General features: G+C 36.5%; 1 long non-coding RNA gene across 2 annotated transcripts; it reads left to right on the top strand.

Annotated features, from left to right (window-relative positions):
• Positions 1 to 31,970: 31,970 nt before the first annotated feature.
• LOC125329356 lies at positions 31,971 to 69,265 on the top strand. 2 transcript variants are annotated; one of them, XR_007205135.1, is made up of 5 exons: positions 31,971 to 32,172; positions 59,604 to 59,827; positions 60,252 to 60,701; positions 67,003 to 67,181; positions 67,334 to 69,265. It is a non-coding gene; the product is annotated as an uncharacterized LOC125329356 (long non-coding RNA). The 2 variants fall into 2 exon arrangements; XR_007205136.1 differs by lacking the exon at positions 59,604 to 59,827 and having other exon boundaries at positions 60,650 to 60,701.
• Positions 69,266 to 72,089: the final 2,824 nt, after the last annotated feature.

Below are 72,089 nucleotides of genomic sequence, written 5' to 3'. Positions count from 1 at the left end.
CATTTCCCTGTATCAGCTTCCACTTATTGCAACAAAGTACCATATCTACTGCTTTAAACATCCATCCAAATCTTTAAGTGCTGTCAATAAAAATGTCTGAAAAAATACATCTTCTGCATGTTAAGCCAACCACATAAAATCTTACAGACAAGTCAGAAAAGTGTAACAAATAGTATTGCCACTACAAAGACAAGAAATACTGAGCATTTTCTGACCTCCAGCTCCCTGGCATGAACATCAATGAACACAGACATGGCCAACAAACAGGAGGAGCTGGAAGACAGCAAGAAAACTATCACACAGCTGTCGTCATGGAGACATGGTGGAATGGCTCTCACAATTGGAATGCTGCAATGGATGGCTATAAACTCTTCTGAAGGCATCTGCAAGGAAGGACAGGCAGTGGGGTAGCCTTGTATGTTAGGGAGAGGTTTGAGTGTCTAGAGCTTAATGACAATGATGAAAGTCGAGTGTTTAGGGGTAAGAATCAGGGGGAAGGCCAACAAGGCAGACATCCTAGTGGGAGTGTGTTATATACCTCCCAACCAAGATAAAGAGACAGAAGAAACATTCTATAAGCAGCTGGGAGAAGTCTCATGACCTCCAGCCCTTGTTCTCATGGGGGACTTCCAGTTACCAGATGTCTGCTATAAATACAACACAGCAGAGTGTAGGAGTTTCCCAGAGCAGGAATCTGGGAGTGTGTAGAAAATAACTTCCTGACACAGCTGGTGAGCTAGCAAACTAGGGAAGGTGTGCCCCTCAGACCTGTTCATGAATGGAGATGGACAGGTGAGTGATATGATGGTTGGAGGTTGTCCTGATAGTTTTTGATTCCTGGGGAAGTAAGGAGAGAAATCCCTACCCTGGACTTCCAGAGTGACAAAAAAAGACTGAGGTACTCAATGACTTCTTTTTCTCAGGCTTTAATATCAAGACCAGTTGTTCTCAGGGTACTCTGTCCCCCTGAGTTGGAAGACAGGCGCAGGGAGCAGAACAAAGCCCCGTTAATCCAAGGAGAAATGGTAAGTGACCTGCCATGCCACTTAGCTGTGCACAAGTCTATGGTGACAGATGCAAACTAGTACACTTGTAAGTACTTTTTCCTTAAAATAATAATAAAAAGTTGAAATCTGTCTAACTTCAGTTAAAACTGATAAAAATATGCTTCACTATCATCTCTCCAGAAGCTTTATTAAGATATATGTGAATTAATGAGTAGTAGCAGTTTGTAAAACAGTTTTCACATTACCTCTGAAATTCATGAGATATTGGTGGTTTTTTTGAGTGATATCATTTAAAGTACTGACAGTCACAAGTCTCCCACCTCTAATATCCTGCAATTAGCTGCTGTCTGTGGTTTATAGTGTTTTTCTCCTCACCACAAATTTCTGACTAAAATGTCTCTTGTCTCTTGTCTGAAGTTTGGGTACTGAGGGATTTAGTTGGAAAAAAACTGTCTTGACAAACCATGTGCTCAGAGTTCAGAGGTGATAAATCATTCATTGACATAAATAAAAATATATTCTATTTTCTTCTATTTGATGAAATACGTGTTTGGCCAAATAGTTCATCAGGCACTAGATCCTGTACAAGTACTTACTCCCTTTCCTCCAGACTAAGTTGTGTAATTTTACAGTCAGTGCATGATTTTGCTTTTGTGTTCTAGTGGTTTTATACTTTCATTACTTTCATACTGTGATGGTACAAAAACAGGACTTCAAGGAAAAACTGCCATTTTCCAACATGTAGATCAATGGAATCATGAAAACTGGCCTGTTATCACTGATTTTAATGGTTCACCCTTTTTAACGTAGTGTTGATGTTTTAAATCTCTATTTTGATCTTTCAGTAATTATTCAGTTGGTGCATTTATGAAACTGGAATTAGGAACAAGAGCTTTGGCAACAGACCTTACAAAGGGTGACAACATATCTTTGCAAGAATCAAAGGTTATTCTGGATGAGATGTCTTACCTTCCTGCTTCATGTCCCTGGTTGTATTCATACATGTCTGTCCAGATCACAGGTCAAATTCTTACCTCCTGGGGTTATCCTCGTAAAAATTCTGATTATCTCTCACATAGCTTTTTTGAGACTCCCTGTCTTGGGTCTGGAAGCCTTACAGCAATGGGATACCAGATGAACAAGCATTTGAACATAGACTTCCCGCTTCTCCACTTTTTGTAGTGTTGTTGAGGAACCACAAAGGAATTCTGGCAGCTAACACTTCTACTGAAAGTCTCCAAAGTGAACAGACCTCTTTTATCTGAGGTGAATACTTTGCTATTTAAAGAAAAAGCTTTCTAAGGGATGAACACAAGTACCATAATAGGTGCTTCTCAGTTTAAAAACACAAATGCATCCTTGCCATAATTCAGCTCCTGGTTGCTACCTCCCACCTTATTGAACATTTCTGACTGCTCTCATTTGGAACAGAAGAATGGGAAGCCAGATACCTGTAGATCCAGGCTTTTGACCTGGCTATGGCCATATGGACACTTGAGCTAGTCCATGAGACAGTCAATTTATTCTTCCACTACCTGCACTGGGGAAGTTTGCCTTAGGAGGTGCATTCTAGCTGAACATTACTTCCAGTGGTAATTAGCCATTCAGAAATCCCTGCAAAGCTCACTGCAGTTAGTTACAAGCTAAAAGCAGCTAGTTTCTCACAAATTTAATGGCAAAAGCTACTCTTTAATCCAGCTAGTTCCAAATCAAACAAAATCTAGGCAGACCTGAATGGGTATCTTTACTTTCAATTTTCTATGAAACTCTGGAAAACTGAAATGCTTTTTTTCCCCCCCCCCCAGTATCTATAATTTCTTTTTTCTCATTTCTCCTGCAGATGCCTGGTTTAGATATATTCATATTTATATGAATTGGGAAAGCTTAAGAAAATCATTTAGCACCAAATCCTCCACTGGTATGAATTAATAATTTACAGAAGTAGGAGTTACATTTATTGACATGCATTATGAATCCAGAGAGATATTTGGAAGAGAGCTTTCCCCTTATGCTTATTATCTCAACAAGTTGAGTAAATTTTTCCTTTGGTACCAAATGAGCAATATTTGAAAGAGAAAATTCCATGCAAATTCTATATACTGTGTTGCCGTCTAAAGCTTAAGGCTATGATATTCAATATTTGAGCCTTTGCTTGTCTATAGCTCAACAGGAAGAATAACACAGACACCAAGTCTATTCCCACTGGTCATTTGTCTCTCCAGCTTTGAGGGAATAAGCTGAAAACTGGATGACTTGATTTGGCAGTGACAGCATATTTTAGCTGCCATAGGACCACAGCTTTGAGTCTGTTATAAGATGGACACAAATGAGGAGCTGGCTGATAGCACTACAGCTCTACATCCAACTGTGTCTGTGCTGGAGGAGTCTTCAAGAAAATTTCTGCTGTGCTGGCTAGTGAGAAAAGCTGGATATCAGTAAATCAAGCATTTAGTTGACAAGCTTTATGGCTGCACATAAGTCAGTGAGTATTTTCTCTATGTTTGCCTTACCTACTGTGTCTAATTAGACTGAAAATGGTTTTGTTGTAGGACTTGGTGCTTTCTCTACATTGTAACACCTTATAAATTACATATATTTTTCAGATGCTTATATTGTCAATAATGATAACAACAAAAAAGACATCTCAATGTATTTTGATGGAAATAACAGGACACATAAACCTCCAAGCAAAAAAATGGGAGCTGAAAAGAATTTGTATTCTAATTAAAGTATTATCAATTCACTGGTGGTTGTCTTTTTGGTAGCATGACCTACTTTTCTCTGAATTGCTGGGCTATAATATCTATACCCAGACAGAAGGAGTTGCTCTGTTAATTCTGAATGGCTTTTTTTCATAAGGTACTAAAATCCTCCCATATTAGTGTAGGATTTGTGTGTATGTACTTCAGAGGGAAGCCAGGTTTAACGAGGAAATATTTTGCAAAATATTGCAGACTTTCACAATATTGGCCAAATTTATGAACCAGTTCTATTGGCAAAATAGCCACTGAGTTTTAATTTGTCTTACCATTTTTATCACAGCTGTTCAAAATTATGAAACAGTCATAAACTTGAGGAAACAGAGTCATAATTAGATGTATCTGCTGTGTATTATTGCATTGATATAAAATCTTTCTGCAGTTGGGTTATAATAAATGCAGAACATTCAGGAGGAAGATATGAAATAAATAAAAATTCAGAATATCAGTACTGGTAACTGCAAGCCTGCATACATAATAACTAGGAAATTTTATAAGTATCAATAATAATTCTGCACATTGAAGGACAGCTTGAAAAATATATATCTTAAACAACACTGGCTTTTGACTTATTTTAGAAGGCTTATTTTGCTCAAGTTATATAGAAAGGAACAAGATATTACACCAAGTTTTTCAATTTTTGTGTTTGATGTTCTTAATAAAGAGATACATAGATTAATAGCAGTACTGAGAAACAGTGAATTGGGGGTTTTGAGGAGCTAGTGACCTGGAAAATTCCACATCCGCTCTACAGACTTGTACTCTGGACTGGAGCAGGCCCTATCTATGCAGCACAAGGAGCCGCTGCAGGAAAATCTCCTGGAACCCACACAGCAGCCTGCACTGATGGGTGGTATGAGATAAGATCCCAGCCTATCAGGAAAAGATACATGTTTTTCTTATACAGGATAAAAGACACTATGGTATGGAACAGAAATTTAATCTTATCATAGGCAGGATCCAAGCAGTGGAAGATCCATCCAGGCTCGCTCTGATGTCTGATGCTGTGTGAATTCAGGATGCCCAGAATGTGAAGGGAAGTACGATTAACTCACAATTTATATTTCTGGCATTATTTTCTCTTTCTTAAACAGCTGTCTCACTACACTATTTGCTTTTGTGTTTTCCTTACTGAGATCTGGATAGAACTGTGCAAAACTCCCTCCATCCCCAATACTGAACACACAGCAAGACCCAAGGCAGCATCAGTGAACACTTGATTTTTTGACTGTAACTCTTATCATCAGAGGCTAGCTAGATTTTCATATTTAAAAGAAAGAAAGAAAGAAAGAAAGAAAGAAAGAAAAGAAAGAAAAAAAGAAAGAAAGTCACATATACTTTTGGCAACAGAAGGATAAATAATAATTTCTATAGGGTATTTTAATTTATTTTTTTAAAAAATGAAATCTGTTATTGAATACAACAAAAGAACACTCACTCATGACTGACAAAATTAGCTACTTATTGAGGTTTTTTGTGGACAGAATTTTACAGAAATTGTTTTTTTTTAAGAGTAAGTATTTATTTTTGAATAAAAGAAGGAAAAATTTCTTTCTGATTTCCTATTTAAATTAAACAGTTCAGAAGTTACCAGATTTTGCAATTGCTTAAAATAGCTCCTTTTCATATCCCTACCATATGTAAGTATAATTTTCTGCTTCTGTTTTACTCTTCATCAGCACCACTACAGAAGTTTAATACATATGAATCCAAGTATTCTGTGGCTGAATAAAAGACAGCCCTGGCCCTAAGGCCAAGTGGCACAGAGAGGTTAACATCCACCTGACTCCTTTTCACCTGATTCCTTCTAGAATAGACAGCACTTCCTCAACAGATAACTTGAGCTGTGAATCCTCAATGGATCTGGTAGGCCATTCTTGTAGCATTGACACATATATCCCATGTTTTCCTGGCCATCTGTTCCTTATATTTGCATTTCAACTTGTCTGAAATAATTTAAGGACTGTGTTTAGTCCACCAGAATGGTGTTTTATAAAATGGGCCTGAAAAGACCTTTATAGGATGTTCCTATAAAAGGTATTATATAAGGGAGGGTGAGAAGGATGGTGCAGGGGGATGGTGCCAGAAAAGTGCACGAAGACCATAACATGAAGGAATACAAAACGAATGCAGTCCTGCATACTGAGCTTTTGAAGCAAGAATTTCTGAAGTATAGTATGCTCCAAACTCCACTCATATTTTGTCTTACAGGAGACTCATTCACAACGGATCCAGATAGAAAACTAAAAAGGTAGGTGACTGGGGGCCAGTGTTCAAATTTAATTCCTGGCTTTCTATACTTTCATAGAGTAGATGTGCTTTTTTAGGACTTTGGATTTATGAGATAGGGGTTTCAATTTCGGAGTGGGTGTTTTGGCATAGCAATCATCAGAAGTCACACCTGGATATCATATTCTAAAATAGATATAATACATAATACATCATATACAATATATTTTATTTATATATATAATATATATAGAATACATAATATGTTTCCAGATCTGAAACAACTGTTCCAGGAAACTTGAGGTCCTGTGTGTTCCTACTCGTATTTAGCTGTGTGGAGGCCTACTCAAGGTCCCCATTATGAAAAGATATGATAAAATTTAACTTACTGGAAAGATTTTCCAAGAGCTGTGCTTATTTTAATGGAAGCATTATTTATGCTTATTGAAAAATATTTCAGCTGTTCCAGTCACAGATAAATAATATTTTACAATAATTCTATACTGTTGATACTTACTGTAATAACAATAAATAATTATATAAATCATCTTGTATAGTTCTAAATTACAGATATCTTACTGGCTGTCCTCTCATCTTTAATTATCTACCTATATATATGAAAGTGTAAGCCCTTTGATTTTCCCCCAGTACCCCAAAATATGTGTTACAAGCTTATTAAAACCAGCACCATGCAAGATTAGACAAAGAATACAGAGAAAGAAGGTGCGTTCATTCCGCAGTTTGAAAGTACAAGGGACCTTTGATGCTTGAAACAGGAACAATTTAAAAAAAAAATTAAAATAAGAAAAATGTGCTCGGTGGAATGCAAGAAGCAAGGGAAGTGTCATTATCTTGGGTAGCATTTGAGCATACATTTTGTAAAACATCACCTTCTTTTCTACTAAACACATATTTCCATGCTGCAGTCAAAATTTCACATGGTGGATGATTCATAGGTGTGTAACACTTAAAATCTTCTGCAAGAAATTGAGCTTGACTCTAAAAGTCTAGATGTTCATGTCTTTTAATTGTGACTGATGAAGGTCCTAAAGGTCTGCATGATTTACATTAATATATTAGTAATACAATAAAATTTATCTTATGCTCAAGATTTCCTTTGACTGGGATCATGAAGAGAATTGATTATATAGAAAGTAATAGATATAAACACTATCGGTTGCAGGGAGATCTAGACTGTCTAAAAAACTCTTTGTTGATCAAAACCCAACAGTGTTAATTTTTAAACAATATTGTAGGATTTTATAATTGTTGTTAATGCATTAACAACAAATGTGTTTGTTTGATTGTTTGTAAACCAACAAATTTCATCTTACTTTTAGAACATAAGGGTTTTTTTGCCGCTACCTTGTGAGTTAGGGATAGATGTCTGGGACAGATCTTGCCTAGATTCATTCAGATCACTATGTGTACTAATACTTCACACTAAATGAGACTCTGATCAAAACTTTTTCAGAGAATTCTTGTCCATTAGTTAAACCAAAAATAAATTTCTGGAAATGAGTGATATATTTCTGCTTTCCACATTATGAAAATGTAGTGGTTTGGTCCAAAATACTCATTACTGTTTATCTTCTGTGAGATAAGAATTAGGAGAAATGCAAAGCAGGCACCAAACTTGAAAGAATATAAAGAAGTTTATTAACAGACATAAAAGAAGAAAAAAAAAATCATACCACACCTTCAGAACTCTTCTCCTCCCCCCATCTTTCTCCCTTCTCCAAGTGACAATGTAAAAAGACAACCCTTGAGATGTTCAGTCTGTTTACCCACTTCCATAATAACCTTGTTCAGTCCATTTAGGAAGAGGAGTCTCTTCTTGCCCATGCTATGAAAACATTATCACAACGAGACAGCCGCCTGGGTTGGTTTTCTGCTCGCATGTGAGTCGCTTTCCACAACTTGCAGCTTTTCCCACAACTGCTTTCGAGGGTCCACTCTTGAAGGTTTTTGGGGTACAATTTTAAGGTTGAGTCGTTCAGAAACAAAAGTTCTCTTCACCCATCTCTGGGAGCATTTCATCTCTAAGAACAGAGGCCCTTCTCCTTCCCTGGGAGCAAAGGGTCTTCCTCATCTTCATCTTTAGGACTATCTCTGGGAGCATCTCTAGGAACTGAGGTTTTCTCCTTTCTCGTTTGGAGCAAAAGTCCTCATTGCTTCCATCTCTCCCTGTTCAAACTTCTCATGAAATTACAACTCTGTCAGCATCTGTCTATCTCAGCACAGGTGCTTTTGTTCACAAGTTGAACACTCCACCCCCCATATCTTCATGAAATTACAACGGGTACTCTGATATATCATAGCTTTACAACAGAATTTCAGCTTTAAGCATCTCCTCTTTCTCCTCCCTCAGGTTTTCAGCTCTTCACAGCACTAAAAGGGTTAATCTCACCTAGGCCTTGCAGCTGGAATGTGGCTTATCGCTGTTGGTCACCTGACTTCTGCCGGACAGCATTGGGCAGCTTCAGCTGAATCTTGGTCGCACTGGAGAGGGGGAGCCGGCCGTCTGCACACAGCGGGGCTGGGGGGGGAGAGGGGGTTCCACGGCTGGAACAGGGCCCATCGGCTCCAGGATGGCCATGGCCCAGCCCGGCCTGGCCCAAGCAGGGCCTGGCCTGGGCCCGCTGGCCCCCGCACAGGGCCCGCAGCCACCTGTCCCAGCGCCAGAAATGAGAGAGAGCTGTGGGGGGGGGGGTTTCTATTCTTAAGTGTGGATCACAGAGGTGGTCACAACTTTAAGCGGCTTAGAGAATTGTCCATATCCAAACTGGCCAGCTGATAGGTTCTATCAGGTCACAGAGGAAGCTGTAAGCACCCCTTTGCAAGAACATCACTTCCAGGACTATGCTTGCTAACCCATGACAGAAAAGTAAAAACAAATTAAAATGAGATGTCTCTGCTTATTATTTTTAAATGAAAAAAAATTTTAAAAAAGCAGCAAACCAGCAAACATTTTCATCCAGAATATACTTCAGAGAATGAAGTAAACATAATGGTCATAAAGATCATAGGAAACCATTTTTATTATGAAGATGTTGACTGATGTGAACAAAAATAATTCAGTTGCAGAAGATTTGCACTGTGAAAGACATTTTTTTTCTTATAAAGAGAACAGTGAAGATACTTAACTCATCCTAGATCCTCTTACTTATATTATCCAAATCATAAGGGAAATAGCAGAGCACACTGTCATTTGCACACATCTTCAATTAAAAGATGTTGGATCCTGTGAATTAATAAAGCCTTTTCCTGAATAGCGCATATTTCTGTAGAAGACTGGATTGTAAGGAAAATTCTGCTCTTCATGTCATGAAAATGACCATTTGGTTGAAGAGAAATATGTATGCTTGCATGATTTTTACATTAATTAATTTGCTGATCCTTGAAATTAAGCACAACCTTGGAAGTAGGCAACCATCTAATTTTTTAGTGAGTAAGAGAAAAGTGCAGGGACACTCCCAAAGCTACAATGTGGATTATTGTATACCAACCTCATATAACCTAGCAAAAGTCAGTATTAGTCCAGGAAAGACCTTTTTCAAAACTTGCTTTGCTATCAAATAAGGATTCAGTTTTCCATAACTGTACTGGTAAAAAAAAAACAGGCTTACTGAAAGATTATGGTATGAATGTGTTTTATTTTAATGGTAAATCCAGGTCTTCAGTTACCATATGTACCTTCCACTAAAGTTAGAAGAGTATAGATTTCTGTATTAGCTGAAGACTCATCATCACTACCTTATAATAATGCTAGGCAATGCTGATACTGATCAGTCAAAGAAAACCAAGTTATTTTGCACAGCATCTGAGGATTCCTGCAACTCGCCAATCAGCCTATCTGATAGAAGGAATAATTTTGTTCCACTCACTAGATAGATGTTAAAGGAAGAGGATATAAGAATCCATAGAGTGAAGGCAAATACCCCTTTGACTTACCTTAACATTTCAAAGCACAAATAAGAACCAAAGACTGTGTCATCGGTCACCAAAAGGGTAAGTTCATTGTCTAGAGCTGCAGTGTATACTAACTCAATGTCTCCTGTGAATAGGCAAAACAAAGGCAAAGGGAGCTTTCATAAGTGTTAAGCAATGTTGTGGAGGGCTTTAGGTTCTCTTGGAGCTTTTGGAGCTCTGGTGCTTTTTCTTGTTATGCGATTCATTGAAGGTACTAGGGCAACATTGTTTATATAGTAGTTTTCTTCCCTATGATTCCCTACTCCAGCAGTGTTCATAAACTCCTAAATTATAATTTGAAATATATATTTCCATTCAGCCAAGGTCTTTTTTGTCTACCCTATCACATGTTAAGAGAAATGCATGGTTCATCTTTTCAACCCTTCATTTCAAAACTTAACAGTCCAGTTGGCTCTGGGGTCTCCAGCAGTAAAAAAGAGTTCCTTCCTCTGATTACTGAAGCAGCTTCTTAGTTTGCCATGGGCAGCAAAAAAAAAAATTAAGGAATCTCTGTGATCAAAGTGAAGTAAAAATTATGCAGTCAGGACTTACAGGAAAGTATACTCAACTAGAAACAGTGATAATGGTGGTAGTACTTCTGCAATAACATATATAAGGAGGGGAAAAAACCTGCTGCCCAACAGTAGCTGGCAGAGATGAGTGAGAATATGTAAGAGAAATAACTTGTGCAGACACCAAGGTCTGTGAAGAAAGAATGGGTGGAGGAGCTTCAGGTGTCAGAGATCCCCCTCCAGACTGAGGTGAAGACCATGCTGAGGCAGCTGTGCCCCTGCAGCCCATAGAGCAGTCCATTCCTGGAGCACTGCACCATGTGGAAAAGACTCATGATGTAGCAGTTTGCGAAGAGCTCTAGCCCATTGTAAGGACTTATGTTGAAGTTCATGGAGGACTGTCTCCCATAGGGGGAACTCCTCAGTGGAACATGGGAAAAGAGTGATGAGGAAAAGTGGCAGAGACAATCTGTGATGAACTGACCACAGTCCTCATTGCCCATCCCTCTGTCTCACTCATGGAGAGTAAGTAAAAAAATCGAGAATGAAGTTGAAGCCAGAAAAATGAGAGGTGGGAGACAGGTGTTTTAAGATTTGCCTTTGTTTAAGAAACTTATCTTACTCTGATTTGATTGGTAATAGCTCAAACTAATTTTCCCAAATTTAAACCTGTTTTCCCATGATAATAATTGATGAATGATCACTCTGTCCTTGTGTCAATCCATGAACTTTTTGTCAATTTTTTTCTCCCCCACTCCTGTTGAGGAGGAGTGATAGAGTAGCTTATTGGGTACCTGGCCTTCAGCCAAGGTCAATCCACCACAACATCCCCATTACGAGGTCAAGTCTGCCACTAGAGAGCTGAAGGTTTGGAGCCAATGGAAAAGGCAGACACTGGAGAAAAGAACAAAAGTGAAAAAAAAATGAAGCAAAAAATATGAAGCAAATAGCCTAAGATTGAAGACGTGAACATCCCAATTAGTATGCAAATAAGGTCTATGTTAAAAAGCAAGGAACAAAAAAAAAAAAATGCACACAGGTGGAGACTGAATGCTTAATTCAACATACTAGTTTTAGACTGATATAATGTTTTTTATATGAGCAGTATCCTGCTGACATGAAAGTGCAATAATGAAGTTTAAACCTCAAGCATGAAATTTGACCCTGACAAAAATGTCATAGAAATTCTATCAAAATGTTTCCAATAAATTCCATTTTCAAAAGTGCCCAAGTCATTAAGTAGCCCAATCCTATTTGCTCTCAAAGAATTTCAGATTATTTGGTAAGTGACACTTAGTCTCAAACTCTTTAGACTTTCTGAAACCTGTATGACCTATAAGGCATTGCAATTAATGATTGGTGTATTCAGATTATTTTCTTCAATGGCAGAAGTACATTTTTCTGTGAGTTGAGCTCAGCTGTGCAGTTGAATATTACTTAATTTGAAGAAAAATTTAGAACAACCTGACAGCAAATTTAAGTTAACCTGAGAATGGTTGAAAGTTGACTTGTCATATAAATCTATTTGATTTGAAGTTGAGTTAGTGTCTATCTTCTATATTTACATTTTTAAAAATGTACTTAAGTTACAATGTAAAAGTAGATAATCACTGACTTCTACACACCTGTTCATATTTTTGTGTGTTTGGGAGCACATTATCTTCTTACATAAAGATATAAATGTCCATTCCTCTGTCTTTCCAACAGTTCTTTTGACTGTATCCTTCATTCTCACAGTTCTCAGCATCCGTGCTAATGCTGAACATTACTGAGAACTGAAAGTTCACAGGATAATCAGCTGAGATCTCAAGAATCATTCAAAAATCATGACTCATAAACACAAGGTTTGACTAGAGCTTAATGTTACCTTTACTCACCAAAGTCAAGATAATTTAATTCTAGTATTTCTGGAAAGAAAAAATCTCTTATTTTTATAGCATAACTGTAGGTACAAAAATGCTGTTAGTGAGGATCTTCTTGTTATTTTCTAAGTCCGTGAGAGACTTTTCTCTCTCACAGAAGAGGTAGCAGGGAATGTAAACAACCAAGCCACCTGCAACCTTGGAAAGTCTTGTTTATGGTATAGTAGAAAATATTTTGATAATGGATGTTTTAGATTTTGGCCAATCACCCCCAAGGGGTGGCTGGTCCTTTGTCCAATTAGACTATGAAGAAAAAAGTCTATAAAAGAGTTTGTAAAATAATTAAATAAATCAATCTTGCTGCACAATTCCTGCCTGCTGGATCTTCTCCTCCTCCTCCTCCCTATGGCTGCGGGACACGGTGATATACCGTAGGAACCAGGCCTGCGGTAATACATAACTATATTGTATGTCATGTTTTCACATTTGTTATTAAATATAAATATGTTTCTACATTTATAGTACAGAATTGAAAACACTCCAGAATACACTGTGATTATATTGTGCCACTAATAGAAAGGTATAATAGTTTTGAAACTTTTGCATATGATCACTCCTTAGCTGGATTTCAATTTTGGAACTCAGACTGCCTACAATGGACTTCCATTTCAATATGATATGTGTTTTCCCTGGCAAATATGTACACAGAGTTGACAGATATACTGATAAAATCTGTATATTAAACACACAGGTGAAAAGATAGATGAAATAATCAGATAGGGTCACTGGAATCTGTTGTGATTAAGAAAAGTCCAGATGTGATAATATAAAATATGTTTTACAAGCTTTCAGGTTTTCTTTCCTTGTTTTTTATTTAGCTGCAGCTGTGAAACAATGATCCAGGACACTTGTTTCTAAAAAAGTTCATCCTTTTCTACCAAATATTTCACAAGTGCAGACAAAGGTCACAATCCATTGTTATACCTCTTTGCTCATAGGTATCTTCACTTTCACCACTATAAGAATTAACTTGCAGAGTGATAAAGTCAAAGTTTATGATCTTGTGTTTATTATTTGAGTGCTATTACTTCAGATATTTGAACTGAATTCTCTAAATGTTCCTCATAAGCTTGGTTACTTCAGTACTGCTAAACAAACAGTCTGAAACAAGTGAGTGGACTGTTGTCATTAATTTTATTTAGAAGAATTAACATAACTGAATAATTTTGATTATCAAATTTCTAATTGTGTAAGAAGCAAAAGCCTGGAAATCTAAATTAAATAAGAGAAAGACATAACTAAATATTCATTATTATTAATAATGTAGAGCTGTATCACAAGTGATGATTAATAAGATATAAGTGAGAATTATTTATGCTATCTTGCATTTATGCAACATGCTTGTTTGGGAATCTGAGTAAAAATTAAATTGTAAGCTGTTACAAAAGACTTGAATGAATAGTTTACATTAGCATGGTCCTACCCTAGATTAAAATTTCTCTTCCACCCTGATGTGCAAATTGCATCAACCTCTTCACCTAGGTAGAGATCTAAGACATATGAGCATCTGAGTTTCTGACTTGTACTTCCTAAAACTGCACTGCTAAACTGGTCTCTAAAAATATTAAGAAATTATAAGTACCATGTGCAAGTTCGTAAAAGACACAGTAAGTTCCGTAGACAGCTCTCTGAATTTCAGCAAAAAAGACACGTGAAAATCTTGTGCTTGTTTTCACCTTTGAGTTATCATAAAAAATTATTCAAGGTATTACATCAAGGAAAGGAGGGAACGGCTGAACTGGAAATGTTGCCAGTGGAATTCTTGCACATTGATTGTTGCCATTAAACTAACTTGTCAAGAAAGAAGGACATGATAAACTGACATAATCAACACTTGTTTTTTATTAGTATCTCTGTTGCTATTAAGAAAAGTTAAGGCATGGAGAGAGTTCAGGAACAGATGAGCTATCCCACTGTAATTACCACAACTCCCAGCAGGATCCTTCTCATCAGATTAACACCACAGCAGGACAGATGTCCTACCATGCATCTATCTGCCAGTGTCACGGGGTTAAAGCAAAGGTGCTGACTGATAAGCACAAAGGTGTCTTTAATGTTAAAGTATCTGAAATTTACAGCCATATTTCACAATTTTTATGTAACCTAACTGAAGAGGTACATTTGGGGTAAGGGATAAAAGAAGAGGAAGAAAGACTGTAAGTTAAATTTACACAGTATAATTACAAAAGAATTTTCTGGAGAAGAATTTTATCTCCCCTATAAAGCAGAAAAAATGTACTCAGCAATAGAATTACAATGTCTAAGTAATTTTTTTTGCACTACAGTAATTTACTGGCTTCAACTGAGCTAGTGTTAATTCTCTTTATAGTACCTTGCATAGTAGGTATATTGCAGGAGTATCAAGAAGGATTGCAGAACCCTGGGAATGGTGTTGATGGTCTCTGGAGTGCTGGTAGAGTTTCATCAATCCTCCTGGTCAAAAGAAAAAGGCTTAAAATGAACAGCAGAATCTGGCAAATGAACAGATGGTTACAGGACTGGTGCTACAAGCCAGAGATTTGCTACTTAGACCATGGAACTCACTTTGGGAAACTTGATCTACTAGGAGCTGATGGGGTCCATCTGTAAGAGGAGGGGAAGAGCATCTTTAGTCTTAGGTCTGCCAAGCTGATGAAGAGGACTTTAAACTAAAGTTATTGGGGGACTGGAACCTCAATCCATCCCACTCCCACCAATTTGATGCCAGGGCCAGGAAGAGATTCCAAGAGCCTGGAGGTGGTTTACAGGTCAACAGGAGAGTACCTGGGGAGAAACAAAAAGGAATTCCAGCTCCTTGAGCCAGTAAATCAGGGACCCAACTGAAATGTCTCTAAGCAAACATATGTAGCATGGGGAATAAACAAGGAGAGTTTATGTGCACACACCTGCAGGGCTATGATCTTATTGGCATTGTGAAGATGTGGAGGGATGGCTCCTGTGACTACAGTGTTGGAATGGAAGGATACAGGCTCTTTAGGAAGGACAGGCAGGGAATATGGTCAGGGGTTACCAACTTTGTCAATGAGCAGCTGGAGTCCATGGAGATCCCCCTGAGGATTGATGAGGAGCTGAATGAGAGTTTATGGGTCAGGATTAAAGAGAGGGAAGGAACAGCTGATATTATAGCAGGAGTCTGCTACTTGCTGCCTGACCAGAAAGCTGAGCTGATGAGACCCTCTACAGACAGATAGAAGCAGCCTCACATTTACAAGCCTAGTCCTCATGTGTGATTTCAACTACTCCAATTATTTGTTGGAGGGACAACAGAGCAGGGCATAAACAATTCATGTGGTTGTTGGAATGCTTGATGATAACTTCTTTCTCCAAGTGATAGAAGAACAAATTAGGAGAGATGCTATGATAGATCCTGCTCTTGCCAACAAGGAGGGACTGATGGGGAGTGTGAAGCTCAAAAGCAACCTTGACTACAGTGACAATGGAACCGTGGAGTTCAAGATTCTTAAGGCTTTGAGAAGGGTGTACAGAAAGCTTGCTAACCTGGACTTCAGAAGAGCAGAATTTGGCCTCCTCAAGGATGTGCTTGGTAGTTGAAGGGATAAAGCCCTGTAGGGGAAGAGGGGCTCAAGTAATCTGGGTCACATTCAAGGATCATCAGGAATGATGCATCCCAACAAAGAGGAGGTCAGACAAAAATGACAGAAGGCCTGTGGGGATGACCAAGGAATTCCTGGCCAAACTCTAACATTACAAGGAAACCTATAGAGGGTGGAAGTGAGGACAGATAGCCTGAGGATTACAGAGAAATTGTCCGAGCAGCCAGGAATAAGGTTAGGAAAGCTAAAGTCCTGATAGAATTAAACCTGGACAGTGATGTTAAGAGCAAGAAGAAGACCTTCTTTAGGTGCATTGCTGATAAAAGGAAGCCTATAGAAGAAGTGGGTCTTTTCTGGAAGGAAGGAAAGAAGATACATGGTTACCCAGGATATAAAGAAAGCTGAGGTACTCAGTGATTTTTTTGCTAAACTCTTCAAGTGCTTCAGACCCACCATGTGAGCTGCAAAAAAGCAAAGGCAGGAACTGGGAGAATGAAAAACTGCCTGCTGTAGGAGAAGATCCCTCTAAGAAACCCGAAGGTGTACATTTCCATGGGACATGATGAGATATATTCATGGGTCCTGAGGGAGCTGTCAGAAGAAGCTGTTAGGTCACTATCATATTTGAGAAGCTGTGACAGTCCAGTGAAGCTCCCATTTACTGAAAAAGAGGAAACATAACCAGACTAGTTCTGTTCAACAACTTCATCAGTGACATGAATAGTGGGATTAAAAGCATGCTCAGCAAGTTCACTGATGACACCAAGATGTGTGGTGATGTCAACAACTGGAGGGAAGACGTGGTATCAGAGGGACCTTGATAGGCTGTAGGTGGGGCTGTGTGGGACTCATGAAGTTCAAGAAGGCCGAGTGCAAGGTCCTTCACATGGGTCATGGCAATCCCAATCACAAATCAGGCTGGATGGAGAATGAATTGAGGACAGCCTTGAAGGGAAGGCCTTGGCGTGTTGGTGGGCAAGAAGCTGGATGTGAGCCAGCAGTGTGAACTTGCAGAAAACCCAGAAAGCAAACTGTATTCTGGGCTACATCAAAAGGAGCACAGCCAGCAGGTCAAGGGAGGTGATTCTGTCCTTTTAAACTGCTCTTGTGAGATCCCACCTGGAGTACTGCTTCCAGCTCTGGGGTCCCCAGCACAGGAAAGAAATGGACCTGTTGGAGTGAGTCCAGACAAGGGCTGTGAAGATGATTAGAGGGATATAGTCCCTCTCCTATGAGGAAAGGCTGAGAGAGATGTGGTTGATCAGCCTGGAGAAGAGAAGACCCTGGGGTCACCTTATTGCACCTTCTAGTACCTGAAGGGAGCCTACAAGAAAGCTGGAGAGGGACTTTTTACAAGGGCCTGTAGCAGACAAGGGAGAATAGCTTTACATTGAAAGAAGGTTGGTTTAGATTAGATATTAGAAAGAAATTCTCCACTCTGAGGGTGGTCAGACAGTGGCACAGGTTGCCCGGAGAAGGTGTGGGTACCCAACCCTTGAAAGCGTTCAAGGCCAGGTTGGATGGGGCTATGAGCAGCCTGGTCTTGTGGAAGATGTCCCTGCCCTTGGCAGGGGGGTTGGAAGTAGATAATAGTCAAAAGTCTCTTCTAAACCAAACCATTATATAATTAGTCTCCAAAGCAAACTCTTAGTATATCTACAATTGACCTTCTATCTTGTGTGCTAATAAATTCCTTGCATGACCTGATGTCATCAAAATTTTATTTACATGATTTCAAAATATCTCTGATAGCTTTAATATTTCAGAATTCTTCAACCGGCTATTGATTCCTCTATAAAAATTAATTATAATTGTAATTATAAAAAGTCATAAACAAGCAGCTATATTTGTTATTTTGTCAATAAAATTCAATATACTTTGATTTAATTTTGAAATTGCAATTAACTTTTTATAATTGGCACATACTGTAAGTTTCGGTCCAACATAATTTGATAGAACATTATTTCATTAGATTTTTAATTAAAGTGCACTGGTGTAACCTCAAGGAGACTCTTTACCAAATATCTCTCTTCTGGGACAGAGTTTGATAGAGCTGAGCAGTCAAAAGTTTTTGATATATTTTCAGCATTGTGGTTTTGGAACTTATATCAAAGGAATTGTGTTCCTACTTGGGCTGATAGATTTTTAATTTTTTTAAAAAAGGGAAAAGGAATCCTTTGTTTGTCAAAATTGTATGGCTAGGATCTTTCCCTAAGCAAAATAAATGAGAAAAATTCATGCTAAATAACCTATTGAACTCTGCTAGATTGCTAAAGAAAGTAATCTGTGGATTGGTCTGGTGAGAGTACCTGCCAAATGGAAGTGACAGGATGAGGTACAGTATATTTCTACTCAGAAAAGGGAGTGATCATCTATTCTATTTTCCCTCAATTTCTTTAAATGGATTTTTGCAGACCACAATATCTTAACAATGGAAAATCAAGCTGATTTCTTGCTGCAGCCCAGTCAGTCTCTGCTCTGCTTAGTTCTGAGCTGTGTCCTGATAAGGACACAAACCTCCTCTGAGAAATTCATTCAGTGAGCTAAGGAAATGTATGAATGATCATCCTCTCTAAGTGTGTTTCTGGCCTGCAACTGGTGTGCCTTCCTAAGTTCAGAAACCTGTTTGTGGTGTTCTTTTCTCCCTGAAAGTAGAAATAGTGTTGCAATGGTGGAAATAGGTGACACACCTGAGGGGCAACCAAGGTTGTCAGCTGCTTCTGTGGAACATTCTGGTATATTCTAACTTAAGATTTTCATTTATTCGTATAAAGAGACAGAGAAATAAGGAGACAAACAAATCTTTATGGGTCTTTATGGTCTAAAAAAAAAAATATTCTCATATTTCTATGGACACCAGACAATAATACAGAAGTAGAAATGCATGTGGTAGTATCCATCCTTCAGATTCCAGTCTAAAATTCACTATCAAGAATTATGAACCCTGTGTCCCTGCACAGTCTATGGAGACAATTAATGTATGTTTACATTAATTGTGCTTGGTGTGATCTCAGGTACCTTCCCCAAAAGCATGAGTTATGAGCCTCATCTTGTGGGGCTTCATCTTATTTTTTTTTAGCTAAGACTTTTTATTTTAAATGAAAGAGAAATATCTCATGCTAAAATAATTACAAATGTCTAGGAACTGAATATATATCCTGAAAAGAGAAAACATGCTTTCAGGATCAGAAATTAACTACTGATTTTTTTTCACTTCACCAAAATACACCATCTACATTATAAATGTTCTTGCTACAGGTGTGCAATAGATGAAAACAAGCTGATTGTAGAGTGTGCCACTTCTGTTTTTCTAATTCACCCAGCCAGTGCTGCTCATCTTGCATATTTATTGGAAAATTATGCAGGTTTCAACTGACAAATTAGCTATAGAAGCATTTAGCAGCAAAATGTACCTCCAATTACCCTTCTTCAGTCTTTGGAATTTGCTGGTTTAGCTTTATTGATGAAACAGTGAACAGAATCTGGTCCAGTCTCATTATATTTGGCATAAATGAGGCAAAATTATGAAAAAAATTACACTTAAATTTTAAAGTTTTATTCAAATTCACCTTCTATTTCAGTTTGTGTCTAAATTTTTGGGTGAGAAGTTAAAGCAGAGAGGCAAAATTCTCACCTCATTGAAGAAAATGGCTAACAGTGCAGTGAATAAAAGTGGGCAGAGTTACATCTCAACATTCAACTGTGCTGCTGAACAGTTTTACTTTATTATGAGAAACCAGAAACAAGTTTTGTAAGCCAGGGATCCGATTAAAAAGTTTCCAGTATTAGCTGTCATAAATCAGAGCACAAATTGGGATGTTTAGATACTTAAAATTGTTTACCATAGGAAAGGTCAGCACATCTCAAACGATTGGTTAAATGCTTTATTGTATTTCTCAGAACAATATCATTAAGCCTTAGAAGACCTTTTATTTCTGTATAGTGTAATTGGGACTGCACTAATCAAGCTAAGATAACCAGATCAAAAATAAAATAGAAATTATAAAAAAATAAAAAAGGATTAAGAAGGGTCTGAGACCATTTTCTCTTCCCCTTAAGGGCTTTCTGAGAGAATGGGATAATTTGCCTATCTTTTTCCATTTTCAAATCAGTGGGGATGGAATGAACTGTAGATTGATGATCATGTCTTTGAGCAGAACACTTTATATTTAATTCTTTCATCAGTTTGTTCTAGCTAATTATGTGTGAGGAGTTTTAGCTTTTGCTTTCAAAGACTTGTTAACGTGTGGGATGACAGTACCGAGGAACAGAAAAGTTCTATTTAATTGCTCCCAGCATTGAACACTCCTTTGGGCATAGTTGGGATCCATGATAATCTGATTCTCATTGCGCATGACTGTGCACTCACAGGGAACTGAAGGATCACAGTCAAGCCGGCAGGCTGGTTTGCATATTTGCACAAGCTTTCAAGATAATGGTTTTGTTTTCAAAACCAAGGTAATAATAAATTGCTGTCTATTTCAATGCTTTCGTCATCTGTGATTTTGCACACGATGATTGGTAGGCAGCAAATCAGTAGAGTACTTGCTGGAATATTCTCTACAGCGGAATTCTATACTTTTCCTAATTTGCTATGTTTGCAAATTTTCCTTTCCGTAAGGTATATTGGGAATAGGCAGTAAAGGTAGAGAGTAAATGAATCACATCACTAACAAAGCACTATATTGGCCTTCTGTTTTCTGGTAATGCACTTTAATACAGGTCCCTCAGGTTTAGAAGCAAGGATGAAGTATACTACTACTGATAATAGTTATTAATAATAATAGTTATTATTAGTATAATTGTTATTATTATTACATGTGATTTAAGGTTGTTTTATACTGGTGTTTCATGTAGTTCACTTCATTTATCATATGCTGTGAAAAAATTTGGTAATTCAGCCCATTATGAACTTTGAGACATCAGTTTAAAAACAGAGTTCTCCTGATGTGTTTTATGTACAGCAGATGTTTGCTTCAACATGGTGAATTCAGGAGAAGGCTAAAGCTGACATACAGTTAAACTACACAGAAAACTTCACTTATTACAGTTACATGAAACTTCAAAACCATCCAAAGATGTGTGATTGTCCGTTCATTCATCTGCAAAGGCATTCCTGATATATAAACATCCATTCTCTGTCTAAAGAGTATTTAATTCTACTGTGACAGAGTAAGTGGATAAAACAAGAGGGACAACAATATTTGAAAGAACCTGGAGTCTGGTAGGTAAGGCAGTCTCTTGAAAGACAGTAAATCCAGATTTCAGCTCCTTTGAACACAAAAAGGTTTGTTCTTACCAGCAAGGTATAGGATAAAAGAAGAGCAAGGCCACAGCACCACTGTGTATGTTTCATCTTGTTTAGAGCCTTACTGGTAGCTTCAAAGGCAGTGGACCAATTAGTGATCAGATGATTCCCCATGGGGGTAACTTTTAGAAAATTGTTTATGAAGAACACAGAAAGTCTGAATTATCTAGTCAGCAGGAGAGACCAAGGAAGGGCTTTAGATGGATTAAAGATACTGAAAAGACCCTATTAATGGTTTTAATGATGTAAATCATGTAAGGAAGAAGAGGAAGAAATAATCAGGTCATAAGGAAATCTCATATAACCCCTCTTCAACACCTTCCTTCAAGTCAGCATTTCTGACAAAAGCCTTTCAACTGTTTATGGGAATTTCTGAGTCTAACTTGTTCTAACCTGGAGCATCTTGATGGCATGCTCCTGCAAACTGTTATTCTGTTATGCTACAAACTGCTAGCTGTGTTCTGAATGGGCTGAGATAATCTTATCTAAATCTATACCATTGCTTCTTCCTGAATCTTACCAAAGCTAAGAATTTGATTGTTCCATACAAATCTATTTAATGAAAACTGTTGAGCTTGTATGCGGGAACTCATGCCTTCTGATCAATGAATCAATATGATTTCGCAGAAGCTTCTTATTCTTTAAAATACACTCCACACATCTCACAACTTTGACATCATACCCTCCTTATACACTTTGCTTACTTATACATTCTACCTACTTATCTTATACTACTTATACATATCACTCTACTTATACATTTTCTTACTTATACTTTTTACAACTTTTACCTAATACACTACTTATACATTTTACTTACTTATACATCTTACAACCTTTACATGATACTCTATTTATACATTTTACAACTTATCCATAGTACAGTACGTATACATTTTGCAACTGCTGCGCATGAGATCTCACATTGCTTGATTGGTTTCTCTGTTCTGTCCATGAGCTCCGCACACACTTTTCTGACAATATGATTGGTTTTAACTTAGTGCAGCACAGTCCTTTTCATCTCTTCCTTTCTGTCTTGATGTTTAGTTTTTCAGCTTCTTCTTTCCCAATTCTTTTCCACTTTAGCACAGTTTACCTTTCAGTCCTTGATGAATTCCTGAGGGCTCTAACAGGTGGGGCTCCTGATCCAGGCAAGCAGCATCAAAACAATGACAGCAACAAAACCCATCCAGTAATCCGCAGCCAAGTTAGTCCAGGAAATCCAAACAACAAGACAGCAAAGGACAGGGAGCAGATATAAGCCTGTCCCACCTCTCTCCTCAAACCTTCAGACTAGAGCTTGAAAACCCGCTTGGGGCTGCAGCTGAAGGTGGAAAGGCCACGTGAAGCCAGTGAGGGTAATTCCAGCCTGGTCCCACTCTGAGGGCTCTGGTGAAAATAACTAAAAATGATTTGGCTGGGGCACACTATCAAAGTTCAAATACTTTACAACACTTGGATGGGATACCCTTCCTTCTTGGACCAGGGTAAGAGAGCAGAGGAGACTGCTGTTCTGCTAAGTTCTTTATTTCATAGTCTCGTAGCTTTCTTGAAGGCAAAGTTCAAAGGGGGTTCATGATAAAGCCAAACAGCAGGCAGAAAACAGCTTCTTCTTCTAATTCTAGTTTCTTCTCTATGGTCTATATTTTTTCTTACAGAAGTGTGGATTACATTTGTTAAATGACCAATATGATTAACACATGATTCTAGTTTTCCTCTTCTTAAACTATCCTGGTCTAATTCTAACAGTCGTAAGCCTTACACAAGTGTTACATAGGTATTACACAGATTTGCGTGTACAGTTTCTATCAGTTCTTATTGTTTATGTGAACACTCTATCTAAAAAATGTGGACAGTATAGATCTATCTATATTTTGTCTAAAGTAAAGAATTCTGTGAAAAGGTAACACTGCTGCAGTAAGAACTGTGTTTAAAGTCTCTGCTTCAGCTTTTCAATGTTTAAGGCACTTTTTAAGGCACTTAGCATATATTTCTACTAAAAGTTTAAAAAATCTATATGTCTATTTCACTTTGGTGTGACTTCATGTATCTCAGCTTATCAAAAGTTTTAATTCAACCCCTGTGCTTTGGCTTTCCTCTGGGCCAGAGAAGCTTTCACTCCAACAGAAAACATAATTTTTAAAGTTCCTTTTACAGACTACTTTGTGTAAGTACAATATTTGCAGCAAGACAGTATCAGGGAAGGAAGGAGACTAAAGATGGTAGCTGAGAAATAAATTGTCAAATATCAAAAAGCTCTTTCAAAGAGAGGTTTTTCCACTTGAATGTCAAGCTAACTCTGTGACTCCCTCTTGTATGTTTGGTATAGGATAAGTTCTCATGGCAGTTTGGAGAGCTGAGATGTAAAACAAATTGAAATGCTTTTTGCCCAAGAGCTAGTATTAAAGGTTATTTAGCATGCTTTCATTTGCTCCCCTGGGACTCTGCTTTTGGTTTCCTTAGTTGGTATTTTTGTCATTTTAATTGCAAGGCAAACACTGCTGTTGTAGTACGTGTAATTCAATGGAGAACTCTGCAATCTGAAAACACAACCCTGTGGTTTATTGACAGTGGTGTCTCCGGGCACTGAGGGGATTGGCAGCTCCCTGGCACTGGGCACCAGCAGTTCTGGGGCCTCCTCTGGGTGGGTGATGGCAGATCCTGGCAGACTGGGCCCATCTCTCTGCCCCAGACAGGGGCAGGTCACCCCAGGGATCCCAGGGCAGCCCAAGCCCAACTCAGGCAATGGAAAAGTCTCTGTGGCAGAGCCTTGTCCAGGAGTAGCTGCTGGAGCTGTGGGCCAGGGGTGCCCTGTCTTTGAGCCCTGGCAGCTAAAGCCCTGGAGGGGAGCACCCTTTGCAAGACATGCAGGTGTCCTTGTGGACTGACAAGACAGGATGCTTTAAATTGCCTATGAAGACTCAATTATTGGAGAAAGAGAACAAACTGATATTCTGAAAATGAAATGTTAAATATGAAATCATCATCTTACCTTGGTTTTTGGTTGGTTGGTTTGTTTTGTTGTGTTTAAATGAAATTGATACCTGTGAGATACAGATGCAATCCCCTGCTGTTTTCCACTGCGTACAGTGTCATTAAATTATGGATTGATTTGCACCCTGATTGATAGTCCTCTGGTCAGTGTATTCTTCTTACATTAATTTCACAGTAAAACCTCCATTTACAGTGCTTTTGTTGTTTTACTTATACGTTAGTCACTTCCCTAGATTTCCTTTGGCACAGTGGAGCTTCCATCACTGACAGTTTTTATCCTGTTAGATAAAAAACTGCTCGGAAATTTGTAGTTATCACAGCTCTTGTCTTGACAGGAGGGTGGAGTAAGTGACCTACCATGTCTCCTGGTGTTCCACTTTCACAGAATGCTCTGGGTTCTGAAGGCAAAGAAAGGGGATACACAGAGTTGTCCATGCTCCCTGACGCTTCATGTCCATACAGGGATAGAGAAAGGTAACAAGATATAGGTTTGGTAAATTCTTCAGCTCCTATTCCTATATACAGGAATATACATTTATTTGTGTTTCTTTATTCTGACTTAGAACCCATGTAAGGAAAATCAAATCAGCCACATATTGAATGGGGAAACTATCAGTTGAAGTCAGTGAAGTAGATAGAGTTTACAGCAGCTTGGAATGTGCCTCAGCATGTTTCAACATTTGACAGAAAAAGTAGCTGTTAGAACTGCAAGTGTTTTTACATGCTGATATGCTTACCCTCTCAGATATTTACATTTTGGGCAAGTAAATTAATTGCCTGGAAAAGACCATTCTCTAAACACACACAGCAGGTGCTTCTTCAACTTAGTTTACATTAATTATTTTCTTTGCTGCTTCAAGAGTCAGCAACACACAATATTTTACAATTAACTTGTCTTGTCACAATGGGTACTAAGTGAATCTGATTTATGCAGGATGCCAGTGACTGCTGATATATGAGGGTTTCGAGCTAAGAAACAGGGCTAGGACAGACCTGAGTGTCTAATTTTGATCCCATGCTAAAAAAATATTGACTGGGCAGACAAAGGTAGAGGTTTGTGGATCAGAGTTTCCTCCCAATTAAGAAAATGAAAAAGACCAGGTTCAGTGGAAAAGATGAGACAGCTGTTGATTCAGCTGCAGTCAGTCCATTTAGATATAGATATGAAGTTAGCACACAGATGCAATTAAACTAGCTGTAATGGAGTTTGCCAACAGAATGGGGCTTACAGATACCTGTTTGAGATTATAGTTGCAAACGGATTGCTAATTTTTAATTTGCATAATGCCAAGAAATGTGTCTAGCTGCTTTGTCATTGACTTTCTGGCTTGTTTCTGTTTTTCTCTGATGGAGATGAGGTGCTGCAAATTTGAATCCTGCTATACTCACTAGCTAAACATTATGATGCAGCATGACTCACTATGAGGGTATCCACACCTATGACTGGGCTTTGCATGTTTATCCTGTTTCTACATCCTCCTTTACCAAAAATAAAAAGCAATCAACAAGGACAAGTGACAACTAAAGCAGCAAAGGCAAACTAATTACATGAAGTGATGTTTTATTTCTAAAAAAACGAACATGAATAAGGCATTTGTTATTATAGGTCCTTGAGAGATCATCCAGTACAATCAATCCACTTCAAGAATGTATTTAGCTGTGTGCTCTCTTTATATATGTGTTTCTCTTACTGCCTCACTGAGATACAGCCATGTATTTGAAATGCAGCTTGGTCTGATTGGTTTATCGGAAACAGATCTGCTCTTTAATGGATGACTTGGTCTTAAATTAATGTTTATTATTTTTTCATTTCTCAATATAGTGACTGATAAAGTTCCTGCTTCAGGGTATCCAAAGGCATGTGTAGTGAAGTTTACGACTGTTTTTAATTGAGCACTTCAATTATGACTATTATTTCTTCTAGTGGGAAAGTAACCATCTATAAGCTCATAAGGAAAAACACTTTCTCTACCAAGTCTTCCCTGTTAACGTGAAGGTTTTTACTGGGGTTGTAGGAGGTATAGAGAACAGTAGAGAGTCAGCTGGTGGCCTAAGAATTGGTGGCCTTTTTTTCCCTAGGAAAAGTCCCAAACTAGGCACTCTACATTCTTTGTGATTGTTGGTGTTTTCAATTTTCTAATGCACACAGAATTCCTCAAGGAATATAAGTTAAAGACATATCCCAGTATTGAAGTGAATTTATTTTAACATGAAGTTTATAAGCCAGTTCTGATCTCCTCTTCCACAGTTTTTAAACTCTTTTTAAAGTATCTTTAAAGTAGTTTTGTTTTAACAAAACAAAGCTGTAGATAAACAGTCAGACTACTTGCACAGTGTTAAACATGAAATGAAAAGTGATCTTACTTAAAAACTATGTACCTAGCTCTTTTCCCTACTAATTTTGTGCCAAATAATTTGTCCATGTATTGGAAAGTGATAGTAGACCTTTCATGTGCTCTTGGAAATGTTATTTCAGATGTTTCATCAAAATTTTGTCTTAGGTTTCATCAGCATTCTTAAGTTTTTCTTAATTCCTCAGCTGTTGGAGATTATTCTCAAATATACAACTAAATGAAAAGTTTTTGTTAAATTTTATATATTAATTACATTATGTAATACTGGGCCTTTCTTTGTACAACAGTTTGTATTTGAGCCTTACAGATGTATCAGCTACAAGAGAATGGAGTGATCCTTCAGGATGGTGTCATAACAAATTAAGGGAACCTTTGTATGGTTGAGAACCACAGGACGTTCTGAGAGGGTATTTATTTCCAGAGTGTCTGTTCATGATTTTTTATGCCCTGTTGATGCTGAAATCGTAAGACAAAATGAACTACCAAAGGAGCAGTAGATTAATGACATATATTTCTTACTCAATGTAGGGAAAGTGTGAGAAGAATCAAAGACACAAAACACTGAAAATCACTTCATGTTTGCAGAAGACAGTGTTCAAGACGGCTTCAATCATATGGAGAGAGAAAGAATAAAAATGTCTCTACTCTTTTTGTTCTTTCTTATTCATCTTGTAGGTAGATGTCCAAAAATTTGCAGCAGCAGATGTTATTTTAAAGTTTTTGGGAAGAGAGATGAGGAAACACAACTGTATTACTAATTTGGTAATAGGAAGCTAAAAAAACCAGGTTAGCTAGCTGATGATTACGGATGATTGTGTTTCAAAACAACATAAGGAAAATAAGTAAAAAAGGAATTTCTTTCCCTTTGTTTTTCCATTGCCCTGACAGTAAGCTCATATGTAGAGAAGCTTGTTCCTGTACTCTCAACCAGACATAAACAAACAATTAATTCATAGTTACAAGGTAGGAAGGAAGACAGGAAGGCAGAAGGAAAGAAAGAAATGCAAGTGGACCTCTGGTACTCTGCCAGAACTGGAGGGATTTTGACAAACACGGAAAGAGTCATAGAGTAGCACTAAAGTGGTTAAGGGCATGGAAAACATGATATATGAGGAAAGAGTGAGAGATGTGACTTTTTTTAAGCCTGGAGATGAGACGGATGTGGGAGATCTAACTGCTGGTTTAAACTTTGTAATGGTGAGTGATAGAAAAGGCTCTTCCCAGAGTAAAAAGCCATAGCCAAGAGGTTATAGTCATAAATTGTGAAAAAGGAAATTCCATCTAGGAAATCCATCAATTTATCCATATGCTGAAATAGTGTTCATGATGAGAGTGGTAAACACTGCATCAAGTTTGTAAAAGAGACTCTGAAAACTCCTGTCTGTGGAGGTTTTCAAAACTCTCCTGGATAAAGCCTAAAGGAACCTGATCTAACTTTGAGCTGACCCTGCTTTGAGGAAGTGGTTAAAACAGACAATCTTCACAGAGATATTTTCAAACAAAATTATACTGGATTCTACCATTTTTGGTGTTCTTAAGCCTGTTGGAACTTGGTTGAATTTTCAATGCTAAATTATTTTTTATAGTTTCACTGGTTTTTGCTGGCATGGGGTTAATTTTCTTGACAGAAGCTCATAGGGTGCTGTTTGGCATTTGTGACCTGATGATAAGATATGAATGTTTTCGTTATTGCTGAACAGTGTTTGCACAGCATCAAGAATTTTTCTGGCAGTGATTAGGCTGAAGAGTACACAAGAATTTGGAAGGAGGCACATCTGAGACAGCTGACCCTAACTGCCCCAAGGGACATTCCAGACCATATGGCATCATGCACAGCAATAAAACCTGGGGACAAGAAGCAGGAAGGGGGGACATTTGGAGTTAGGACATCTGTCTTCCTAAGCCACCATTACCCATGCTGAAGCCCTTTTTCCCTGAGATGGCTGAAGACCTACCTGATGATGGGAAGTGGTGAATGACTTCCTCATTTTGCTTTGCTTGCAAGCACAACATTTGCTTTCCCCATGAAACTGTCTTTATCTCAACCCACAAGTTTTCTCACTTTTACCCTTCTGATTCTCTCCCCCTTCCTATTGCGGGTGGCGGGTGAGCAAGTAGCTGTGTGGGGCTCAGCTGCCTACCGGGTTAGCCCACAATAACGATATATTTTTACATTCCAGAAAAAAACCCCTATGAAACACGTACCATCCTTTAGTTTCTTGTGTAAAGGAGATCCATGCCTAACACTGACTTTTTATAGAGCTGTCGTTCTGAACTAGAACTACTCATAAGTGCCACTGTTTCCCACATGATAGCTTTCATAACAGCAACATCATCTTCCTGCAAGAGTAAAGCACTTACTAACCACTACAGTTAATTAGAATAAAATGTAAGTGTATTAATGTATTTCAATTCCAGAAGTACTGTCCTTTTAGGAAAGAGCTATTTCAATTATGGGATATATAGCCACCAGGAGTCCACAATATTTTAACAACTATTTTGCCTATTTTTATTTTAACTTTGATTCAAAATAGTTTAATTATTCTGAAGCACTTCTGAAAACAGAACAAGTGCAGTTTAAGTTCTTTGCAGGTTGAACTGGCACTGCTGGAAGCTATTGTAATTAGTAAATTTGCAAAAGCATTGTTATTTTCCTCAGCTTCAATATACTACAGTTTATTAGTAAGCCTATTATTTACACACTCCCGTGGGCCATTTAACATTTGCTCTGGTTAATGAGAATCTTCATCTTAATTAACAATACTGAAAGACCTTTTTCCTTCCCTCCCTGTCAGAGACTGAAAATAGTTCATGCCTCAAACATTGATATAAAGTTTTGCTCATTATAAAGAAGCTACAACCAAAGAAGCCTCCCTGAAGAGTGGGACTTTGAACTGAAAGCCAAACTGTTGATTAGATAAAGGGTTCAATCATCTCAGGCTGAGGGAAAGGTAAGCATCCATAAAAGGTCAAAGCCACCAGCTGCAACTATCCCCGGCTGAGTTTGGGGTGAGGGGGGAGCACAGCTCACAGAAGCCAGGTTTACACAGACTCCCCCCAGCCGAGCGGGAAGGAGGAGGATTTGGGTGCATGGTGCAACCTCTGGTGAGAGGCAATAAACACCCATCCTCTGATTACACAAACTGACCCAGCTGTGGAACCCCCAACCCCACAGGCCACATCCACGGGACTTTCACGTGAGAGACTTGGCCCCACAGGGCTGCACGTGGTGCAACAGGCCCAGAGTCTGCTGTGAGAGACTGACCCCCCACCCCAGAGGAACATACCTGCACATTCCTACCTAGCCTGACCATGGGACTCTGTGCCTTCCAGGGGACCTTCACCACCAAGAAGACCAGCTGGAGAGGATCAGTGAACATCGTTGGGATCCACAGAGTGGTGATATTTTCCTTATTCTGTCCCTGTCACTCCTTCTATCCCCCCCACCTATCTTCTACTGCTCGCTTTCTTTCTTTTTTCTTTCTTTCTGTCTCTCTCTCTCATATTTACCATCAAATAAAACTCTTACTATTGTCACTGGCATACAGTCTCGTTTGCACCTTAATTTGGGCAGAGGCATTTCTAAGAACCCCCACAAAACAAAAAAGGCCTTAGAAATATATCCCAGAATAATACCATTTTGCAGTTATTAAAAGCAAAGCCTTTTCATTGTGAATTTTGTATTATCATCAAAGCTCCTTGAAAGACACTTAGTGAAATTTCGTATATCATGCATATCTTAATTAAAACCACGAGCTAGTATTAAAACACACTGTATGATTCAAAGTCCGTGTGAAGGTCTTGTATGAATAATAATGAATTTTTGAGATTTATAGAAATTCAGAATGTTATTGCACAATATTAAGGTCGAAGCTGCAGAAGAAACAGTTTCAGATCACCTCTCTGTTACTATCAGAGAGTGCCTGTAGTATGCATGATCATAACCCTTTAGTTCAGTTCAATTGAGGCATGTCCTCTGAACAAGATTCTAGTGAAGTGAAAACAAGAGTTCATCTTGCCAGCCAGAAGCACATGGTAACCTTTTGCCCCAAATCAGATCAACCAGAAATCTATTAAATATATAGAGTCACTTTTATTTAGAGAGAGCGAAATTACTCTGGCTCTACTGTGGTACAGAAGAGACAAATCTTATAAAATGCATCATGTCCTCTGCTTTATCTGATGGAAAAACAAGGAAAAGCTTTCTCCAGTAAATTTTTCTAGTTTTTACCTACTGAATGAATAATGTCAACTTCCGTCCTTCACACTATGAGCATGATGTTGTAAGCACAAAGAGTAAAAACTTTGAACTTGAGATCCTGATATTTAAGTCAGAATATCAGCTTTGAGTTATTTTGCAAAGTCATGAATAAATGATGACATTTCCCTCCCTGCCCTCCTCCCTTCATAGAGTCATAAAATCTTCAAAGTTGGAAAAGACCTCAAAGATCTTTGAGTCCAACCTTTGACTGAACACCACTTTGTCAGCTAAACCCCAGCACCAAGTGCTACGCCCAGTCACTTCTTGAGCACCTCCAGGTCTGGTGACTCTACCACTTCCCTGGGCAATCCGTTCCAATGCTTAACCAACATTTCAGTGAAGAAATTCTTCCCAATACCCAATCTTAACCTCCCCTGCTGCTTCTTGAGGTCATTTCCTCTTGTCCTCTTGGACAATATCCACAGTCTTTTTCTGGCTACTTTTGTTTAAACCCTACAGTGAGAGAAAGCAAAAGACAAGATCTTCACAGTGATTTACACTGATATTTTTTTGTTATGTATGCTCCAATACAGGTATCCTTATATAGACTTCCAAACCTTTTGAGCTTAAGGAGAAACTGGTTTCTTACCTTTTGCACTATTTTCAGATTAGCTGTATTGGTTAGCACACTGGTGCAAGAATTCAAGCCTTTTATATCTACTTGTGCTGGCACTCTATCCTGTTTACCTGAAGAAAGGTCATGACAGCATACTAGGGCAGCTGAGAAATTCTGTGAGCCCAAACAGGAAACTACAATAATGCAGTCTAAAGTCATATACTGTATTCTCTTGTACATTGAATTTTGCGATAATTTTCCTTCTCTGCAATAATCGTCAAAATCCCAATGAATTCATGAGTCTAAAATACTGGAAATATGGTAGAGCTGGTAAATATTTTTATGGTGGTATGGTATTATCTTGGAAATGTTTGATATTGAGGGTAATTTTCTACCATTCAGTACTTCTAGCACTATTTTTAATCATTTGATTGTCTGTTGGGGCTGGAGGGGACAGTTTGTTTGCATGTCTCCTTGTTTTTTCTTGGTAGCTAGACTGAAATAGAGTGCTAGTGTGTGGGATGGATCACATGTTAAAGGAATGGGATGACAACTAACATTTGAAGAGATGAAGGGGAGACACAAGTTTTCTTAAACCCCTATTACTTTTACCTGGATGTCCTGTGGTACACATTTAGTTCTGAGCTGTGCTTAGGGCTACACACATGGTGAGCCTACACCAAGGACTGCATAAACAGAGTTGTCAAGGGATGAATCATGAGGGGAAAGAGGTGTAAGATAAAGGTAAGTTCAGTTTTTCCTGTTTGGTTGTGTCAGACTTAACAGATCTGCTGTATAAAGTATGTTTGAGTTGTGACCTTTTGTCCTGTAAAAAATTCCAAGTACGTTTTGCATGACAGCTGACATATTGCAGCATTATGGGAAGAAATTTTACTACTGCATTTGTTCAGGATTTGGTGTGGGAGGAACATTCAGTTTCTAACATAGGGAATTACTGTATGTAGCAGAAAACCTGCACAGCTTTATTGTACAACCTGAAAGGCAAGTAAAGATAAGTGAAAGCGTTGATATGTGTTTTTCATAAGATACAGGTTTTTCAAAGAAAAATAAGAGATATGCGGGAGGGGGGAAACAAGAATCTGTTAAATATGTTAAATGTTCCTACATGTAAATTACAGCCATAAATGCTGCTACACTGTAAAATGAATCAAACTGTTTAAACTGGTGGTAATTTTGAAGATTAAGGCATTTACAAGCTGTGATGGGAGAACATTAAATTATATCACAATTTTTTCTGTGTACCTTTTAATAGCACATTATTAAACTACTTTTATCAGAGATGACATCAAAGGTGTCTATCACTTACTTCATACGATAATACCAACAAGAGTTCTCATTGGACTTATACGTGTGATAAAATGTGATATTATGGAAAAAAGGTAATGGAAAACTGAGCCAGAATGACCCCAAGAAAGCCATGTAGAATTATAGAAATCATTGCAAATTGTTCAAGTGTGAAATTTTTTCCCAGAATTATTTTGAAAAGATAAAAATCAAGTAATTTATTGCAATGCAAACTAAAAAGAGAGATATATGGTGATGATAGTAACTATAACACAATAGGTACTATAGGACCCATCAATAGCATACTACAATATTTCTCATTTCTTTAATTTGAGAGGAATTAAATTTTTGGTGATAAAGTGTAAGAGATGCTGGGCAAATTGGTAAATCCATGAACATTTACAGTGCTAACTTGTAGAATGAAGATCTGTAGAAATTTGCCTCTTTGCTTTCACAGAAAAATTCTTTTCAATACATTTTCCCGCCTTGTTGTGGTGATTTTTAGGTAGTCCGGCAATTTCCATAACAGACTGCTTACACTGACTTTCCATTTTTATTTTATAATGTCTTAACTGCATTACATTTTATCTTCCTTAAGGCATATGTAGAAAAGCTGTAGAAAGAATGAGAAAAAGACTGTTTCATTATCATTGCTCTATTACTCATTCCCTATCTTCCTAATGATGGCTGCCTGTATCAAAACATTAAGGGACATCAGTTGTAACACTAAAGTTTTTAGGGAGTTCTTTAGCTTCTTTTCTGTTTTGCTGAGGTTTTTAGGTGTTGTTGTTTTAGGGGGTTTTGCTTGTTTATTTTTTTTTGTTTGGGATTTTTTCCTCACGATAGTGTTCACGGACAGTGTTGATTGTTCGTCTCTTTCTCCTCCCAAAAAGGTGGGCCCATACTCCAAGTTGTAAGCCTGGAAGCCCGATGGTTGTGTTAGTGCTGTGTCTGACTTCCAGAAAATTTTCATAGCAAAATATCTCAATAATCAAGTTATACAGACCCCAGACTTTAGGTGATCTTTTTTTTTTCTGACCTGTTCGGAATCTGCACAGAAGAGTTTAAATCAATCTCCACCTGCTCAGGTAAACACGTTCTTAAGGAAATGAGAGGGCTATTTGGTTAACTGTTACTTTGTCTAGACTTGTAATACGAGACCCATCCTGAAATCTAGTGCGTATTTTTTAAGTACAAAGTATGCTATTGGGCCTCAGGACTATTATTGCGAATTTCTATCAAAAAGCAATGCAGTAGAGGATGTCATAACCGTAATGCAAAGCAGAAAAACTGAGGATAGCTGTGCATACCAAAAAAAAACCTTCACAGAAACACAAAAAAGACAAATTCACAGTTCATGGTGACAGCTCATTTTATATTTTTTTTTTTTTTAAAAACCCATAATAAGTATCTAGTTGTTTTTGCTTGCGTGACGAGAAATTGTCACATCAATGTATGTATTTTTATGGTGTTGCACTTGGAGCTTTTTGGTACTTCAGTAATATTGTTTCTTTGAAAATAATTGCATAAACGCATGAATGGAAATGTTTACAGGGCCAAAGCTTCTTTTAGGTTTAACAGTGTAACACTGTTCCATGTGGGGAAGGTATACCTCATTCCCATGATCATTTGTCTCTTAAAGAAACAGGTCTTTAAAGAACAGGGCACAAGGTAGGGAATGGAGGAATTCAGGGTCCTAACTCAGGAACGAAGCGAAACTCATTTGCCGACTGTCCCCAGGAGAAAGAGGAGATGTTGTGGAGCAAAGTTGAAACAGTACAGGTAGGCTGGACAAGCTGAACAAAAAAACCCCAAAATCCAAAAAACAACAACAACAGAAACAAAAAAGTGAGTATATACAAATTGAAAGGCTAGGAGTTTGAACACAAATTCTCCTTATGTTCACATCTCAGCAAGGTTACAAAGTTACAAGCTTAAACCTGTATGCCTAACCTTTGCAGGTCAGGAAATGATGACTTTTTTAAAAGGTTGCTCATTCAAAAGGAAAAGAAACATGTTCTTTGCATTTGAGATCACTTGATTTCAACTTGCAGAAATTAATTATTTTGGCTACTTTCTCTGGTAGTAGTAGAACTACATAGCACTCTGTACTTTTGTTCTTGTAAAAAAATACTTATGCACAGACATCAAACTGAATCGTTTCTTTGATAAAATAAACACATCAAGACCTCAGAGTACTGCTTACCAGGAATCTTATCCTCCATTGATTAGTTACAATACATGGCTCTTCTTTTCTTTTTTTTTCTGCAATCTCTCTTTATTTCTTTTTTTGACCAATTATATTTTCAAAAACTAAAAATTATTAAACTCTTCAGACTGTCTAGATGTTATTTCACCAGTGAGATTAGAAAAAATAAAAGCCAACCTCTTTGCACTCTTCTACTACTCCTTGCTATTTTTTATCTATATAAGCATATATTTTTTGCATTTTCTGTTTCTGAGGCCTTATGTAGAGCTCTTCAACCATTCACACCTCATATACTTCAAAGGACATTGGCTTTGTCTTTTGGGACATTTCCCTTGACTTTTTTCCCTGTAAATAACCCCGACTTTGCTAAGTGCATCCTACAATGGGGAGGTCTTTGTCATTTAGCTGTGCTGAAAAGAAACACCAAGCGAGCATGTAGGCAAAAAAAAGTAGCCTTAAATACCTTGGGAATTATACGGTATTTCTGCCTTGCATAACTTTGAAAGTGTATTCAAAGTAAATAACATTCCAAAAAGGTTGTGATTGAATAATCAGTTTATTTATCAGTAATCCCATTTTCAGATTCTTATTTTTAAAAATATCAATACTAATAAGAAGAATAGTTTTCCATATTTTCAGACATAGTAAGATTCTCATTTCTCTTTCACTGAACTATTTGGATTGTGCCACTAAATTTCAAGTTTTTGTACATAGAAAACAGTGTTGATACACACATGCAGACTTCTATGCATTTTTTGCATTTTGTATGCAATTTCCAAAACTGTATATGGAATGCTTTCTATTATAAAAAATTCACTGTTCTCTAGACCTAAAGATTTTTGTCCTAATTTATGCTCTGCAAACAACTTTGTGATCTACTTTCCACTATAAGTTCCTAATGCATTGTCTATATTTATAATAATCATCAGCCTGGGAAAGTAGTTCGAGTGGCTTTGTTGTCCAGAAGGGAAATTTCCAGATCAATGACAATTTCACCCACATCTTACCAGTACCCAATTGCTACCCTTTAATCATACATTGAAATCCTTGCAGTTATCTACATGATAAAGTATAGGCACCTAAACTTTTGTTCAGGTGACAGGGCAAAGATGAAAGTGCCTCGTACTCTGAGTTACTAGTTGAACCTCCTGTGTATATTCCAATCTATGGCCCTTAAACTGACTCTAAATATTAATTCTAATTCTCTATTCTTTGGGAACTATGAATCTATTTTTTTTTCAGATGTTTTATGTAATTTTGATCTGTATTTTAATCTTCCACAGTCATAGCACTTTTTTTGCTGGTTTTCTAAATGAGATCTATATTACTGTGTAATATTCAACACAAATGTTTATTTATTTATACATTATATATAATTATTCTAGTTAATGTTATTTCCCATAGTGAATATTTTTATAAGTCACCTGCTTCAAATTAGGATATAACAATGTTTTATTTATACTGTATGTGAATTAAGTCATTTGGAATTAGGAACTTCTACTCATACAGTTTCTCAAAAAAGCACATATAAACACTCAGAAGGTAAATGATGTGGATGTACACCCATTAAAATAAAAGGAGAGTTCTCATAGGTAGGAGAGAGATTTAAAAGAATAAGACAATTGCCAGTCATTAAAACTTAAATAAAAACCACCTACTGCCTTCTCAAGTAAACAGTGCTTCAATTTATCTCTGGTTGTTTTACTGTTATCTATTTGTGGAAGACATAGGGTTAAAGATAAATAATTCTAGATTTTAAGGACAGGATAGTCTCTCTATTTTAAGATTATTTATGAAAATGTGTCCACATTTTTCTAAATTTAGTTAATCAAGCTTCTTTAAAATTACATTAGGCAGAAAAGATCTTGACATTGAGAACTTTTTTTAGATATAGAATAAATGGGCTTTTCTGTATTATAGTTCTAAAATATGGCTTGATAATGATTATACTTTTTTTTCTACAGCAGCATCGATTTATGTTTACAGATTGCACATACAGAGTGATGAATGAGTACATCCCAAGGTGTAATAATTTTAAAAGACTTCTTAATGTATGGTAAAAAACTTCTTTGAAACTGATTGAGAAAGGTATGGCAGGAATTCTGAAAAGGATTTGGAAAAATTCCCTTCACCTCTATCCAGTCTTCATATATTTTAAAATTATTATAATCTAAAATAGAGCAGTAAATTTTTCAAAACTTAGATCATGAAAAAATACATATATTAGGGTTTCTTTGGTGTGGGTTTTTTTTTGTTTGTTTGGTTTGGTTTGGTTTGTTGTTTTGTTTTTTCCCTTGGGCCTGAACTCCAGATGAATTGAGGTTTATGCGAGAAGTCACTGGTAAATATAGGGATATATAAATCATATAAATAATAATACAAATAATCACCTTTAATTTTACAATTTTGCAAATCAAAATTGACTGCTTAGGCAATCCTAACTCAAATGAAAACCTATTTCTTTAAATGTATATTTCAACTAAATTTTAATACAAAATCTTTGATAGACTAATGTGAGAAATAAACTTCTAACATTATGGGTCTGGCCCTGAAATTGCTGAGAAAAGAGCACAAATTTCATTAACTTCTTATGAGACTAAAATTTGTTCAATATTTCTTGTAGACACTCATTATCTTGCAAGATCAACAATATATAAATATAACATAATTAAACCCTTATATTGACACTAGTTATCTAAATCCAAATCTCATAAAATTTGAAATGTGATGAAAACTTTTGGTGTTTTGATACAAAGTAAAAGTTAAGATTTAAGATCTGAGTTCATTTTAAAAGAGCAGATTAATTGTCCTTATTCATGACAAGCTCTAAGAACCATTTCTCAAAGGAGGTGTCACTTTCCTGGGAGAATTTTTACATCTGATCTCAGTTCTGCTAAAGAGATTCTAAATTTAATAATAATGTTAAACTGAATGAAATACGGATTCTCTTAAATAATTTAAACTTGCTGCAATTATACAAATTTAATAAGTTTAGTATATAATACCACCGGATAACATAAGAGAATATAATTATAGATTAAATGTCTTTTTAGTTAAGAAAATTGGCAAGGACTGTTTTCTACTCATATGGTGTAACTTCATTTAGGCTCTACTAAAATTCTATTTTTCTAAGAGACTATGCCTTAATAAAGATATATTTGATCTCTAAAGTTAATTAATATTTTTTTTTTCTGTATTTATAATCTGAAACATGGACTTATTTTTTAAATATATTTTTACTTTAGGAGCCTACTGAACTTTGAAATATATAATTTTCTCAGTTCCATTTTAATTATTCCTTTATTCTCAGTATGATTTAATGAACAAAATATTTTATATAACACAATTCTCCTTGATTTTCAATGTGGAAAGACAAAGCAGACCAAAAAATTAGGATTCATTCCTGTACATAAGAATATAAAGAGCGAGTATCCTGACAATCACATAATGGGCATTATTTCTGTCCATTAATGGACACAAAGAACATAATAAACAATTCCTATTTTCTACAGCCACTACTATTTTCTTTCTCAGATATACCATAATCACATTTTCTTCTTATATATTGAATCTTATATGTCTACTTCACACTGATAACAACCACAACAACCGTATTTCTGAGAAATTAAGAGGAGATTATCATAGTGAGGAGAAAATTGTGTTGTTAAGATAGGGAATGCAAGTAATCTAGGTATTCCTCTATGTTCTCTCCTTGCTGCTGCCTCCTACTTGACTCTACAGAGTCTCCTATGGCTCTTGGTCCCATATTAGCTAGATTCACAAAGAAGTTACTTAGATATCCTGGTTGTCTTATTTAATATATTTTTTTTTTTTTATTTTATCATGGCCATCATTACTCTATTTGAGTCCCTTATTAAAATCGTGTTTGAGTAAGACTACAAAGGAAGCAATACATAGCAGAATTAGGAATTGGAACCAAATGGACTAAAGACTCACTGAGGACTATAACTAGGCACAAATTAATCTTTCCTTCAAAATATTTGTTCATATAATATTATTTAATGTCTGATACAACTAATTTACGCTGTTTTTCTCACTGATGTTGCTGGACTAACAAGAGGGGAAAGTTTGGGCCTTTCATAAGTGTTTTCTTTATTAATACTACAGCCTACAGTAAAGCCAAGGTTCCCAAAGTTTATATGTCACCATTTTTTTTAGCAGAAGTAAGGTTTACTATTAGTCATGTTGCTGGCTTAAAATCTAATGACAGAACGTTTTCTGGTGTAATTGTATAACCTCATTTTGTACAAACTCCTAATTCCGTACCAAAGTTAAAAAAGAGCAAAGGTGTATCTTTCAACAGACATGTAGTTATGGTAGTCTAGAAATTAAATGTACAGGAATTACATTAAAAAGATGTAGATTGTCTCAGTTAAATCATATCTCTTGCAATGAAATTAAACAGAAGAGACAAACCAAAGGTAAAATTACTTCCATGTCTGTTTTCTTATAGGAAAACACTGTTTCAATTCTATTTATCATAAAGAAGAGAAAAATTGAGTTGAGGAGGATGAATAAGAGCAATAGCAATTACAGACTGTCTAAAGAGTGAGTTCTTTTTCTAATCTAGTAATGAGCTTCTATATGGTGACATTCATTACCTTATGCAACACCATATGTTGCATGTAAAGGAAGCTACTTTCTATCATCTCTCACACTGAAAGTGAAGAAAAGTTCTGTCGAATCAACAGATCTCAGATCTGTGACAAACCTCCCTGTCTATGTGGGAATGTGTTGGCTGCCCAAATGAATAATTTGAGTAGAATTTTAAGAGCATTTTATAAAGTTTTGAGATAATAAAGTTAGAATAACACACAGGGAAGGGAGTTGTTCCTTTTCCAAGCAGATCTGTATTTGACGTCTTTGTCTGGAAGATGTATTACTCATCCATCATAGAGTATTGTCACACCAATGATACATTAGTGTAATATATTATCAGAACATCATCATTCCTGTGATGTATTGCTACCTAGCACACAACTAGATGGTGAGAGTATGTTATAAAGACTTAGTACCATTTATAGTATTAAAAAGAAAATGAAACATTTTATTTTAAGACTTGCACACTAAAGGGAATCTGTGAAAAAGTGATGGTTATTTTAAAACTTGATTTATGGTAATGCATACCCTGAATTTTAGGGGTAGGAATTCTAGAACTAAAATCAAGCAAGTGTTTGTGGTCAGGCAGAAAAGTGACTTTCCTGAAGATATTGCTTTGTGGGTTGTCAGTGGTAGTGCTCATAAATTGTATCATTAAAACTTTATAAACCTGCAGAATATAACATAGAAGTAGCTATTTGCCATGTGTTATAGAGTCATCTTCTAGTATGGCAACAACATGAAAGCTTACTGTGGCATACAAAAACCAAGAACAAAGTTGTGGTAATTTTTTTAGCAGATGTGATTTTTCACAATCTAGATGTAAATAAAGTTTAGTCCTTTCACAAGCTATTGGTCAGATCTTTCAAAATCAGGAGAAATTTCATTCCTCTAGGAGCACAGCCTTCATGGAAACCCATGTCTAGCAATCACTACATATCTCTGCCACAAAAATTTTAAGATGTTCCTTTTGGTATTATTGCTGTTATTCCTTCTAAAGTAAGAATAAGGGAGAAAAAAGATGAGTGAATTGATAAATAGAGGAAAAAACCAAAACACCAAATCGAGCTAAGGAAAAATGTAGAATTTAACCTGAAAAATTTATATTTGGGCATAAACTGCATTGCTGTGACCAATATACACACCAAAGCTGATAAGGCTGTTCTTAAGGCTATTCTTTGCCTACTTATCAGGGAAAGTTTTGAGAGCTTTTTCCTTCCCATTTATTTGAAGAATTTTATTAATAAATACCAAGAAAATAAATTAAATAAGGACAATAACATCCTTCCCAGCAAAGTTTCTAATCTATATTTTACTGTAGACTCATATGAAAGCTTTCCTGCCGAAGTAGAGAGAGAGAAAGAAAAGAAGAGGAATAAAGAAGGTGTCAGAAGAACTGGAAAGTGTCTGAGCATTCCCATATTAAAGCATCCTTTTGAATAGTGCTCTGTCTGTATATAAATGGTTAACAGAAGGGGAGGGTAAATTAGAATATCTGATTTATTTAAGTTGATGGAAAGAGATATGGAAAAGAAAAGAGGTTGGAAGAGTAAAAAAGGACAAAATAAACTTGAAATAAAGAATTTTTTTCCCACCCTTTTTTTAATAAAAAACTGCCTATCAAAAGCCACTGTGGAGAGCAGAACTGTAAAACATCAGTGATTATTTCCTTCAAAAAAATTCAGTTTATGTTCCTAATATCATAAATCTATTACCTTGTTCTCTGCTGACATTTTGTATCCTTCTCATAAATTTAGAGTTCATGCCCAGAGGGTCTGTTAGGACCCATGTATAATATAAACCACATAATTTCACCAAAAGATTCTCTGATCTAGTCCTTGATTTCAGTTAATTTGGTTTTGTTTGTCTTTCTGCTGTCCCTTAGGTGGTATATTCTATCAGCATGGGATGTTTATCTATGCTATGCTTACAGCAGTGCAGCATGATCTTTCACTGCTGCTTGAAGGAACTCTTGCAGCAGCAAGCATGAAGTGCTGGCTTGGGTAAACTGAAAAATACATGGCATGAAATTACCATTTTATTATTATCTTGAGGGCCAAGATAAAAAAAAAAGGCTAAAGTGCAAAGAATACAGATGTACAGAATGTGGCTCTTTGCTGGGAGTTTGTACTCTATAGAGAAAAGCATATTTTTCAGCACACACTTCACTATACATGCATATTGCAATGTAGGCAAAACAGTAAAATCAATGCAAATATATGCAGTTGAAGAGGGAGCACATTTTGAGGCTGGCACTGCACTCTTTGTCAATGTCAGTTTTGTGACAACCTTTGATAGTGCATAGGGATTTCTTTAGTCACTTAGAGGTCAAGATAAACTGTTCTTCTCTTTCAAAACTTACCTTCTGATTGATGGCACTTCAGTGAAAACTGAGCAGTAAAAAGACTGTCTTATATTCCACTCTTAGGGGATGAGAGGTTCCATAAGAACTTGATAAACTAAGTGCAATAGTATTAAAATTAACCTAAATATTATTGAGAAAATGAAGCAAAGTCTGGTATCTCAATACCTGTCTTAATTTCTCATTGGTTGGCTAATACCCCTGTCAGTCATATGTTGGAAAAAAACCTGAAATAGTTTCATAATAAACTGGGTATATCAGAAGATTCATTCTTACTTAATAGCATTCTCTATCAGCTCTTTTAGGAAAAAAATTGTATGCATAAATGCAATAAAAATAATTTCTGTCTTCAAAGAGACTGCATTTTTCTTCATTTCTTGACAGCTGACCCCAGCATAAATAGCCAAGAGCCTCTGCTCACTGAAATGAATTAGAAACATTACAAGAATATAGGTATAATAAGATATTTTGGATCATATTTGTCATGAATTTTTAACATGAACCAAAAACAACTAGTCCGTGTTCTGGAAAACACCTTTTATGAGGGAAATTCTGTAAGTACACCAAAAAAGTTTTTACAAATCATGTTTATATAGCAACTAAGATGTGCAATTAAGATTTTGGGCAATACAAATGTGTCATGTTTAAAGTATTCCAAATGTAGTTATGCACAACAGTCCAAACCCTAAACCATACCGGAAACCTACTTATACAACCAGCCCATTTGTGTCATCCTGAGATGCAGTTGTAGCTTTGACTTGTTGGGAGTCCATGACTACTAAGTAATGACTGTTATTTCCAAAATTTCATGAGTGTCCCAAATTTTTAGGTCTCTAAAGAGGCATATAGAAAACTGTTAGTTGTTCAAAGCAAAAACGAGCAATTGATATTAAATTGAAAAGATGCTAGGAGCTACTCAGTGTTTTATAAAGCATTTATTTGTATTCCTACGTACTTAAAATATTTGAAAAAACCCTCACCCTAAATTTGTCTAAGGATTTATAGGGTAACCTTGAAAATGCATTTCTTTTTACCCATTACCACTGTGATCACTTTCCATTTGGCAGGATTGTTCTCCACCTATTTAAACATGAGAAAAACTAGAGCATTATAAAATAATTAGTTACTTTATTGAATGATAATTTAAAGGCATTGATGTAAATTAAAAAAGGACTCCAATATTACTGAGGGGAAAGAAATAAAAGTCATGCTGGTAAGCTAAATTTGTGAGGAAATAGGAATTCTGTTGTAGTCATTTGAAAGAGCACTATTAAAGTCCCTACTTTCAGGGTGAAATGAACAATCACAAATGCTTGAGAGTAAAGTATGAATCGATACTGAACTCTTTGAATCACACTTCTACTTTTTAAAAGCAAAAGTGTCCTGGATGTTCTTTTTCCGATTAATTTTTTTAAATTTTTTTTTTTGCATCGTGACTTTTTTTCCAAGGACTAGTCATACAAGGAGACAGCATGAATAAAAGATATGACATGTTTTTTCCATTCCTGACTGCATTTACATGAATTTCCAGACCTGGAAATTGAATAGCTTTTGTGTAACTCATAGACTGTAGTTACAAGGAAAACAGTAAGGAGCAATAAATATGGAATTTCTTTCTGCCACCATTTAGTTACTCTTTGGAAAAGGCTATCTTAATAACAATAAGAAGCTACTGCCAAAGAATAAGAAATTGAAGTATTGTTCCAAATAAAGGTTTGTATTTGATGTTTCTAAGTTTGAAATTTCTTTCCTCTGCAACTGCATCTGAGCAAGGACTCAGACATTCTGAGCACAACATTGGAAAGTTAGAAGCTCACGTTATTTCTTCATAGAGAGTTATCATAAATTATGTTATCTTAAGAAAATAAATTCTGGAAAAATAATTCACTGCTGAAGCATTCATTTGACTGAAAATTTTAAAACTCATTTAAAATAGCTATTAAATATGGTGTCACTGTGATTGTTCAAATTTCTGCGTCCCAGAGGCATTGAAGTGAAGGCTGTAGAAGAACATTTCTTAGTTATGATTACACACTGATAAGGAGTTAAAAATCGTATCTGTGTAATACTACTGGATTCAAGCCATGAGAACTTCACGCTTAAGTTAGAAGTTTAAATATGATATACAGGAGCCTACATAATTACCGACTTGATTTACTTTCATTCACAATTCTCTTCTTCCACAACCCACTATCCCCATCCGCTCTTTCCCTGGAAGACAATAAGTTGTTCATCTGGTTTTTTTGCTAGCTGCGTATGAATTGCCCAAATTGATGTCACATATTGTAAGACACCAAAATTGCTGCTTATGGCAAATTCTAAGCCTTTGAAGACCAACATAAAACAATGGTGTGACTGCTAGATAGATGTTAAGTCTTCAGAAGCAGTATTAATTCTTGGTGAGTATAAGAATATTGTGTTTGGTACAATTATTTACAAGTAGATGTTTTGCTTCCTTAAGCACAACTCAAAAAAAGCCTAAAGGTTTGAGGTGTTTGAATGACTTTTATTATGTATTTTTTTCATTTAATATAAATTATTTTACAGCACCAGGTGCCAAACAAAAACATAAGAATGTTCAGGAAAGTTGTTTGGGACGATGTAGAATACAGAGCTGAGAGAAGTTATACTCACATATGAGAGGTGCCAAAGGAGATCTTTTGCTAAAGGGAAGAGTTAACTGAGTTATTGCCTTTCTTTAGATATTTTAGGCAGCATACTAATTCTGGAGTTTTGATTACTTTGCTTTGCTTTGCTAGCATGAATATATGTATATTTAGTAACACCACTTGTCTTTTCATGTTCCATTCTCTAAAGAATCTCGCTCATGAAAATACAGATTGTACATAAAAAGTAACAAAACTGCAAGTATTTTTTGGCCTTATTATGCAATTATTCTAAGAAAAGTAAGACTGGCTTATTTCTTTTCTTTTCTTACTCTTTTAAAATAGCCTGGAACTTTGCTGTAAGATAAATGGCAGTACTGCAAAATAAAGCAAGCAAACTTCCAGGCAGACCTCTTTGCTGCCAGAATAAGTTTTACTCATTGCCTTTGCTAGGATCAGGAATACTACTCATGACAGCTGCAGAGGAATGTTCTGTGGAGCATTTTAAGAAGGAGTGTATTTATACATAAATTCTTTAACCATCAAGATTAAATTTGCCCCATAGTTGGGCTGCATCTCTTTCTGGCATCCAGGTGACATGAGATTAACTTTTTGTAACTTTTCTCTAAAAAGAATGTATTAGACCTTCCATATTACAGACTTTCAAAAGTTTCCACATGTTTTTAAAATCAGATGTATCTCTTTGATCTGTGTATTTTAAACAAATCCAGTTCAGTGGAGAAAAGGAGATTTCTTGATGGAAGGTGTAAGATATTTTAATCATTATAATGAAATTTATTTCTATAACAGAAGATCCAGATACTTTAATGGTGAAAACTGTGATCAGCGAAAGTGGTAGTTACCAGAAGGTAGAAGAAAAACAAAAGATAGGGTAATACTTCAGATTCTTGAGACATCTAGAGAAGATTGTTTCAGTAAAAGTAAGCACAAGAGAGAAAATAAATTGATGACTGGAATATAGAAATATATACACTGCTTAAAACTTCCATTTGCACAAGTGAATAAATCTACCTCATAAAAGACAGATTGCTAAGAGTTCCTTCACGTTTCTGAAAAAGAAACTAAAACTTATCCATATAAGTTTTTATATTATAATTTAATCAAAGAAAAAGGGACAGAATTATAGGCTTTCTTTTATTTAATTTTATTTGATACCCAACATTTTCATTTATCATGTAAAAAATTCTACACAGTCCTACCCATTGGCCAGGTTGAAGAGAAGTAGAGTCTCATCACAGGCCAGCTGGTATAGTACAAAACTCTATCAGCAGTGTGGAATCAAACATTTTTGCATTATCTGCAAATGCACCTTCTCTAACTGGATCGATCCACAATCAGCTGTCTCTTGTTTGGCATACCTCCAACATCACTATTTGTTAATCTGAGTTCAAACTTTATCTCCCAAGATTTCAAGCTTATAAGTAAGCTATTTAAGATAGTCAATGGAAATTCTAGCACATAACACACCAGTGCATATTCCCACAGAAAATCTGAAGGAACCAAAAATCACTTATTTCCTCAAATGTGACAGAGCTGCCCATATCTATTATCATCAATGACAGTTCCGGCAAGCTCAGCATTAACCAACCTTTATATTTCATTTTGGATTATCACTCCAGGGAAGTTCTAATTGGACAGTTTTATGAGACATTGTCTGGGTTTTTTCTGCCAAAATAGAAACAAAAAGTAGCTAAAATCTAGAAAATACTGCTCTGGGCATGTTTCTCCAATGACACAGCCATGTCCTAATACAATTTTTCACTGCATAATTGTGATTGTTAATTTTCAGTAGTTTAATTTTGTAATTATTTTGATGCATAAAAAGGACAAAAAATACAATATGAACCTGAGCAATATGAACCTGTAATTACTTTTCCATTCTCAAAGAAGAAATGGCTGAAATGCATTCAATCTTTTTATTCATTGAAACATAGGAATCAGAGATGGAAAGAATTTGCCCCAATGTGTTTCAGTGATATGGAGAAAGTGACTACAAACAAACATAGATTCTGTGATTCTGTGATTCCTTTCCGGATTTATTTTCCACCCAGTTTTGAAGGTGAAACTATCGTCTATACGGAAACCCAAAGAAGATTTATATTTTATTTAAGATTTGCTTAATCTCATATTGAAGGATAATTAGAGTTTGTGCTGACCTTCTTCATGGAGAATGGATTTATCTTTCATGAGCAGTATTAACACCATGAATCCTTAGTTTGAATCTGAATTACTCATACATCAGCTAAAAAACAGATGCTGAACTGCTTAGCTGACTTACAATGACTATTCAATTTGAATTTTATACTTCCATTGAATTTGAATTGAAACTCCTTTTTGTGGCAGAAGCTATTAAATCCAAAAAGCCCACGTGACACTTGTCACCAATCTACATCAGCCTACATCTTCAAAGTTTTTACTGAACTGTTTGTAAATGCTTGAAGAGAGAAAGTGACAGTTTGAAATAGCATGTACTTTTGAGATTGTTTCAATCTTTGAAAGGAATTTAATGTTAAATATATAATTTCTTCCTCTATGCAACTAAAATGAGTAATAAAAATTTAAATATTTTGCAGAAAAAAGTGGCTAACAAGGTTTTGTATAAGGTTTTTGATTTATTTATAGAAAAAAATATTATGTCAGAGTTTTCATGGTAACTGCAATATGGCCCTAAGGACTTTTCAAGTAATAGTAGAGGAAAAAAAGTATTGAAATTTCCTGTGAAAATTACCCAATTGTTTTCTTCTTGACCTAAATCATACAAGATTAGGACATATGTTCACCTAATGGGTTTCTGTAAGGACAGGCTTAATATCACTTAGTGGTAGCCAGCTAAAGAGTAGGTCTCGTCTCTAAAGTAGCAGTTGGGGTCATTCTACAATCAAAGAGAGAACAAACTATGTATATGTCTTGAGAATAAGTCATCATCTTTATTGGGACAGCCCAAAAGAGATAGTGTGAACTACCTTCAAGGATGCCTGCATTCATTTCTCTGACTGTAGAGGTATTTTAGATAATAACATGGATTAGAAGCCAAATTGTCAAGAAAGCAAAAGATGAGATCTACTCAGGCATAACAGTCTGCTGGTTAATTCTACATCTATTTTAGAGAACTTTTTAAAAAAATATTTCATAATGGTAGCCAAAGCAACAAGTAAAATGGGTCTATTGGACAAAAGTATATTTTTCATGTGTTCCTTGACCCTTGACCTACCAAAGAATGTGTTTTCCATCCAACAAAAAACAGACAATGAGAGTTAATTAATATACAGTGCTATTACAGTACAGTAAATCAAAGAGAACAGATCTTGAAAAGATCTTGAAAAATACAAGTCTTTAGTGAATTCAATTTCCCAATATTTTTTATATCTGTATATGGATTCATTAATATTATAATTTACTCTTTTTCATCTCTTTTTTTTCCCCAAGCAACATGAAAATAGATCATAGTAGTTCTAATGGAGACATTATGGTCTGTCGTGTAGATACTCAATTACAGAGTTTTAAATATACAAATTATGTAAATTACTATTTAGGGAGTATTTACAAAATACGTTATTGACCTAGTAAGCCATAACAGCTCCAGTCTGTCAGAGAAATACCTATTTAGACCCTGGTAAAAATGCAAATTATTGGCCCAATAGGGCATAACAGCTTCTTCAGAAAAGCTGCATTCTATCAAAGAAATCCATGGTTGGGGACTTGCTGGCTAATGACTTTTGTGTGAAAGCTACCTTGGAAACTGTCCTTAAGTACACAAATTTCCCACATGATAGAACATAATGGCTATTTTTCAACAGCTGCTGACTACAGAATAGTATTGGGTTCTCTTAGGTAGCTAGTTAGTTGTCAGATCTCAAACAAAAATGTGCAGACGCTATACAAAGATATCCATTGGCTTCAGATTCCCCTATAATTTTGTTTGAAACAATAGCTGCAAATGCACAGCAGCTATTTTTCATTGACTGTTCATCCCTTACATGGAATTACAACACCAATTCTATAATGAAACAACTTTGGTGTTAAGGAATGTACTGTTGAAAAATAAGACATGGACCAATACTCCAAAAGGGTAATTATAAATCCCCATTAAGCAGAGCACTTTGCACAGCCTTCAAGCGGAAGTATGCATATGCATTACTGAAATGATTGAAAATACACACATTTACATTACATTTAAATGTTGTTCATTAAATATCAGTAAAACTGGGCCAGGCTACAGGGGATTTCTTCACTGTAGCAGCCAATTCTTTACACCAAGGAGTTTCAATTAAGTCAAGAAGTTTTGGGGAAAACACCAAAACTTGACTGAGGAGATTTTCAGGAGTTTTTATTCCTAGAAAAAAAAAAAGCCAGTTGTACACCTTGGCCCAGTTTTGAGAGTGTACATTTAAAGGAATGTCCCCAAACTTAGCAGGGATCTATAATTGAATGAACTTGCTGAACTACTGAAGTAGCTGAAATATCTTCACAACTCTTAGTCTAGGGAGTTGGCTCAATAAGAGATGTTGAACAGTGATTTGTATCAGTAGGGACCAATTCCAGTTTTTTAAAGTTCTTACGTGTACAAACTGTATTCTTTTTAACATTGAGAACAGAACTCTTTTCTGAGCGCATCCATTGCATTTATCAATTCTTTTACATTGTTAAGCTTTGTTTCCTGTGTTTTAAGCTTAACAGTGGACAAGTGTAAACACATTTGCATAAGGAGGGCAAGAGATTGAGTAAGGAATATACTTTTTGACACGATTTCTTGAAAACTTTTTTCTGGGGGGTTTTCTCAGTACAGTTTAAGACCCTTAATCTCACGAAAAAATCTATGAAACCTTAGATAACTTGCTTAATAATATAATTATCAAACAATTTTAGGCTTTCTAATATTACTTTTTTATTGCATTTTTTCTAGTTCCTTTATTCTAAAAGAGCAAAGAAAATTTTTCACTGTATAATCATTATATACCCACATGCTGAATAATTTTATTAACATATTATTGCTTGTATTTATAGCACTTGTCATTACATATTTCCAGCTTAAATAGCATCAATAAACAATTTTGTTGTTCTCCTGGAGATGCATGTAGCATGTAAACAGAGATTTGCAGATTTTAAATTACCACAAATTGTTGCTCTCGTATTAATAAAGAAGTGCTCAATTGATAAGAGAAAAAAATAGCAACACTTTGCAATTCAGTTCCAAATATGTTTACTTTGGCAAGTAACAAGCAGGAACTTTCATAAAGATTAAAAAAAATCCTTGTGAATAGGGAATCAAGGAGAAAAGCTTTCACAAATTATTCTTCAGCCTAGATTGATAACTGGATACAGATACTAGAATGGTTGTTCAATGAAAGAATCTGCTTCAGGACTCTATGTCTCACTACGAGATCATTAGCAAGTGTCTGTATTATAGAACTATTATGTGTGTACATACCATAGTAGCCATGCCAAAGTAGTTTGTTTTTTAGAGTAGGACATAGAACAGGACTGTATCCACTTCAGTATCCTGTGCTAGCTGTGGAGTTGGCAATCTGATTCACAAACAACACGGATTCTTAAAAATACTGCATTCTTTCAGTGAGCCAAACTGACACCAGACTATACTTTTTTTATTCTTGTTTTGTGCATTACATGTTCATGCTTAATTTCATTTTTCTCTGAGGTTTTTTTCTGAAGCATCAAATCAAATGGTGTTATTTCTCACTGCTAATTCCCTTCATGCAATTACTCTCATCACACCAGGTTGTTTCTGTTCCCTTCCTGTTTCCTTTTTCATGCCAGCATGATTGTCTTGTCACCAGCTTAAGAAGAAAAAAATAACTTCTAAGATATTTTATCCACCCTGTTGCTCAGTGGGTGTAAGATTAACCTGTGTGTTAATAGCCTAAATAAGATCCTCCCTCCATCAAAGCTGTAGGGTGCGGTTATGTGAATTGTCACTTCTCCTCAAGGGAAAACAAGGAACTTTGATCAGGACTTTTATATTGGCCTCCTAAGTTTTAGATCACAAGCAGGCTAAGAGAAAGCAAACAAGTTACAAAGCCTTACACAAGCATTTCAAAGGCTTCTTATGTTTCTTCTGTTGAAAGAGCACTCTAAGACATTAAGATTTTGTGTTAGAATGAGAAAAGCCAGTTTTCAGCTCATACTTCTGTTCTACCTGACATGAACCAGAGACAGCTGACATCTAGTATATGTGACATTTAAAGAAATTTCATCAGACCTGGTAGTCAGATAACATATCCTTGAATGACTGTAGCAACTACTTCCTGCAAGGTGGAGAGTGACATTGAATTTTATCTACAAGCCCTTGCAAAACTAGTTTAATATTTGGAAAGCAAATGGTACAAAAAAGTTATATGGTATGTAGATTTTTTAGCCATCACAGAGCACTCAATGGAGACAAAATATAAGATATTTAAAAAAATATTCCTTGTCTTGTTCTAAACAAAGAGGTATGTATAAACATTAAAAAAAAAAAAAAAATCAAGGCTGAAATTTGAATTATAGTACTTATTCCTTAGTAGCTTCTCATCTAAAAGCCCCTTTTTCTAAGGATCAAGTAAAAAGGTCAAGGCAGAACCTGTTCTAGGGGGAAAAAATATTTCAAATTGTTATACATTATCAGAAATAATTCCATTTATAGATGTTTGCCTTTTTAGTGTGATCACAAGGTTTTCTAAATATATTTTATGACCAAGGAAATTCTGCTCTTTTTCAAGAAACAAAAGAAAGAATCAACCAACTAAAAATCCTGAAAAAAATGTACCTGCCTAAAAGAGAAGGGAAAAAAAAGCAGAAAAGACATCCTTTGTGATGATTGCAATCACATTGCCACATACTTTTCACAATGGCACATACTTAATTGCACTTTCTTTGCATGAAAAAGGGAATTCAAGCACAGATGCAAGTACAGTTTGTCTTTTAAAAATCTAGTTTTGATACTTATTTTATATTCAATGAGTATAATATTTACATTTGAAAACTATGGCCTCAGATGCACTGAGAAGAACAGTAATGAAGTGATATTTTTAACATGACATCCACAACTAAAGAAAACAGTGTGAGTTTTCATAATAGAAAATATCATACACAGATAGTATTTTTTTCCTTTAGTTGTAACATTTCCTCAGATATGTTATTACTGTGCTGTCATTATTAATAACTTCCAAGCACAGGGGCTGGTGAGCTTGGATGTGTCCCAAGATAAAACGGTCTAGGGCCTTATATGCTGTTTCCATTAATATTAGTAGAGTGTTCTTGTTTTCAAAGGAACTTGACCAAACTCTGTGACTGAAAAAAAAATGGTGTATCCTAGTATTAAGAAGTCGCAAACACTCATCCAGGCACAGATCCCTGACTTGTGAAGAAGTGTCTGACAAAAACCTACATTTTTCAGAGTTTTCCTATGCAAGAAATTCTCTCCTGGGTAATTGCAACAAGATTGCAGCCTGAGAAACATCAGTAAGCCAGAAAGTCACTAAGGAATTTATACCACTTCTTAATACACTTATGTGTGAACAATAAGAATTCAGCCTTGAAGCATGACATACCACAAACCACTGAAAGATTTTTAGGATCAGGCTCAAACTCAAAAGCCAAGCTTGTGGAAAGATATAGCTCATAAAGATACAGTGGACACACGATATTGCTCAATGTATTTAATATAGTTACTTCTTTGGGCCAGAGTTACTAATCATATTTTATAAATTTTAGTATTAACTAGAAAGCTGTAAAGCCAGAAAAATCATTTTAGAAATAGTGAACGAAGTCTGGAAAAAACCCAGGATTATTTTATTTAAATGTGATTCATCCATGTATTTTTATAAAACCTCAGGGAACAAAAAAAAATCCTTTTGGATATCAAAAGAAAGTATTTATACACAGCATCTAAAAGACTCAATTGAATGGATCATGTCTAGGCTAAAGTTATAAGATTAAAGCAACCTAATCAACTTGAATTTTGTAATCAACTATTTTGTTTATAATCCCATTTCTGATAGACAGTAGTCTCCTCTTCCAAGTAGTCAGACCTACTGGTATTTTAAATCCTTAAATATGTTATAAAGGGTCTCCTACTTAACAGTTGATATTTACAGGACTTTTTCACTGGTCGTAGAATGGATAGACTAGAGGTTTCAACAGCAGTCTTTGGCAAGATCTGAAAAAAGTTTAAGTGATACTCTAGGAAGTGATGCAATGAAAAGGGTTATATCCAAATGCTTTCAAATGTGCAGAGAAAAACCAGAAAAATTCTTTAAAAAACTCAAACATTTTTCCTGTCATAAAATATTTGACAGCTATGGGTAAAAAAATTCAGAAAATGTAAAAATTGCAGTCCAAAATTCATTCTTATTTAAAAGTAAATTACTTTATTTCTTTATTTGAAGAGCTATTTCCAACAGGCATGTTGAAATGATAAAATTTCAAATCCAATTTGTTTCCTCTTTTTAAGTAATTCTCCTTCCTAGATGAATCACACTTGCATGTGTTTTGATCTGAAAAAAAGATGAGAAATGATATCAGCAATCACAGAACACAGAAGTCCATCTGACTGACACTGGCTTTTATTTTTGCTAGCACCTCTCCTTTTCAAAAATTCCCAGTGGTCCCATGGGACCCAAGGAGATGGGTCCGGAAGGAACTGGCCAGTGTTGCTGTCCATCCAATCTCTATTTTATTTGAAAAGTTGTGGCAATTGGGTGGTGTCCCCAGAGACTGGAAAGAAAAGGAAATATCACACCTGTTTTTAAAAAGCCAGAATGGACTCTGAGAACTGCTGACCAATCAGCCTCAAATCCATTCCAAGTAAGATCATGGACCAATCTTCCTGAAAGACATATCAAATCTTATGGAAGGAAGGGAAGTGATTAAAGACAGTCAAGGCGCCTTCACCAAAGGCAAATCTTCTGCATCTTCTTAGGATCAGTTGTACCTGTAGGACTCCATTTTTTTCAGTCCCTCAGTCTTCTAGCCAAAAGTCTGAGTGAAGAAGAACAATCCTGCTCCATCTCCTATTCAATGCTTCCATCTCATGTCTGCTTAAGTAGGTACTATTTTGGTTTAAACGAGTCACTGTCACAATTTACAGCAAACCCTTTCTGGTTTCAGCTAGCAAACAACAGCCTTCTTGAGAGCTCAAATGCTTGGGTTCAGACACCTGTCTTTCCCCACATCAGACACACACAGAGGATTATCTGCTGCTTGTTCTCATTCACAACTCAAGCTACATTCTCTTGTACGAAAGCAATCTAAGAATTTTACACAACACTTAAACATACATAAAAAGTTTTATATTATATTTAGCATAATGCAAAAAATTACTTGTCAAAATTAATAGTCCTAGCTGATTTATTTGTTTCAGCAGATTATAAGGAGTATTAGTTTAGCAGTAATAAAAGAAAAAGTCCTTTTGGATGACAGAAAATTTTGTACCCTGAAAACATAAAAAAAGAAGTGTGAGGAAATACACAGTAAAATTCTGCAACAGTTATCAACAAATAAAAACTCAGTAGCCCAGAAAACAATAAGGAAATAAGGAATCTAAGAATTTGTTAATTCTCGTCTGAATTAACAGTAGATATAAAAATCTGTATTCAACTGTTTGATGTACTGAAGTATGCACTGAGATGTCTTCCAGAAAAAAAAACATTCTTAGCCTAGACTGTAGGAGGCTGGTATTAAACAAATCAAACCAGATGCAACAAGTTGCTGACTAAATGGAGTCATCTTCAAAATCATCTTAGCTTGTCATGGCCAGGCATTGTTTATACTTTAAAGGAATTTTAAAATTTTAGCTATGACATCTATTGCCTAAAAAAATACAGCAAAAGGAGCTATTGCTATTGGCCAATATTGTGTGAGAGCAGGGCATGAAGGAACACAAAGAGGAAACACAAATCAATTGGTCTTCAGGAATATGGATGCAACAACTGATACTTGGTACTTTATTAGAAGCACAGGACTATTTGTACAGTTTTTTTCAAAAGCCTGTGGAACAGTAACAACAGCATGTTGTCTGCCACAGCTTTAATACTGGTCCAGATTTTCTTTTGTCCTAATTTATAGTCATTCACCAGCTATATAAAACATATCCCCTCAATAAGCTAGGCACAACCTACTCTTCTAGAAGTTGTTCTGAAAAATGTTATTTCCCTCGACAATTAAATTCTGAAATATTAAAAGAAAGCTAGATTGACCTGTTTTGTAACAGTAAGCTTTTCAAAGACATTAGGACATTTTCATAAAGTCATTCCAGCTGGAAAAGATCTTTAAGTCCAATTATAAACCTAACGCTACTAAGTCCGCCATTAAACCATGTCCCTTACCATCACACCTTTTCAATCACCTTTGACTATACTGTTGCTATTAACACATGCATTTAAGTAGAAAATATAACTAAGAAATATTTTCTGGTTTTCCTTTGTTTACCTCATCTGGATTACTACTGAAAATTTAAAAAAAAGAAATCTTGATAGATAAAAAGGATATGTTTCATTTTACAAAATGCAGGTGTTTTGTCAACTTTTAAATGGTCAAATTTAAATTTGTGTCAATGTAGAAGGTTGTCATTGCTCTTTGAGTAAGAAAACTACAGAGAATCTTGAGGTAAATAGGAAAGTAAGTATGAGCCACTGTAGAGAGCTATAAATGCACACATTATTAAAGCTGTATTGAAAGAATATTTGGCAGGATATTACAGTAAGACCTCAGCAATTCTAAGACTTACTATTCCATATATTTTTTACATATTGTTTTATTCAGTCATTTTGCCTCTCTCTGTATTTTTTTTTCATCTCCCCTACTGTGTCTATTTAGACATTAAACAAAGCATTGAATTCTATAATTCTGTCTGACATGAATTACTTTTTTCGTACTTATGATCAGTGTAGAATAATCATATGTAAGAGCCTTTGTAATATAAAAATTACAATCAGAATGATCCCTAAGAACACTAAATATTTAAAGCCTTGTTCTATGTCTCTCTAAAACTTTTTTACTTACTATGAAAATAAGACTTTATCATTCAGGTCACAGGTTCAATACTAGTCTCTTTACTCTGCCACTTGCAATGGCCATGAAGGGGAAAAGGGTTCCTCAAGCCACGCTGCAGAATGCTTGTAAAATACATTCTTACAGGTAAATGTAAGGCCCTAAGAAGGGAGGCCAAAATTTTTGTGACATGAAAGAATCTCAAAGTAAAAATTAAGAATGAACCTAGGAAAGCTGCCAATTTGACACAATTCTACTTGTTGCTTTAAGAACAAAAAATATAAGTTGATTCCTTAGAGACATAAAGAAGTAATTTTCAGTAGAATGTTGGCAGGCCTCAATTTTTTTTCTGCAAAACTTAGCCTGATTTATTTCTGTTGTGAAAATAATTGAAGTGAATGCAGAATGAAGTTTCATTAAGTTCGTGCACATAGAAAGCCCACTCAGTTTTTCTCTATGTATTGACCCCAACCATCTGGGGTGTTACTCTGGGTCACTTTGGTAAATTCATACATTTTTTTAGTCTGGAAATAGCACAGAGAGGAGAAAATGTGGTTTTTGGTGTATGTGTGTGTGGTGATTAAGGTGGGGACTTTGAAATACTGATGTTTCTGAAAGGATCAGTCCTTCCTGAGCCATATCAATGTCAGCCTGCCACCCTCACATAAGTAGTGCAGCTCTCTTGTGCAGATCTCAGAACTACTTGAATCCTGTAGGTGTGTATTTTTAAAAAGTGTATGTTAAATGACTCAAATAGTTGGCAAAATTTCAGACAGCTTTCAGGTAAACATTTCACACCTAAAAGAGGAGATGGTTGGTTTTTTATAAATTAATGGTCTATAAACACCTTGTTCTCAATTCTGATTTTGCAGCAATTTTATGCTGAAGTAACTCCATTGATTACTGGTGATTTACAGTGATATTACCATACAAAGTCCTCTAAAGTTTAGCTCAAATAAAAAAAAAAAAAAACAAAACAAAAAAACAAAACAAAACAAAAAAAAAACAAAAAAACAAAAAAACTTTGCTTAGTTATGTATGTGCTTGTTAGTTTGTGTCTGTCTGCTCTCACCAACATTTGCAGGTGTCAAAATTAGCTTCTAGCAGAGACCCTGCAATTTTATGTAATGGTACAGCCTTTGAAAGTTCATCTGAGAGCTTTGTCTTTTGTGACACAATATACTGTGGAGAAGCAGAAAGCTTCCTCTCCTTTTCTGCTCCCCCATGTTTTCCTGGTGTTTTATAGACATCCACTGATGTTTTACTATCTCACAATTTTATCTTTAAAAACACTAACAATTATTACAACTGTTTTAGTCATCTTTCTGCAACCTAGATGACATTTTGAAGGTGTGAGAGTATATTAATTTTCAAGTAGTGTATACAGTATCAGGGGAGAATCCCACAAATATAATCCAGTGGGATTCAAAATCTACATGGAGAAGTAGGGGAGAAAACAGAGAAACCTTCTTCCTACCCTCAACTTTCATACTACAGCCCTGGCTTCTTTAGTGTAAATGCTGAATATTACATAATCCCCACATAGATGTTAAACATGTCTAAAAAGAGGTAATATTCTAGCAAGTATACTATAGATATGTCACCTTTGCATTGTCTTTCATATACTGGAATGGTTATGAGTGAGGGAGAAAATTGTGCTTTTAGAATAGGAGAGCAGGAGATATTTCCATGCAAGTGTCTCTAAATATTTATAGGGTTTTCTGCCCCTTCTTGTGTTCTTGAGTTCACTGCTACTAGCAATAGTCCTGGTGCAACTGAGTGTAAATGTCCACATGGGCTTATATTTATGAATTTATATTTCATTGTACCCATTGTCCAAGCTGACCAAGTCTTACAACAATATTGCTCTGAGCTAACATACCAGTTTCTCAGTGCTTTGCCAGCTGCTGTGCTGTGCTGTCTGGTCTGCTTGGCAAAGAAAATGCAGCTCAGAACATAGAAAATCTCTATGCAACCATTATGCTGTGTCACTGCAAGTTTATTTCTGATATACTTTATTTTAATTTTGGTTTTGTCCTGTTTATTTTCATTCCTAAACTGTGCTTCATGAAGGGCTTTTCTACATCAGGATATTCACTAAAGTAGTTGCTTGAGCTGTAGTCTAAACAATGACTTCAACTGTATCAAATCAGTACTATTAGCTTTGCAATACAATTCCCAATGTGAACACACTTTCTCAAGGACAAGTATCTTTATTTACAATTTGGCGTAATCTGCTTCTACAGTGGATTACGTGCAGTTCAAATTATACTCCTATGTCAATATTTTCTTGTGTACCTAAACCTCTGTAGGCAAAAAGGTTTAAATTCATAAAGCAAAATGCAAGGTTCTTCCTGGTTCTGCAGTGATGCCTTTGTTCTTCATGCTCAGTTCAACTCCCATTTATGTTACATATTCACAGACACTTCTGTCACAAAATACAGGCTCTGATTTTCAGTGATGGTGAAGAACTGGAAATCATAAACTTCTATTCATAACTGTCTGGTCTTCTCACACTCAGAGTAAGTCTCCAGGTAAAAATAAAGAAAGGAAGGACAGAAGAACCTGGGTGTAACTGCAATTGCTCTGTACCACTCCTGTCAGTAGTTGATCTATCTGTATGACCTGCTCATAGCAAATGCTGTCTAGTTTTGGAATAAGAATGGCAAATTTCCTCCACCCTGGAGTGGTTAGAAGGAAACTCGCATTTTAAATAGAAGAAGAGGTGAGCCCATCACTTTGAGGAGTATTGTCAGGGCCCTGGGAGAGATACCAGCCCTTACTGTCCCTGCCCAGAAACCTCTGAGACCTCCTCTACCCCTCCACTAGGAGCCCCATTTCAGCTCAAGCTGGTCCCCTGCCCCAGTGATGCAGTAGGGGTGCCTGGGCTAAGTGCCATCTATGTCCCTTTCCCCTGCATAGGACTCAGACCCTGGCTGCAGCCAAGCCTCCAGCCCTATCCTGGTGTCCTGCTCATTGATGGGACCTGGTATGTCACTTGCCATGCCTGGAGCTGTTGATAAGACCCCATCATAGCCACAGCTCTATCCGCTCTGGTCAGACCTGAGGGACAGTCAGTCCGCCAGTGAGGGCACTGGATTCCCTGGGATCACTCTGGATTCTCGGCTCCCTCTCTTCTAGGAGCAGCCAGTTCTTAATGTGTCCTGACAATGACTAAATGCATCATGATTGTAAAGTTCACCATCTCAAACAAAAAGCGAAGTGTGTAAAGCAAGAACAAGAAATCAGAAGTAAATAGCATTTAGCAGCAAGATGTTAATCTTCTTCCTCAGTGTTAATATCCTTAACTCCAGCTTCCACAGTGTCAATGACACTAATGATCTTAACCTTTAATTGCTGCACATGTGCAAATCTGTGGAATTAATCCTGACTTTTTCCCCTTAAAAATTAAAAGCAAACCTCAGAAGACTAGATAGTATTCCTAGAAATCTCTTATGTATGACTAGAAAAATTATGTGGTAACTTGACAACTCTAATTGAGAGAGTTCTACTTGAACTCTCAGGGATATCAGCAGAAGGATTTCTACTGGGGTGGCTGTTTGCTGCTAATAGCAATTTATTAAACATGTATTTACTTCTCTGGGAATGAAATTTAACTCTTATTATTTACTGCTCTTTACAGCAATTGCATACTGACTCCTGTAAAGACAGAATTTTCTTGTGTTTTAAGCACACAACTAATTTGGCAACAATTGCAAACACTACTGAGTTTGCATTCACAAACCAATACTTAAATGAGCAGAGTTTAGCCAACTCAAAATGTGTTTTCATCTGAATGTTTGAAGCACTGCTCCACCTAAAGGCCCATCCTTCCTGAAATTTCCTTTTTTAATATCCTTCCGTTATTGAACAGTGAAAGATATTATAATCTTTTGATTCAACAATAGCTGTTTCATATCTGCCTCTATTGATCTTTTTTTTTTTTTTTCTCAGTAACAACTATGTCACTTTTATTTTGGAAAATAAGAAGCACATTACTTTAGAAAATAGTAGTTTGAGATTGGCCTGATACTCTGAGAAAATGGTTACTTTTTGTTTCCTATAGGTTTTAAAGGAGCTGACACCAGCAGAAAAAATATTGGGAGTTTTTCTGCAGAGAGGTTGCACTCCTGCTGCCATCCCAGCATAGAAAAAGTTCTTATTTACGTAGTACATTAGAACAGAAGATCCTCTGCAACATTATCTATATTCAGGATGAGCAATCAGATGAGCCAAATATGTGGTCTTTTTCAAGCTAACACAGATACAACAAAAGAAGAAGTTATTGATGTAAAGTACACAAACCTTTAATTTATTTATCAATTTATATATTTTTATACACATGGAGCTTTCTTAAACAAATTACATTATAAATATATATTTATGTATATAATGTGGTAATAGACATGCAAACTAGAACCAAAGAAAACATATGTGTATATATATGCATATTAATACCCTTAGTATCTGCATAATCTGCTCTCCACTAAGTTTTATGCTTTTTAAAGCATCCAGCAAGTGTGAAACTTCAAAGTTCCCTCAGTTTCCCATTCTCTGGCCTGTCTGCAAATTAAATATGGGCTATGTCCCTATGGGATGTAAGGAACTCTCTGTGGTTCCTTTGCTCCTTCTAGTTTGCATCTCTTTGTTACATATAAATCTCACCATCAGATTGTTGTACTTCAATCTACATATTTTTGTTCTTACCTTTCAGGGCTTTAGCATCCCAGAGACTCAGCAAGCTGCCTTCTTTGCCTCTTTTACCAACCCTATCCTCACATTTCTTCTATAAAAAACATATATATTTCACTGGCTACATTTTAAAGTAGCAGATACTATTAAAAGTACATAAAGAATGCTGCAAATGTACAGAGACCTATCCATCTCTCAGAGATAGTATTATGTCTATCACTGACCACAGCTGAATTTTGAGCTACAAACTAAGTGTCTACAATGGGGGAAAAAGTGAAATCTGAACCGTTTTCCTCACTGGAATTTCACAGAGTGTTTTTAAATAATTTTTCTCACTTTCAAAATGATTTTCAGTTATCAAAATGAATGCATTTTCTCTTTCCAATTATATTAACTCATTTTTATCATTCCTTGTCTTAGATCAATCCTATCTTGCAAGAAAATAAAAGGGTTTTCTTCGCAGTTATCCATAGTAAGTAAGCAAATTTCTGGCTGTTGACTCACCTAGCCACAAAGATTGGCTCTAACAAATACCGTACCATTTTATTTAAACAGATAATAAACTAGAAACCTTAGCTAAATAAGTTTCCTTTTAAATTAAAATTTCGTCCTTAACTTTTAATGTCTGAAAGCAACTTCTTTTGTACACAAAAAGAACTTAGGAAAAAATCCATTAAAAAATTAATTGCTAATTAGTTGTTCACATGTTACATCTTTGTGTCTCAAATTCTAATGATTATTTTAATTTGTTTCCTCTGGTTGAAATATGCAATACCTATCACTCTATAAAGACTCATAAAGTATGTAACAGACACTGACACACAAAGGCATTTGGTTCATTTTATAGTCAGCATAAATCTCTGGAAACTAAATGAAATCATAACAATAAGGTTGCCCACAGAGAATGTATTCCAAGAAAAGAAACAAATTCCTCACTGCAGTTTGGGAGATCTTTTCAGTGTTCCAGCATTACTGATGGGTGTCACAGAGATACCATGGCAGTGTGGGGATGTAAATCATGCCAAACAATGGAAACTGATATCTCCATGGCATTCCTGTGCTTGTATTCATGCTGACCTGGATGGTCCACTGTGCTCCCATAGTGTTGCCATCCATTCTGCTTTTTTCCCTCTCACAGCCATTTACCAGAGCTGGAGAAGCACCAAAATGTTTTGCTTTGAGTAACGCTTACAGAAGCATTTTGTAATCAATCCTTAATTCTGGTTTATGGTCTCTGTCTTTATGCTGCCCATGTTACTTTACAACAGAATAAAAGCTTTGGTGTTACTAGACTTCTCATCATATTCAAGGAATTCTGCAGAGCAGAAAAAAAGTGAGAAAAAACAGAATCACAGAAAGAAGAAATGTTTAATAAATGACTAGTTTCCAAAACTATTAGATAATCTCAAAATTTTTGAATATTAGTTCAAATTACAACCCTAATTAATGTCCAGTAAATTCTTCTTTTCCCTCTTTTTCTCTTTCCCTCTCTTTTCCTCAGGTCTGACATTTTTCATGCATATTTTCAGAAGATTCTCAAAATCTTTAGATATTTCTTTTCATTTACTCTTAGTCATTACTAGGTTCTTAAACAGTGACTTTAGAAAAGCCTGTATTATAAAAATTCCTCAAACCCTCCCCTTTCCCAGCACATTTTTCTTAAACGATATTGACAGGCAGTTTTTCTTGTTTAAATCTTTCAACAGACCACATTTATTCTTCATCATATTTTGATATTTTGTTGAGGATGAACAAAACTTTCTAAGGTTTATATTATTTTCTCCTCAGTAAATAATAATGCTTTTATTACCCTTCATCAATGCAGTTTTCAGCATTTGAAAAAGTTAAAATATTTGCCACTTTGATTCAATCTCTGGTATTTGCTGGTCACAATGTACCTAACACTACAGTATGACATGTTTCCGGGGACTGACTCACATGGAACTATTCATTCTGGGGATGATTCCTTAGATTAAAAATTTTACATTTGTTGATTATAACCTTTTTGAATTCAAAACTAATAATAAAACTCCTACACATATTAGCAGAAATATTTGCACTATTAACTATTTCTTACTGTAATTATTTTGAACTATCTGAATCTAAAAAAACTGTTTTTATCCTATGTTGTTTCCTTTTTATTCTATGTTGGCACAGAATGCCTCAGAAATGGATAAGAGAATGACAAAAATCCCCAATTTGTAAATGACCTTTTGTTCATTCAATATTTTTATTTTTAATTCGTACTATTTATTTTAATCCTTTCCAAAATGTGAAGGAGAAAATTTTCCTACCCAAATTGCAACAAACTCTGCAGAATCAACTAAAACTGGCCATCGAATTTTAAAGTAATCAGGTTTAGAAGCATGCTTTGAAGCGCTTCTCAGATACTGTCTGTGCCACACGTTATTCTGAGATGTGGCTTTATCTGAAAATGGAATACAATGAGATTTCTGTATTTCTTTAGCTTTTAGACACCACATATGACCACTCTTTGCTAGGGGGCAGAATCAAAACCAATGCCTATCAGACATTTTATTTTCTAATTCTTCAGGTCTTTTGTTAGAGATAATGTGCAGAATTCTCCTCTGCATCCCTGTGTTGGGAAAGGCTGTGGTATTTGTAAAATAAAGACTGAATCTACACAGACAGAGAAAGAAACAGTACAGTGTTTATTGAAAACATGAAAGTGTTGTCTACTGTTGAAGAGGGGATGTCATTAGATGGACTTTTGATGGAAGTATAGAAATTCTTGTGATGCAAACAGAAGCATGTCCCTTCAAAGGGATTAAAAACCTTGCATATTAGCCTGCTCAGTGTGTGTCTTAATATTATTTATGACAGTGGACAATCCCACCTGCTATAACCAGAAAACTAATTTTTTTTTTATTATGGTGATGGACCAAGAAGGGCTAAAAATTATTTCATTTATGCTAGTAAACTGGATGTGTCTCCATGCATAAGGACAAAGCTACATCCGTTTCATGTGGGGAATTCAGTCCCCTATTATTGCAAGGAATATGGTTTTGCCATTAGACCACGGTAGTTGTACTAAACCTGTACCATGGAGTTTCTGGATTTATCTTGTCCTGTCTGGGACTGCAGAGGTTTCCCCTTGTTTTGGCTGTGATAACAACTGTCTAATGACCAACTTGTTATCGCTTAACTTGTTTTTATGTAAATCCGTGACCAGTATACATATCTCAAAGGTCTGACCAACCTCAGTAGTTATTGTAGAACAAGTACTACCCCTTTATGTCGAGTCTGGGAAAGTCAGTGTTCTACTTTCAAACTGTAAGCTAGCAACCAGGGAAGAAGAAAGTGTTAAAAAATTGTGCAAATAAAAGAAGAAGCAGACTCTCGTACAAAGAAGGAAGGGAGCACCAGAACCAGCATGGAGCTGCTCAAGAAGAGTTCAGGACTTGGACAACCCACACAGATCCCTGAAAGAATGAGCACCTCTCCAAGGAAAATGGGCAAAGAACTAGAAATGGGGTTTGTGTACCAGGGTTTAAATGGTATTATTAATTCTATATTTCCTCATTATTTTAGACTGTGATAGTAGTGTTGTAGCTGGACTAATAATACCTTTTCATTGTATTTTGTCTGTAAAGATTTTACCTGGACAAAGTTTTAGGTCTGTATACCTTATGCATCTGCTTTAGACCATAATGAGATTTTTGAGTGCAATACAGCTCCCTCATATAACCCTTTTTCAGAGTGTTATCTTAAAACTGGTTAGATTTCCTTGCCCTATTGCATCTAGAGTGGCTGGTCTGAAACTTCTCTTCTGATTTCTAGCCTACTTTCCAGCCTTGTATGTCTTACAGTACCGATCTCATTACAGCATTTGTCTGCCAGATTCTGGAAGTCTATGCAGACACCAAGCACTGCTCTTCTCCCAGAGTGTATACTCACTTTCCTAGATGCAAATTATTCAATTTCCTCCTTAACCCACAGCCCAATTTACTCAAATTCTTCTTTTCCTGTAACCTCTTTATTGTTATTCCCTTGTGTACTTATAAAAATTACTTTATCGTCTCTCAGCCCCTAGTCTGTGAGAGTATAGATGTGAAGAATGAAGAATTATCACACACACACTCACCATCATTTAGGCTCATTTTGCTTCTTAACATCCACTCGCCTTTTGATATAGGTGGCTCCCATCGGAAATGATTCCTCATCAACCTGAATAACTACAGCTGCACATAACATTTTAATCATATAATTGTGATTAAATTATAAAATTGCCCAAGAAAGCATTGATATGTCCTTATTGCAGTGGTAAATGGTTTTGTTACACTGTCAGAAAGCAAATTCCATTTTTAATGATAGTTGCCTTGTGTAACATTGTAATTCTTACAGAAAAATTGAGGGAAAGTATTCCTTTAATTCCGTCTGTCTGTAGTTCTGTATTTTTTCATGTAAATTTTCCATTCATCATATTACTAATATTAGCCTGCAATTCATCAAATTCACATTGTGAAATTTTGCAAGGTATACAGGAAAAAAGCTCTCTACTGATTCTGATGCACAGAATAAATTTTAACATTCCATTAAATTTAATGAAATAGTACAAGACCAAAAAGTGTACCCCAAATTTTGTTTTAGAGATTGCCAGTAGAAGACAGTGCATAAAGGAAGTATGTTCTCATAATTCGTTATACGGTCTGTCTCTGCTCTGAGAATAATTTGGATTTCAGAGCAATGAAATGGCTCATTCCTATTTACACTATAGGCTTCAACTTCTCCAATGAAACAAATCTTGTGGAGAGCAAAAACACTGTTTATGACTTCTATTACACTGTTAGAAATAAATGGTGCAGCTTTATTCCCAACTGGGATGCAATTGCCCGCGTGGGTAGTCCCATTGATCTCAAAGTGTGAGTTATTTCTTTGTAAAAGTAGTGAAAAAAACTCCCACCCTATAAGTGGTCATTAAAACCAACAAAGAGTTTCCAATTTAGACAGAAAATAGAATAAATACTGATAAAATTAGTCATTGCTATTTTATAAAAGGCTTAGAAAATGTAGGAAAGATTGGAAGTGACCTGGCTTGTTTCACAAGCAAAAAATTATAGGTGAACAACTAGATTTTCTTACTCTTACAGGTTTAAAAAACCTCAAAACACTGTGGCACAGAAGTGCTCTCTAAAGGACTTTAAATTCGTAATACAGAAACTGAATGTAAAGAAAATGTTTTAAAAATAATGTATTAATAGCAAATCATGGCATAAGTACAGTATTAATACTTGAAATCAGTGAGGACTCTTTATAAAGACCAAAAAACCAACATACAGGGCTATAAAATGTTCGTTGTATCATGTACGGACTACTTTGAGCTTGCAGTGTAATTGCTTTTCTCACTAGTTCAGCCTGTCTGAACTGCTGTAACTCACCTGAGCTCAACTGCCCAGAATGGGAATTATTCATGTTTCAGGATGTCATGGGGTTTTGTGCCTAGACTGTAATGTAGAAATGGCATTGAGATACTCTAGAGATGCTGTTGTAATATCTCAAGCAATTGTTTTCATTATTTCAGTGATGTACCAGTGATTCAGAGAGTTTACACAGAGTAGCTGTGTGATATTCTTCATGTGTTTGTGTTTGCCCTTAATGGTTAATAGCAGCACTTCCAGACTGATACACTTTCATTTGATATTGCCTTCCCCTATGTCTAAGAGAAAAAATGACTTGCCTATGTACTTTGTGTAGCCTGTTTAGATCTGTGAGCATGACCATATAACCCTTTGTTTTAACTGAGAAATTTTTAGTCTATGAAAATAATTTTGTGATTTCTTTCATTTGACTTTAATCTGCTTTTTTATTTTTTAGAAAAATAAAATATTCCTGGAGAATATTTGTATTCACTGAGATGTAATCAGTCCGCACCTTTGTACCACAATAAAAGGTTTTTGTCTCTATTTTTTTGTTGAGTTTGCTTCTATTGTTCCTGTTACAACATGCTTAGCCACAGCCATATTCCTCCTGAAGTATCATTAGATGGGCTAGAGAACAGATTTACAGCCCATGAATGTGGGGTATGCCCAGCCCCTGCCCTGGAGGGATCTCTGCTGAGATAAGAGATTTTGCAATCGCCCAGCAGAACTCCCTGGAAAGGCAACCACTTCTTTGGTCACAGCGAGAAAAGACAGACCCACAATCCTTTAGGAGACCCTGTGCAGATCCCTTGTAACCCATTGGCCTTCACCCATCCCCTGTATCCCTATAAAAGCTAGCCCTCTGCCCCTGTGCAGGGAGAGTTCTCGTCCCTGGCTCTCCCCTTCGCTGGAGAACCAGCTCCTTTCGAAGCTCCCTTCGTGCGGAACCAGTCACACGAACCTCTCATCTCTCTCTCTGGTCTGGCTTGGCCTGGAGGCTGCCCTGCAGAGCTGAGCTGGAATCACGAGCTGACAATCACTAAAGAGCTGACAGCCTCTGCAAGGGCCCCTCTGCCAGCAGCTGAGGGAAGACACCGGGCCTCGGGAAGGCGATTCCTTTTGGGACCATCTCCCCAGACCGGTCACCTCTTCCTGGGTCAGAGCCACTGACCCCATCACCAGCTGTAATACATGAATACTACCCATCTAAAATGTGGTAGCTCATCATGCATACCAGGAGTTAGTGTATGGACTTCAATAGGCAGCAGAGAAAAGGTATCACAATATAAAAACTATCTTTGCCTTGCCTTGTAGCCTTAAGAGCAAAACATGCTTAAGTCATATCCTCAGCAATAAAAGCTCACTTTTTCTCTGTTTCTCTTTCTGTCACAGTCCTCTCACTTTTCACTAGAAAGAACATTATTGCTTTCTGTGGGCTACCTGAACTAAAACCTCTCCACATTCATCTGTAGCTGGGTTCTTCACAGCATGCCTGCCTATCCTGTCATAAACAGATTTTACTTTTGCACTGTGTTTCCACAGAAGTATCTTTCTTTAACTGTGACTATTTGGTAAGTCAGCTTTTTAATTTTTTTCCTTGTAACAAATAATGGTAATGACTTATCAATTGTAACTAAGGATTTTTTTTTTTTTAAATGGTTGTGATAAGGGCTTTTTTGTTGTTCACTTTAATCTTGTTGTTTCCTTCTGTTATAATTCACAGAATCCCATGATGGTTAATATTGGAAGAGACCACTGGAAATCTTCTAGCCCAACCTCTTTGATTAAGCAGGGTTCCTTGGAGCATGTTACTCAGTGTGTCCAGATGGCTTTTGAATATCTCCACTGAGAGAGACTGTTGCATTAAGTTTACAGGAATTTAGCAGAAAATATCTTCTGCTCCATGTATTACAGCTGGTCCTGAGAGATCAGAAGGGCTGAGTGTGGCCTGGTTTAAGTTCTGATTATAGCCAATTCAGCACTATAAGTCTGGTCATGTTCAAAGGACCTGGCATGAGCACAGATGCACAAATAATGAAATTTATTGATCAGGTCTGATTACATTCAGTAAGGACTAGCATGGTCCAGATTCATGATTAATATGGCTTTTTGAAAAAATAGGAAAGCAGGTTCAGGATTGCCCATGATAAATGCACTAACTACAGTGTTACACGTGTTGTGACAGAAAGTATAGTAACACATATCTAATAGCGAGATATTTATACATATATATATATATATATAAATAAATATTCCCAGGTGTTCTCCAACACAGTTGGAGGTGTGAAGTTCATCTAAAGGCTTCAGGAGAAGTCACTGGGAGAGAAGCGGAGACACAGTCCATCTACCAATTCCAAGCAGACAGAAGTGGTTTTCCTCTCCAGCCGTTTCTGACCCAAAGTTCCACTTTTATGTATTAATTTGGGTCTGTCCCAGTGGGATGCAACAACTGAATATTCTAGATGAGGTTTGGTGATTTTGGTCATACACGTATTACATGTCCCACATTCTCCTTTATTCACATCTTGAAGAGTGAATAAGGTGAATAATGTTAATGGGGCTTAATGAGGGTCTTGGTTACATTTGGTGAGAATTTATAGTTGACAAAAAAGGTACAATAAACACTTTGGTCTTTCCTCATGCACGGAAGCAGCACTAAAGGCTGTCTGACCTTCACTGGAGAGTCTTTGTGTGCTCCCTTTTTTCCTTAATGAACCAGATTTTTAGCAATGCTTTTTTTGCACAGCGAAGGGAGTGAGTCTAATGGCTGGTACAGGTATGTGGGTGCTCTTCTGTGCCTCACTGAAATAACATTGGGCGTCTGCTTCACCCCAGACACCATTCATTTGTCAGCCCTTGCTCGAGCAGGTACAAGATCAGCAAGGGGCTCACTTCAGGTTTTTCTCAACCTGCCTCAATAATTCTTCACTGTCTTAAAACAACACTGTACAATTCTGATCATTCATGACAGAGAGCCCACAATCTCTCTGGGCAATCTGTTTCAGTGCTCTGTCACACACACAGGAAAGTTCTTCATATTCAGGTGGGACTTCCTGTGCATCAGTTTCTGCCTGCCTGTCACCTTTTGTTCTACTGATTGGCACCACCTAGAAGTGCCTGGCTTCATCCTCTTCACAGAGCGACAGAATCACAGAGTAGTTTGGGTTGGAAGGGACCTCTGGAGATCATCTAGTCCAACCCCTCTGCCAAGTCCGGGTCACCTTCAGCAGATTACATAGGAACATGTCCAAGTGAGGTTTGAATGTCTCCAGAGGAGGAGATTCCACAACCTGCCTAGGCAGCCTGTTCCACTGTTCTGCCACCCTCAAGGTAAAGAAGTACTTCCTGATGTTGGAGTGGAACTTCTTGTGTTTTAGTTTATAGCCGTCGTTCCTTGTCATGTCACTGTGCACCACTGAAAAGAGTCTGGCACCTTCCTCTTGACAAATGTATTTGAGATATTTATATGTATTAATGAGGTCCCCTCTCAGTCTGCTCTTCTCTAGACTAAACAGACCCAGCTCCCTTAGTCTGGCATGACACCCTTCCTTCAGATATTTATATACATTGATGAGGTACCTTCCCAGTCATCTCTTCTCAAGGCTGAACAGGCACAATTCCCTCAGCCTTTCCTCATGAAACCATTGTTCCAGTCCCTTAATCATCTTCACAGCCCTCCACTGGACCAGCTCCAGGAGCTCCATGTCTCTCTTGTACTGCAGAGCCCAGAACTGGACACAGCTCTCCAGATGTGGCCTCACCAGGGCTGAGTAGAGGGCAGGATCACCTCCCTCAACCTGCTGGCAATGCTCTTCCTAATGCAGCCCAGGATAACCATGACCTTCTTGGTCACAAGGACACACTGCTGGCTCATGGACAACTTGTTGTCCACCAGGACCCCAGGTCTTTCTCCGCAGAGCTGCTTTCCAGCACATACCTTCCTCTGGCTTGTGTTGCTGTACAGATTTATTCTACCCCAGGCTGAGGACCCTGCAATTGCCTTTGTTGAATTTCAGACAGTTGAGCTCTGCCTCTCTCTCCAACCTGTCAAGGTCCTTCTGAAAGGCTGTACAGCCCTCCAGGGTATTGACCACTCCTCCCAGCTTTGTGTCATCCACCAGCTTGCTGACAAGCAAACCATATAAACCATATGTTCAGTTCAGGAACTGAAGAAATTAATCAGGTACAGTATGAATAACATACAAGCAGGGACAGTGTAAAGAAAGACTTATAGACAATGGGAGAGGATGAGTGAAGTTTTAGCAAGCTCATCTGGAAAATTCTTTCTTGTCCTTGTTGGAGCAGTTATGTTCATGATTTGTACTTGAACATGAACTTGAGTAAATGGTGACATTCAAGTGGAGGAAACATATGCCTCTGGTCAGATGTAAGGAAGTGTGAAATTCTGTAAGGTTGAGCTATTTGTTTCTGGCTTCATGCTGTTCCTTGCAATACAATTGTGGCTCTGGGGAAACTCTCTGGAGAGAAAGATATTTTTACTTTCCTTGCTAACAATTGAGCATGCAGGAGAAGTGTTTCTAGACCTTGCAGGATATAGCAGACAGAAGATAGCACTGAAAGAAACATGGAAAGAAGGAGGATGTCAGGTAGAAGAGAGGGATTACTGAAAGTAGCAAGGATCAGTGACACGTCTCAGCACTTATTGAAACACAAGATTCCTTGGAAACGGGGAACTTTTAATGTTTTGTGCTAAATTAAAAGGCTAAAGGCAGTAGCAAGGATTTACTGGCAAGAACACAATAGGCCAGGGAGACTTCTATATAAGTCCATTTTTTTTTTACTTGTCCAACATAGCCACTTTGCATTTTCTCTATGTAAGAAACTAGAGTCCTGAATTTTATTATACTTCTTTTTGGAAAGATATCAGACCAGAATACGTAGATGCACAAGCCTCAAAACTGGGGCTGACTTGAGACCTATTACACAAATATCAACCGTTGGTTTAATTTTTCCTTTTGTTTATTTTCAGGTTTTCTATTAGGTGGTCAAAGTGCAATGCAGTCTAATCTGATGCAATGCAGTTTGTGTTCTAGCAATGTGTATTTAAAACATGATTGAACAAAATCTATTCAATTAAAATAATGTCTGTAAAATAAATTTAGAGAAAAAATTTCATAGAGGGACCACAAAACACTTTTTAGAGAGGGGATTTCAACGTAGTAATTGTCTCTAAGGAGTCTGGCCATTCAAGCCAATACAGAGGTTTTCAGGTTTTTTTCTTATTAACAAAAGTAATATTGTTACTATGGTAACAAACACACACAAACACACACACAAAAGAAGGTATCTTGGGACTATTCCTGATGAAATATGTATGTATAGCTATGAAATATCTCCTGAATCCAAGATAATTTCTTAATTTTTGGTTTAATTCAAGCCTGACAGGTAGCATTCATTTCAAATGGTCATGTATCTCTAAAAGTTCTTCTCTGAAAAAATTCCATGCACAGTGTTGTCTTAAATACTTCATTCCAAACAGTGCAAGAGATAAAACAGAACCATTACATTTGCAACAAAAGAAAAAGTTTTCAAAACTTACATATTATTCACATTATGGTTACCATGCATATATTCAGTGATATGTTCTCAAAATGAGATTAAAATTTCTTCTGATTCCAAGCATTCCAGATTCCACTGAGTTTTGCAATTTTTTTTTCTGTTGTGGGGAGGAGGTGGAGTTTTTTCTTTTGTTTCTGGTTTGTTTGGGGTTATTTTTCTTCAGTGTGTGTGAAACCAATGAACAAAGAACAGCTGTTGTGTTTGACACTGCCTACATTATTATTCATGAACTTGGAGCATTGAAGCAGACTTATGTGGAACAACAAAAACTTTCTTCAGCCTTCTGGTGAAACTATTTGTGCCCCACAGGAACTTGCTGAGCTTTTGCCACCTGCTTCAAAGCTACTCCATTCAAATGATCTTTACTATCTGCTGAGTGACTTCCCACGTCAGTAGTCTATGTTTCTTTTAAACAGGCAAAAATCCCTGAGTTTAAGAATTCCTTAGCTCTAATCATGTATCACAAATAATAGAGAGATTTCAGCTTGTGCTGAAGAAACCTGCCTACATTCCTAGCTTTGGAAGAGTGACTCAACAGTGTCCTATTTGTAATGTATCGCTGACCAAATTATCTCAACTAAAGATTGCTCAGGGGAATTTGTCTCTGTTGAGAACATTTCTCCTGGATCATGGATATAATGTGCTTCAAAATTAAGCTAACCTCTACACTTTGGGTTGGAATCTGTTCTTATATGCAGACTTCTAAGTAGCAGTCTGCTTACTATTCTGTCTTTGTCTTCTGAGAGCAGATTTTTTAGAACTTGGTGTCTCCACAGCAATTGTATGTGGTATCTCTGAGTGACACTTCCATCCTCAGAGAAGGAGAAATAGCAGAAGGAAGTCAGAGAGGGAGTATCTCTGGAGATCGTGTGAGAAGTCAGAGAAATCGTCTCTTCTCT

Source organism: Corvus hawaiiensis, chromosome 1 (assembly GCF_020740725.1).
Source record: "Corvus hawaiiensis isolate bCorHaw1 chromosome 1, bCorHaw1.pri.cur, whole genome shotgun sequence".
Classification (NCBI taxonomy): domain Eukaryota; kingdom Metazoa; phylum Chordata; class Aves; order Passeriformes; family Corvidae; genus Corvus; species Corvus hawaiiensis.
This window is presented reverse-complemented; position numbering and strand designations above follow the sequence as displayed.